Source organism: Helianthus annuus, chromosome 16, assembly GCF_002127325.2.
Source record: "Helianthus annuus cultivar XRQ/B chromosome 16, HanXRQr2.0-SUNRISE, whole genome shotgun sequence".
NCBI lineage: Eukaryota > Viridiplantae > Streptophyta > Magnoliopsida > Asterales > Asteraceae > Helianthus > Helianthus annuus.
This window is the reverse complement of record NC_035448.2, coordinates 99,809,033-99,881,121: the sequence shown is the minus strand read 5'-3', so window position 1 is coordinate 99,881,121 and position 72,089 is coordinate 99,809,033. Positions and strand designations below refer to the sequence as shown.

General features: G+C 36.8%; 4 protein-coding genes and 5 long non-coding RNA genes across 12 annotated transcripts; all 9 read right to left on the bottom strand.

Annotated features, from left to right (window-relative positions):
• Window positions 1–12,416: 12,416 nt before the first annotated feature.
• Window positions 12,417–13,551, bottom strand: LOC118488226. The gene is made up of 2 exons (XM_035985464.1): window positions 13,403–13,551; window positions 12,417–12,840 (listed from the first exon to the last, which is right to left on the bottom strand). Exons 1-2 carry the CDS (start codon window positions 13,549–13,551, stop codon window positions 12,417–12,419), a joined length of 573 nt encoding a protein of 190 aa, XP_035841357.1.
• A 5,138-nt stretch (window positions 13,552–18,689) lies between these two features.
• LOC110919405 lies at window positions 18,690–21,599 on the bottom strand. Its single transcript, XM_022163677.1, has 2 exons — window positions 20,670–21,599; window positions 18,690–20,450 (listed from the first exon to the last, which is right to left on the bottom strand). The coding sequence occupies exons 1-2, from the start codon at window positions 21,597–21,599 to the stop codon at window positions 18,690–18,692; spliced, it is 2,691 nt and encodes an 896-aa protein (XP_022019369.1).
• Window positions 21,600–23,853: 2,254 nt separating this feature from the next.
• Window positions 23,854–24,912, bottom strand: LOC110919404 (putative F-box only protein 15). The gene has a single exon (XM_022163676.1). It carries the CDS (start codon window positions 24,910–24,912, stop codon window positions 23,854–23,856), a length of 1,059 nt encoding a protein of 352 aa, XP_022019368.1.
• A 4,476-nt stretch (window positions 24,913–29,388) lies between these two features.
• Window positions 29,389–31,548, bottom strand: LOC118488360. Of its 3 annotated transcripts, XR_004884363.1 has the most exons (6): window positions 31,378–31,548; window positions 31,163–31,303; window positions 30,709–30,776; window positions 30,390–30,524; window positions 29,618–29,737; window positions 29,389–29,517 (listed from the first exon to the last, which is right to left on the bottom strand). It is a non-coding gene; the product is annotated as an uncharacterized LOC118488360 (long non-coding RNA). The 3 variants fall into 3 exon arrangements; XR_004884364.1 differs by lacking the exons at window positions 31,163–31,303; window positions 31,378–31,548 and having other exon boundaries at window positions 30,369–30,524; window positions 30,709–30,883; XR_004884362.1 differs by lacking the exons at window positions 31,163–31,303; window positions 31,378–31,548 and having other exon boundaries at window positions 30,709–30,873.
• A 55-nt stretch (window positions 31,549–31,603) lies between these two features.
• On the bottom strand, window positions 31,604–32,426 carry LOC110917124. The gene is made up of 4 exons (XR_002580354.2): window positions 32,318–32,426; window positions 32,139–32,242; window positions 31,866–32,060; window positions 31,604–31,777 (listed from the first exon to the last, which is right to left on the bottom strand). It is a non-coding gene; the product is annotated as an uncharacterized LOC110917124 (long non-coding RNA).
• Window positions 32,427–33,208: 782 nt separating this feature from the next.
• Window positions 33,209–34,655, bottom strand: LOC118488359. Its single transcript, XR_004884361.1, has 2 exons — window positions 34,568–34,655; window positions 33,209–33,707 (listed from the first exon to the last, which is right to left on the bottom strand). It is a non-coding gene; the product is annotated as an uncharacterized LOC118488359 (long non-coding RNA).
• Window positions 34,656–46,157: 11,502 nt separating this feature from the next.
• Window positions 46,158–47,520, bottom strand: LOC118488358. Of its 2 annotated transcripts, XR_004884360.1 has the most exons (4): window positions 47,468–47,520; window positions 47,154–47,282; window positions 46,383–46,502; window positions 46,158–46,282 (listed from the first exon to the last, which is right to left on the bottom strand). It is a non-coding gene; the product is annotated as an uncharacterized LOC118488358 (long non-coding RNA). The 2 variants fall into 2 exon arrangements; XR_004884359.1 differs by lacking the exon at window positions 47,468–47,520 and having other exon boundaries at window positions 47,154–47,440.
• An 843-nt stretch (window positions 47,521–48,363) lies between these two features.
• Window positions 48,364–49,440, bottom strand: LOC110917653 (proton pump-interactor 1-like). Its single transcript, XM_035985463.1, has 6 exons — window positions 49,431–49,440; window positions 49,307–49,314; window positions 49,077–49,196; window positions 48,942–49,001; window positions 48,625–48,819; window positions 48,364–48,536 (listed from the first exon to the last, which is right to left on the bottom strand). Exons 1-6 carry the CDS (start codon window positions 49,438–49,440, stop codon window positions 48,429–48,431), a joined length of 501 nt encoding a protein of 166 aa, XP_035841356.1. The 3' UTR covers window positions 48,364–48,428.
• Window positions 49,441–49,456: 16 nt separating this feature from the next.
• On the bottom strand, window positions 49,457–50,462 carry LOC118488357. The gene is made up of 3 exons (XR_004884358.1): window positions 49,960–50,462; window positions 49,650–49,877; window positions 49,457–49,541 (listed from the first exon to the last, which is right to left on the bottom strand). It is a non-coding gene; the product is annotated as an uncharacterized LOC118488357 (long non-coding RNA).
• Window positions 50,463–72,089: the final 21,627 nt, after the last annotated feature.

The following is a 72,089-nucleotide window of genomic DNA, read 5'->3' as shown; positions in this document are numbered from 1 at the left end:
CGAACGAAAGCAACAGCACCACCTGTGCCGTCGAAGTTGATGGGCTTACAGTCCAAGAATTGTTTGTAGGTGCACCCTGCACATACATCATATCATAGGAACGGCATTAGCATTTGCTAAAGGAATTCATTTATGCCATGGTATGTCTTAATGACTTAGGTTTACCATGAGGAGGATTTTGGGTTGCCGTTGACGTTCGTGTTGCTTCCGCTTGGTCCTTCTTGCGAGGCAGCATACTGAGCAATGGCGGCAGCAATAACTTGCTGTAGTTCTTCAGGAGTAGTGGGCATCGGCTGCGGTTGACGTCTTGGTGCCATCTTCTACAGATGCGTACGTCGATTAGGCCAAAGTAAACATACGTATATAGTAATAGTAATAGCATATAACATCTCATGTTATCAATATATCACACACAACATCCCATGTCCCAACATCCCATGTTGCAAATATCATACATACAACATCCCATGTCACAAAACATAAATAAGCAATCAAGTGAATCCAGATATAGTGAGAAAACTGCGATTGCCATATATAAATGAGACCACATCGTAAGTGTATACATACAATCATCAATCACTAGGGGCTACATCACCCCTGTCAAAAGCTACATCAGTATCAATACAACATCAAGTACATAACAAAAGTCAAGTCAAGTCATAATGTAGTCTCCCCAAAATGCTGTGCAGACAAAAAGCAATCGCCGCCTTCTCACTTCGCCTACCCAAGTGGCACCGATGAGCTTTAAGCTGGTGGTGGAGGAGGAGGGGGAAAATGGGTATACAACAAACGGCGCAACTCTAACCAGTCCGCCTCCATCGCCTGCTGTGTCCGAATAATGGAAGCAAACCGCTGCTCCAAAGTAGTAAGACGGGCAGCGTAGTCAAGGGGTAAAGGTCGTGATGGCTGCAACGGAGAGGGTGCCCGGCCATGGCACTGACATGGCTGCAGATGGGCTCTCTCCAACTCCTGTAGTCGCTGCTCGTGCGACTCATGCTGATATACAAACGTCATCAATACATCCTCAATGGTGTGGCCCACATGGAACCTGTGGTATGGATCAGTGGGCGGCATAGGGGAACCTGGTGCCCAAAGCAGTGGCTCTCGTGTGGGGTCAAAGGGAGCCACACGAAAAGGTGCAGCAGTGAATGGGTCAGATGGAATCTGAGGCGTGAACGGTAAAGGCATCGGTACATGACCGAACGGATGGGCTGAAGAGCCCTCCCCAGGCCCCGCTGGAGGAACAAATGGTGGAATCTGAAAAGAGAACTCAGTATGATGTGTGCCAGTGTGATGTGGGGGAAACGGTGGAACATCCTCGTCCGCCGGTATCCACCCGTGCTGTGCCTCCTCATCTGGAGGATCCATGTGCTCAGCAAAAAGAGCGTGCTCGGGCTCGATGGGTAAAGGATCGATAGGAGCAATAACGGGGTCAACAGGTGCAATAACGGGATCGACAGGATCAATAACAGGGTCAGCAGGTATGTCACCTACGGGTAAAGGAACAATGGGATCAGCAGCAACATGATCGCCCTCGATCACAGGAACATCTACAGGGGGATCAACATCAACAGGCTCAAGAGGAAAATCAGCATGAACAGGGTCATGCTCAAGTAAAGGATCAAAAGCAGCTGCCTGCTCTGGGGCTATGGCAGGCTCAGGGTCGTCGAACGCCATATCAAAGTCAAAATCTGGGTCAATGGGATCGATAGGATCATCAGGGTCCTCTATATGCTCATCCATAGGAATATACTCGATATCATGGTCAGGATCAAATCCTGGAGGGAAAACAGGGTCAGAATCCTCGATCTCATCATGCTCAAACGCGTAGCTCGGAATAGGGGCAGCTGAAGACGCCTGATCAGGGTCTGAGTCGTGAATAAACTGCTGCGCGCTCGCCCCGCGAGAGGGTACAGATGCCACAGACTCTAAAGAGTCCGGGACTGGTGAGTGAATGGGCGAGTCTCCAGCTGGAATGTCAGCTATCATCAAGAGACCGCCAGCAGGTAGAGGAGCTACGTCAGGATCCTCGTCCTCAAATGGCTCGTCCTCGTAAAGCTCGATGTCGCCGTCGGCATCGGCGTCTGGCATAAGCTCATAAGCAGGGTAGGAAGCAAGAGGAATCGGTGCCGGAATCGCAACAATAGGGAGGTACTCAGCAGGGTCGCCATCAATGGGCTCATAGGCTCCCTCGGGTAAAGCGAAGGGCAAGGGGTCATCAGCGTGCTCATCGGCGCCGTCAGGTAACGCGAAAGGCTGGAAGTCGTCATCGTCGGTGCTAGTATAGTCTGAGGTGTGCACCTCATGCTCCGAAGACATAACATCGTCTGACACTAACGGTAGGGCTCCAGTGGTACCTGATCCACCTGTAGCTGGTGAATCCATGGGTCTGTAACATAACACAGAATAAGCACAAAATCAGTGAATCAAATAGTCACATAGGTTACCAGATAATAATCACATAATCCACCTAGTCCCACTAGCCTCCCAGCCTCCCAGACTGTCCTTCCTAGTCTCACTAGCCAACACTCCTAGTCCCACTAGCCAACACTCCTAGTCCCACTAGCCAACACTCCTAGTCCCACTAGCCAACACTCCTAGTCCCACTAGCCTGAACCTCAGCCTCCCAGACTGAGCCTAGAATAATGAATAAAATGTGCTCAACATTTGTTTGTAAAAAGTTTGTGGATCTGGACTTAAGTGGTATGCAGAAAAATGTTTTCGTGAGAGCCCTAGTGATCATAGTCTAGACTCAAGAAAGAATCCTAGTTCGCTATGATCAGAGCTCTGATACCAAGCTGTCACACCCTGGCTTTGCGGAAGCGTGGTTAATTTGTGTGACTTCTTAATACCATAGCTTAATCATAACAAAGCTATATGAATTTAAAAAAAACATGCAAGTCATCCATTAAGTTTTTGAAAACATCATACAATACCATTGTTTTTAACATGCAACCATAACCTTGTTCAGAAACATAACAACTTATAACAAAACATAAACGTGATTTAGGGATTGTGTCTTGTCCAGGTAAGAGACACAACCCTAAACCCTGATGACTTCATGACCAGTGCAGCGGAAAACGTTCCATACCGTGCCAGATCCGTTTAATTTCCTGAAATACATGTGAGTTGAAAAATCAACAATAATGTTGAGCGAGTTCATGCGTAAGTGAGTATGTAAAACCTTTGTGAGTATAAAAATAGTTGTGGTATGTAGCAGTGTAAGAGGACTTGTGATCATCAATGGTTTGCAAGGCCACTGACATATGTGAAGTGCAAATAGGGAGACTCAAACCTAGCAGATTTCGCCACGGCAAAGTATGTGGACAAAGTCACCCCACGGTCCGTTTCTAGTTTGGCCGGGGGCTGGGCTCGCTACACCCAGATAGATCTACCGCTCCTGTCCCTCGGTCCCTCCATGAGGACTAATGGCCCCATGTTGTTCCTATCCACTCACATGATCGTATAACACCTCCTTACGTTAAACATACCGTTGTAAAGTACTCGTAAATCATAGTAACATGTATTTCACCCCCGCAGTTAAGTAAACTGAAAACAGTTAGAGAAAAGGGGGACATGAACTCACCGAAGTGTGTCTCTAAAAAAAAGTATCTCCCAGAAAATCTGCCGTGCGACGACCTACACGTACTAACTTCTATTAGACGGACGGTCGTGCCTTAGTTTAAGGTTTAATGTCTTTGGGAAATAGTTAGGCAACTATTTCATGTTTACACTTCGTAATTATTTGATAATTATATTCCTTCCCAAGGATGGGGGTTTTGATACATGTGCGTTTTCTTGTAAAACCAAAATATATTATTAAGTCTCACTTAAAATATATTTAAATTCTATCTCCAAAATATAAATATTTTTCCCAAAAATATTATATTTTATTCCATATAATTTTACCCAAAATAATACTGATAATAACAATAATAAGTTTATATAGGTTTGGTTTAAAGTCATTACTTATCTACATAAAGACTAGTAATGCTCTCATAAGTAAAGTATTATGAGTTTAGTGCTTTTACGAAAATATGTCAAAAATATTATTCATAACACTTGTCACAAAATATTCTAAGTGTTATTTTTGTAAAACTCCCGTTCTCTGGATTTTTAAATGTTCACATCTTGTGAACTTATTTTATAAAAATATCCATTTATAACTTTTTCATGCCTTGCAAGTATACATATAATTATTTCCTTCAAAAAAAATTATGACTTTTCAAAAAGACCCGTCTTTTAACTTGGTGTGTCTTAGAAAAATCATTTGTAGATGTCGGGTCCATAAGACCATCCACTCACTTAGTTTATTTATTTTCCAAGAACTCGTTTTGTTACCAAGTTTATGTGAAACATGGAGGTGATTCCTTTATGTAGACATTAGTCACCTCCTAACTTGTTAACATAAGTTTTTAAATCTTATTTTAACAAGTTAAGTTTTTGATGTCCAACATCATCTTACTAGTAAGCATCAAAATAATTACTAAGCATATCAAAACAATTTATTTTTATTTTTATTTTTTTTAACAAGATTCCATCTTATTTTAACCTCTTACTAGCTTTATGTTCAAGTTTGCATTTTATGATCTTCTAGTGCTCTTTTATTTACATCACCACATGATTCTTAACCATCAAAAATATAAAGTAAAAGATGATCAAAGGAGCTTACTACTAGCTTTGAAGCTAGGGAAGAAACACGAGAGAAAACGAGTGGATAAAGGCAAACTAGAGAGGTTCTTGACAAACCGCGAGCTCCACACTCCGTGATTCACCTTGGTGCACCTTGTGAGAGGCTTGGATTGTTAGAATATGAAACAAAAAGATTGGTGTTATATGGATAGGGTTCGGCCGTAGCTTGTGTGGGGAGGTAGAAAGGATTTTTATGGTGATTATTGTGAAGATGATGATGGGTATTATAAGCTTCAACTCTAACAACCATTGGTTCATGTGTTCCCCATGGTACATACAAAGTCACCTCAAAATCTCACAAGTTCCAAGGGGGGATTAGAGGAGGATTTGAAGTTATCTAGTTGTGGCCATGCTTGAGCCGAAGTTTAACCATGGGGGTTAAGTGTAAGATTTGGGTGGTGGTGGGGGGGGGGGTAATTGGTGATTGTTAGAGGTGCTAAGTGTAAATGTTGATGTTTAGTGGACGTATAATTGTGACTTCACATTCCCTATGTAAGCATATGGGGATATGCAAGATTCATAACAATCTTGTAAAGGGGTCCCAAGGGGGACGGTTGTACCATGAGGGGGGGGGGGTTAAGTGAAAGTATTTTGGTAAATAAGTAAGTTCTTTAGGGGTGTTGAGTGTAAGTAATATTAGTTCACTAATCTTTCTCACAATTCAAACTTGGGAGATTTGGTGGCACATGGGGGAAATCGAGTGTGAGAAGAGGGGGCTATGTAGGAGCCGATTTTCATGATGGGAGATTAGTTCATTCTCAACTAATAATTAAGTAACTAGTTAGTTAACTAGTTAGAAATTATGATTAGTGTATTAGTGGGTAGTAAATTATCATGGGTGTTAGGGTGTTCGGGGACCCTAACTAGCTCAGAAAAGAAAAATAATGTTGATGTCAATATTTTTATGTCCCGGGTTAAGTCCGGTTGTTCGGTTGGATACTGATCCGTTAAAGTGCTTAATTACGCTTTAAAGTGTCTTTATTATTATTTTTTTTTTTGTGACACAAAGAGTTCCCGACACTTTGTAAAGTGTCTAGTAATATTTTTCTCATGTTTTGGCACTTTACTAGTTAGCTAAATGCTGAATTATTATTTAAAGTGCTGAATTTTGTACTTAGAGTACGTTTTAGGCACATCCGGTCACTGTAACTTATTCCTAGAGACGCAGTTCTACAACCCTTGTACCCCTACACTCTCTATGGGTGTAGTAAAATATTTCTGGCTCATACAGGCCTTAGAGGCAGTATCTGCCTGATGCTGGCTATATCAGCATGTTCACTGTGTATCCGTTTAGTGCTACTGTGCTTTTTGTGCATCAAGTTTGTCACTAGAGTTCAGTAAATAAATAATGTAGTGACAGAAAAAATCAAAGTATGATGCAGACATGTACATGTATCAACAATCAAGTAGCAGTTTATCAGAAATCTCAGTTAAGCACAGTAATTAGGCAACAGTTAATAGCTAATTAAGTCGTACGGATACCTGGTTTTGTGAGGGTTGTCACACATGCTCTCTTTGAAGAATCCTCTATTACTTTTCTACCATGAGCCACTTGTGGTTCTTGTTGTTGTTGACCAACTTGTTGATATATGGCTTTCCGATAGTAATCATCTTTTCCGAATGGATTCTTTGCTTCACTTGCTTCTCGATTTTTGCATTCCTTCTTGAAATGACCTTTCTCCCTGCATCGAAAACAAGTAACTTTAGATTTATCAAAACCTAAAGTAGACACATGTGCATCCAGAAAGTCATTTCTCCCTGTAATCATTTTGAACTTTTCAGCTCTTCTCAAGACACTAGCTAAACACCATTTGATGTCCATTATTTCTCCCTGGAGCATCAATGAAAAAATAAAGTTTTGGAATTGAAGAACTAAGAATAGCACATGATAGAGGATGAAATTACGAGAACGTGGGCGAAAACGACGAAGAAAACGAAGTTGAAACGAGAAAGTTACGAAGAAAACAAGAAAATATATCCTGGTGCCACCGTAGCCTACGGCCCTGGCCTTAGGTTACGGCCCTCAGCTATCCAAAAGTTGTCGTAAGCCAGTTTAAAAGCGTCGTAAGGAGTTTATATGGCACCGTAGCCTACGACCAGGGCCGTAGGTTACGGCTCGGAGCTGGGGAAACTTGTAACTGCCATATTAACTCGCGTTTTTATGATGTCTTTTCACCTCTAATCATTCCCATTCGGTTACAAACACTGGAGAGACGAATTTGGCTTGTTCTTGGCTTTGAAGACAATCTTTTGATCATTGTTCTTATGTTTTTTTTACTTGTTTAAAGATTAAGACATTGTGGATGATGTTTGTTCGAGTCATGAGTGGCTAAACACTTTGTGATCATCCTGGATTGAAGGTTTGCTTGAGACATTTCATGTTTTGATTTTGATTTTGATTTCTAGAATAATAAACTTGCTATGTTTATTTGTTTATTATGGTGTGTTGCTAATTGTTTGTAAATGATTAATTGATGCTTCGATCATAAGTTGAAACCATACGTTCTTCGTGCCGTTGGCAATCGAGATATCATGGGTAGAATTAGGATTGGGTATTGATTGATTGATCATCGGGTGACAACCTCGCGTTCTAGGAATCCGAGTACTTAGTCCCCTTTCATCACGACAAGTAGCTATACATGAGCCATGTCTATGTGGTTCTTTCTAGTTTAATTAAAACATGAATGTCAATTGAAACTGGAAGTCTAGGATGGTCATATGTCTCTAATTTGTTTACAACCAACACATTCATTTTGCAATTAGAATAGTAATTTAGTTTTTAAAACTCAATCAACCAAACCAACTCTTGAATTTTACTTTCATTGCAATTAGTTTAATTTTAGTTAACTTAGATAACCCTTTAAATAACACATATTCCACAAACTCCCCGTGTTCGATACCCACTTACCGCTAGCTTTTAGTTATAATTGGATTTAATTTGATTGTGACCATGACATCACGTCACCTACGAGTGTTGAGACCATCCAAGCTCACCATCTTTAATATGGTGAGACTTGTGTTTTGGTAATGTCTGAACCATGGAAGCCTTGGCTTTCCAACCTTGTTTCCACAACTTCACTTGTTAATTTGTTAAATCAATACTCTAAGTTACTAAGTAAACTTACTAGTAACAAAGTAACTTAACTACACCAAGTCTCCAAACATTCACCATGATTGGAATGCACTAGTCTAGTTTGAGATTACTTGGTTATCTAGTAACTTAGATGTTACAATATCCGGAGTAGCTTTCCAGAACCAAAATGAACCAACCTCACCTCGTCTCCACACTTACCATGTTGGGTATGCACTTGTCCGGTTTGTCCTCATTTGGCTACTTAGTAGATCATGTAATTTCATTTTAGTCTATATTCATGACCAATCATCAACTAAGTTGATGATCTTGTGCTTTGGTGAATCATATAATGAGGTTTAATGGATTTGAATCATCGTACCTCCTTACATGACAATTATCATGGTTCCTTACTTATTATTCGTTTATGTTATTCTTTACATTTTATCCAATAATTGAATCCATAACTCACGCACCTCCGTTTCCCTATTAGGGTAACTTCTGTGTTCCAAAACTCAAGACTCGTCAAACTCAGTTTTGTGGACTCTCTACGCAAACCGTGAGTATACATGACCCTCTTTTCATTTTCACACTTTTGGGTTCATGTCACACCCCAACCGATGGCGGAATCATCAGAGTGAGACGAAATAGATTGTTCATCACACATAACACTATTTTGCGACAATAATTAATTCAAAACCGATTTTCATTAATAAACATAAATTGTCAATACAACGAAAGAAGTACAAGTACAACATGGAAACGACAAAATACAACAACATTAACATAACAAAACATATTCAAATCTAGTATCTTGAGTGTGTTTCTAGTCATCCCTACTAGATTCATCATGGCATCAACATCAATTTGTAACATGTTTAAAATAAAGGTTCAATGCAAAAGCATTGGCGAGTACACAAGTTTGTAATAATATAGCATAATTATGAAAGCATTTTCTCGAATCCACATGGTAATTGTATACAAGGTAAACCAGCATGCGATACTAAATGTCAAACCCAAGTGTCCACAAGAATTAAGTGTCCCTCGCCACAAAAGTAACGAGACTAGTTTATGAATAAAAGACTTAACAAGACCCCGACGGGCGACGTGCTACTCCTATAGCGCTATATATGTTAAGTTCGGGGTAGCTAATTTAGTGATAAATAGCAAAGTATGAATCTAGCATGAACCTAAGTATAACAAGTAGCATGTATAATGGATTGAGAATATAAAGTATGTTTAAGTGTGTGTTTGTAAATTTTGTACATTAACATGTTACAACCCAAAGTGTTTAAAAAGAAATGGGTCAAATGTACTCACGGTTTTGCAAGCTTCCACTTGTTAATCCGTGAAGAGTTGTTGGTTTGGAGGGGGAACACCGAGTCCTTCTACACGAGGAAAAATAGGTGTGTGAGTATTCGGATAATAACGGAGGATTAGGATTCGGAATTTAAATATACAAAATTAAGTATAGAAGAAAATAATCATCTAGTACTTAATACTCATTTTTGACACTATAAAACCCGTATAGGCTAGAATGATTTCATGGGTTTAAATGCCCATTAGTATCATAACGAGAAACTAAGTATTTAGATGATGTAACTTAGTACCTTGACGAATAATCATTTGATTATCATCAAGGGTTCAGTAATAATATATGTGTTTTATATATTCTATATTGTGTATTGTATAACTATAGTCCAACAATTATTTCAAGGATTTCATATAAGTCATGCATGGAGGTAGGAGGATAATCCTTCCTTTAAGACCTCTTACGTAGATTCACCAATGCACAAGTTGTTACAAGAACAACAAGGATGGTCATGAATACAATGAAAATGAAAATGAAATGAACTAACTACTCAAGGGACAAATCATCAAGTAAGGTGGTGGATTGAAGTTAGGAAGCCAAGGCTTCCAAATAATCACACACATCCAACACAAGTCTTGTTTCAAGAATAAGCTTGGTGGATACAACACTTGTGGGTTAAAACCCTTTCGAAACAGAAAGTTTGGAGTGATAAAACATCTCCAATTTTGTATGAAACAACCTTGTTTAAGCTCACTAATCATAGGTTAGATTAGAAGCATAAGAACATAGGTTTGTTAAAGAAAAACACAAGTTTAAAGAATGTTTTATAAAGTTTTCTTTCAAAACAGAAAGTTGGACCTCAAAAATGGTGATGTTCCACCTTGGTTTTCCATGGAAAACCTGTGGAAATACTCCTAGAGGTGTTCCATACTTTGTTGAGGAAGAAGAAGTGAAGAAAGATAGAAGAAAGGTGAGATTTGACTCACTTTTGCACTTAGATGTTTCTGCCTTGAAACTGACTTTCTCAGCTGATTTAGAGTGATTTTAGAGTGAGAATGATGTGTTTGCAAAGTGGAAGAAGTGTGGAATTGAGGTGTGTTATATAGGTGAGGTTTAGGGTTAGTGGTTAAGTGTATTTAATGAGAAAACACACCAAACTAACACATATTTGCCCAATACACGAGCTGGAAACAATAATCTATGGATTGGGGTCTCTGGCGGGGCGCGAGAGAGAAGAGGTGGGCCGGTCGCGGGGCACGAGCCACCCACCCGGGGTATTTGTTTGACTTTTGGCAACTTTAGTCCCTTAAGTTTCAAGCTTAACATGTTTTAAGGTGTTTTAAGTATAAAAGGCATATTATAAGATGGTTTTATGTAACTTTAACATAAGAATAATCATGAATAAGCATTGTAATGATTAATGATTAATGATTTATAAACATGGGTGAAAGCATATAAGTTAAGAAGAGATACGAACATTGTATCATATGTATAATGAATTCAAACGTATGAACATGTATAAATATGTAAAGCATGAATTGTAAGAAATAACAAAATTATTTATGATCCAAGTCTCGGAGTTTACAACGATACAACGAAAATACGATTACAAGGAATACAAGATTCCAAAAATAGAAATACAAGACATGCTTTCTAATTAAGGAAAGTTACAAAAAGCAGGGCGTTACGGTTCAATATATGTTACCATATTAATATTCACAGAAACACACTAATGAAAATACATTATTTATACAAACGAATCTGATATACATGCTTCATATGTTTATACTCTAGGAACATATGCATGCTAGAAGCCATTCTTGCATCATACCTTATCATTAACTTCGTACAAGCCTACCTAAACATGTATAGCACTATAGGAGTAGCACACCACCCAATGAAGGGTCATTGTTACGTATCCAATCGTAAACGGTCTTGTCGCTTTGGTGACAAGATTACGCTAATGGAATCTTTGGGTTGACAAGTATGTCATGCATGCTAGTTCATGTTATGTTATGCCTTAGTATACGTTTTGTCATGTGGATCTCGTTAAATTCTTTTTATACCTATGCTAGTACACTAAACTTGTATGCTCACCAATGCATTTTGTGTTGACATGTTACTTTAATATATATTGTGATCATGATGCTTTGAAAGAATCTAGTAGGATGGCTAGAAACGCACTTAGTTTAAAATTGGTTGGTTATTTAATGACTTGGAAGTTACAATATTCGGAGTACCTTTCCAGAACCAAAATGAACCAACCCCACCTCGTCTCCAACACTTACCATGTTGGGTATGCACACATCCGGTTTGTCCTCATTTGGCTACTTAGTAGATTATCTAATTTCATTTTAGTCTATATTCATGATCAACCGAAATCATTAACTAAGTTGATGATCTTGTGCTTTGGTGAATCATATAATGAAGTTTAATGGATGCGAATCATCCTACCTCCTTGCATGTCCATTTTCATGGTTCCTTACTTATTATTCATTTATGTTATTCTTTACATGTCCAATAATTAAATCCACAACTCACGAACCTCCGTTTCCCTATTAGGGTAACTTCGGTGTTCCAAAACTCAAGACTCCTCAAACTCACTTTTGAATACTCTCTACGCAAACCGTGAGTATACATGACCCTCTTTTCGTTTTCACACTTTTGGGTGCAATATATGTTACCATATTAAAATTCACACAAACACCGTAATGCAAATCATTCGTACAAACGAATCCGATAAACCTGTTTCATACGTTTATACTCTAGAAATACGTGCATGCTAGAAGCCATTCTTACACTATACCTTGTCATTAACTTCGTACAAGCCTACCTTAACATATATAGCGCTATAGGAGTAGCACACCGCCCAGTGAAGGTTCATTGTTTAGTATTCATTCGTAAACGGCCTCGCCGCTTTGGTGATGAGATTACGCTAGTGGAATCTTTAGGTTGACACGTATGTCATGCGTGCTAGTTCATGTTATGTTTATGCCTTAGTATACGTTTTGCCATGTGGATCTCAACAAATTCTTTGTATACCTATGCTAGCACACTAAACTTGTATGCTCACCAATGTATTTTGTGTTGACATGTTACTTTAATATATATTGCAGGTTTGTGATGATGATGATGATGATGCGTTGAAAGAATCTAGTAGGATGGCTAGAAACGCACTTAGTTTAATATTATGTTGTGTTGTTTAAATGTATTCCCCTTATCATGAAATGAAATTCGAATTATTTAAATATTGTCACAATTAGCAAGTTATGAAGTCTCGAACAATCTCATTTTCGTCTCACTCTAATGTTTTCGCCATCGGTTGGGGTGTGACATTAATATTCAAAGATAGTCACCCATGTCAACATTTGCATTGAAATCTATGATGTCATACTCAACCTCATCCATATTATCTAACCCTTTTATAAACTCACTATCATCTGAGTCATCATCCTTAGATGAATCATCAGACTCAGCCTCACCGTCTTTATCATTCTCAGCCTCACCACCCTCAGCATTCTCAACCTCACAACCCTCTTCATTTTGTTTGTCAGCCTGTTCATTTTGTTTGTCAACCAGATTATCTTGATGATCATGTCCTTGTATAGGAAAATCATTTGTGAAATCAGCATTATCGAAATCATAGTTAAAACTGTTAGTGAATGATGCATCCTCAACCTCAGGCTGTTTACCCTTATTATTAACCTGCTTACCAGCCCCCTCATTACCCTCTACAGCTTCATTAGTTACCTTATCAGCCTCTACACTGTCCCACCGGCATTAAAGGCGGAAGTGCACAGTGTGACTTGATCGGCTTTCATTGCATATGATGTAAGTAAACAAACTATATGAAATAAAACATGCATGATGTTCATCCATTACCATAATAAATGTTACACATCATAAGTTGTTTGATCACAAGGACAACATAAGTTAATAAATATTATAAAATAACTTGTTCAAAATACAGTTTTTAAATAGCAAGGCCTTGCATCCTATGTCTTGTTCGAAGACAGGATATATGGACCAAACCCTTCCAAATGTGGATGACATCGACTTCTTGACAAACTTGAAACTTGAAACCTTCTACACCAAGATCCACTTAATTTCTTGAAATACATGTAAGTTTAAAAACATCAACAAAAGTTAGCGAGTTCATGTGTTTTAGTTGCGCATCAAATGAATCTTAAAAACATTTGAAAGTTCGAGTATCAAAATTGGTATGTAAAGCGTCAATGAACTTGTTGATCATTAATGTTTTGCAAGGAAATTAATATGTGTGCCAACATAGGAAGCACTCAACCCATAGACAATTTAGTGCCGATTACCCTCGACTGGGACACAAAAGCACTCCAAGTGGTCCCACATGGACTCGTGAGTGGGGCTCGCCCGTACCCGATAGATCTACCACTTTTGTTCCTTGGTCATCAACAGGATTAATGGGGCCTAAGTTCACGCCTATTCGCACATGATCCATCTATTCCATTCCATAGCTTAACCATACCATAGTAAACATGTATTTCCCCCCGAGGGTTATAAAACCGGAAATGTTTAAAAGAAAAGGGGGACATGAACTCACAAGTTTGCGTCCGTAATATGTGCTAGCAAATCGGGTATCCAAAAGCGTGTAACAACCTACAAGTGCTCTAACTCATTAGACAATTGGGTTTATGTTAAATCGTGTACACGTTGCTCATCTTGAACGTTATTGTATTTGGAACCCTTGTGTATTTTAAATATGTTGGCACTTGTTTCGTCTGTTCATTTTAATATATATATATATATAGGGGATCGCTAAAATGAAAACCACCTCTAGTTGTAAGAACCATATGAACCACTTTCTAGCCTTTAGATCAACAAGATGAATGGATGAGATTAAAAGTAAGAAAAATTAATATTAAATACATTTTGTCTTATTATATCTTTAATTTTTTAATCCAAAAGGTTAGTTTAGTAAAATAACACTTTTTTGTCTTTTTCTCTTTATTATTTTTTAATTACTTTTTTGTTTTATTATATTACTTTTAAGTTTTATTATATTACTTTTTATTTTTTTAAAAGATTTTTTTATTAAAAACAATTTTAAATTCAGATTTTTTGACAAAAACAATTAATTTTGCGCGCCGGTTTTTTACACGCCGTTTTTATGTCCGGCTTTTTTAGGCGTCGTTTTTTCACACCGTTTTTTTACGCTCGGCTTTTTCAGGCGGCGTTTTTTTAAAAGCGCCGTTTTTTACATCCCGTTTCAAGCGGCGTTTTATTTTTTCACGCCGTTTTTACGCTCGGCTTTTTCAAGCGGCGTTTTTTTTTTAAAACGGCGTTTTTTTTAAAAACGGCATTTTTAACATCTCATTTTAACGCGTTAAAATGGCCCGTTTTTAAAAGCGTCGTTTTTACATCCCGTATTTTTAAAAGCGCCGTTTTTACATCCCGTTTTTTCAGGCCATTGTTTACGCTCGGTAAAGCGGCGTTTTTTTTAAAGCGCCGTTTTTGACGTTTTACGTAAAAAAATTTTACGTTTTACGTAAAAAAATTTACGTTTTACGAAAAATTTTTACGTTTTACGTTAAACTTTTTACGTTTTACAATTTACGTTAGACTTTTTACGTTTTACGTAAAACTTTTTACATTTTACGTTTTTTTTTTGTTTTACGTTTTACGTTTTACGTTTTACGTTATTACGTTAAAAAAGTTTTCGTTTTTACGTTTACGTTAAACTTTTGACGTTTTACGTTAAAAAGTTTACGGTTTAACATTTTTTTTTACACAAACACGTTTTAGTAAAAAAAAAATTACGTTTTTACGTTTTACCTAAACTTTTTACGTTTTACGTTAAAAAGTTTACGGTTTACGTCAAAAAGTTTTTGATTTAATTTTTTTTTTACAAAAACTTTTTTTACGCAAAAACGAACGCACCCAGAAATTGCAAACTCGATGAAGCGTCTTAGATATATTGTTATCATCATCGACACCTAAAAATAAAAATAAAAAAAACGCAACAAACAAAAATCAAAAGAACGAGTGGATTCTAGAAAAAGAAAATGAAGTTTTGGCTCAGTTTCCGATAATCAGAGGCTGCAAAGTGGGGTTGCAGGTTCAAAACCCTACCCTCCGCCATCCTTGCCGCGCCATCGTCAGTTTTTTTTTTTTTTTTTTTTGCATCATCACAGCCGATTTAAACCCAGATTCAAACCCACATTCAACAAAATTAAAAACCCAGATTCAACATTCAAACCCAGATTCAAACCCATGAACATCATCGTAAAAACAAACCAGTAAGAAAAGTCAAAACCCCATAGATTTAAACCCAGATTCAAACCCAGAAAAGTCAATATCAACAGATCTAAACCAAAAAATATCAAAGAAATACCAACAACAAGAAATACCAACAGATCAATACCAACAAGGTGTGGCTGACCCACCACCACCGTCGCTGTCACAGGGTGTGGGTGACCCACCACCACCGTCGCCGTCACAGGGTGTGGCTGACCCACCACCACCGTCGCCGTCACAGGGTGTGGCTGACCCACCACCACCGCCTTCATCCACCGCCACCAACCACAACGCCACCACCACCAAACACCAGTCTCAAAGGGGGCGGCAGAGAGGAAAGGGAGGCAGAAGATGCCGCCGGAGAGCCGCCGCCACCAACCCCCAAATGTTATAAACAACCATGACCGTCGAACACCGGCTCGGATCTTGAAAACACTGGAACTCGAAACACCGGCGACATCAGACTATGGGGTTATGGTGGTGTTCTGGTTGAGGATCGGGGATGCGGCGGAGGTAAACGCGGTGGTTCGATGGTTGTTGTGGAGGAGGAGGTGTGCGGTTGATTTCTTCTCCAACATTGAGTTTCTTCATCAGATGAAGATGAAGATTTGAGTTTCTTTGAGGAGAGAGACATAGAGGAGAGAGACGAAATGATATTTAAAAAGTGATGAGACTTTAAGCAGACATAAAGAGAGAGGGTGTGAATTAAATGAAGAGAGAGCGGGTGGGATTAGACATTATGGGTAAATGACCAAACTACCCTTTTCGTTGGCAAAATATGATTGGTGGAGAGTGGTTCTCATGGTTCTTATAATTGGAGGTGGTTTTCATTTTAGCGGCTCCCTATATATATATATATATATATATATATATATATATATATATATATATATATATATATATATATATATATATATATATACACTTCTTTTGTATATATTTTGCATTCGTAATGTGTACGAATGGGCCTCGCCCTTCGTGAGTCTTCGTGCCTCGCACTAACAAGAATGGGCCTAGCCCATGTGTGTCTTTGTGCCTGGCACAAATAAGAATGGGCCTAGCCCATTTGAGTCCCCGTGTCTCACACGGTATAAGTGGGCGCACCGGCGTAAGTTCGTTATATATATTCTTCGAATATATATATATATATATATATATATATATATATATATATATATATATATATATATATATATATATATATATATATATATATATATATATAGGACAAAGATCCGTTAGGAACCACCCTTTATTGCGAGAACCGCGAGAACCTGTGTGAACACAAACAGTAATACCTAAAAAAATCTAAAAAACACCCAAATTTTTTTTTATTTTTTTACTATTTTTTATATAAAAATCGCTACTTTTAGTATCCAAAAAAAAAAATTTTTTTTTAAATTTTTTTTTTTTTTTTGCTACTAAAAGTAGCGATTTGAACATAAAAAATAGTAAAAAAATAAAAAAAAATTAGATTTTTTTTGATTTTTTAGATTTTTTAGGTTTTTTGAGAGTTTAGTTTTTAGCATTTTAGCTTGGGGGGGGGTGGGGGGATCAGGTTTTTGGGGGGTGGGGAGGGGGGTTTAGGTCTTTTTTTTTGGGGGGGGGGGGGGTGGGGGGTTTAGGTTTTTGGGGGTGGGGGTGGGGGTTAGGTTTTTTTTAGGGTTTTTTTAGGTTTTTTTTAGCTATTTTAGGTTGTGTTCACATTGGTTCTCGCGGTTCTCGTAATAAGGTGGTTCTCGCATGAACCTTACCCTATATATATATATATATATATATAGTTCAAATGAAAACCACTTTTATTGTGAAAACTCGAAAACTAACTAAAAAAAAGCCTAAAAAACACACAAAATTTTTTTTTTCAATTTTTTTTTATAAAAATCGCTAGTTTTTATATATAAAAAAAACTTTTTTTCAAAAAAAAAAAAAATTTGTGTAGTGCACATGTGTAATAATACACATGTGTAGTACACATACATATGTGCAGTATTACACATGTGCACTACACAAAAAAAAAATTTTTTTTTTTTGAAAATCTTTTTTTTATATTAAAAAACCTGCGAAATTTTGATTGCAAAAAAAAATTAAAAAAAAAAATTTTTGTATGTTTTTTTGGCTTTTTTTAATTAGTTTTCGAGTTTTCACAATAACTAGTGGTTTTCATTTGAACCTTCCCCTATATATATATATATATATATATATATATATATATATATATATATTAAGTTTAGTGAACCTCATTCACGTGTACATGTATGTTCGGTTTGCTTGCGTATATTTGTTTCACAAATATATATGTATATCTCTTCAAGATATAATTCTTAAAAATATTTATTTTAACATCGTATTTCCGTTAATGTACATGTACGGTATTCTTTGTGAGTGTACACTTCAACAAGTGTATTTGGGCACATCACTATGTACTTGCGTATTTTATACGTATATGTATACCGTATTTATACTTATATTTGTGCATTCCATCAATGACATTTATGTCGTATTTATACGTATATGCATATCGTGTATATACGTATACTTGTACATTCCATCATTGGTACTTATGTATGTATTATATACGTATTTGTATACATGTACAATTTTTGTATTTTTTGTAATATCACCAAGTGTATTTTTGTACGTATTCCATATGTATCCGTATAATTGTACAATTCTTATATTCCATATGTTACACTTAGTGGATTTTCACTTTACACTTTCCGGAATTTTGTGGTATTGAAAATATTTATTGTCGAGCCTAAAAATTATATTATTTTTAGTGTTTCTTCATAGTAACCGTATATATATATATATATATATATATATATATATATATATATATATATATATATATATATACTAGTCACTTACCCGCGCGATGCGGCGGGAGTGGCAATTTACAATAGTATAATTGTTTACCGTTAGTTTATCCGTCGTCTCATGAAATATTGTATAGTACTTAAGTTAGTTTTCTTATTCGTGATACAATGGCACTGGTTTTTCTGTTAGTTTATCGATTATTTGGTGATCTTCTATAAGAATAGTACAAAACAAGGAAGTAGATGTAATTAAAAACAAGAAGAGTTCAAAACAGTCAAGTAGCTGGACAAAACAATAAAAACACCGTGCGGGGAGTCTCTTGTATCTCTTCCTGTTTTACCAATACATCCGTTCGCTTATGACTTTCTTGTACCTTCTCCTCTACTGTACCAGATTTCAACACATAAAAAAATGTTAGACGCCTACAGGTGGTTTAAAATAGTAATTAAAAGGTAATTTCTGGAAGCAAATAAGGCACAAAATCTACTAACTTACCTTCTTTTTTATTCGGATGCGATTAATTAATCACGCAACACTTCCTGGTAGACAACATTTGATGTGTAAACTCCGCTTTGTTTGAATTCTCTTCGTACTTTGTCTTGAAATCCCTCTTGATAACGCGACATAAAGTTGTCCATGTGAAAATACAGAATCCGGAAGATAAATACCAACGTTCGGAATTGTTTGACCTTGAGCTTTATTAATCGTCATGGAAAAGCTAAGTCGAATTGGAAATTGTTTTCTTTTCAGCTTGAATGGGAACATGTCATCTTCAGAAAGGGTTAGAGGGATTCTTGGCAAAAAAACTCTTTTGCCGGCATGTTGACCGACTGCAATTTCCGCATCAATAACATTTCGCATGAAACCCTTACATATCAATCGCGTGCCATTACACAGGCCATGTGATGGATCGATATTACGTAACAATCTTATTGGGCATCCAATTTTTAAACGAAGCTTATGAGGCGGCAAACCACTAACATTTAGCGAGTTTAAGAACTCGACCGGATAGAAGTTGCGCTGATCGTCTTCAGCTTCATCAAAACTGTAATAAACTTTTTCCTCCCCTTGAAAAATTTCAATCATTTGATTATTAATCTCGTCAACACTATCATTTTTAGTGGACAATATTGCTCTAGAGATTATATAATCTGAAGAATATACATTATCTTCAATTGATAGAAAGATGGCATGGATCAATTCTTTTATAGCGTTTTCTCTGTTGTTGCACTGAATTGTCATGTCATCGGGTATGCGGATATAGTTTCCTTCGATTGGTTCTTCAGTTCCATCGCCGACTCTTAAAAGAAATTTAGAAAACCATGGATCTTTTAGCGCTCTCATATTTATGGTCAACCGCATCTTCTTAGTCAAAGACCAAAGAGGTGACATTCGTACGCTGGAGTCTACAATCTGTGCTCGAGTGCCACGTTTAATAACCGGCATCACTTGTCTGAAGTCACCTCCCATAACCATTATCTTTCCACCAAATGGGAGACTAACACCTATAATGTCTTGGAATGTACGATCGACTGCCTCTATCGCCTGTCGTTTAGCCATCGACGCTTCATCCCATATGATTATTTTGGCAGACCGAATCAGTTTAGCGGCCCCACTCTGTTTTTTGATATTGCACATTGAATTATTTTCAAGATTAAGAGGAATCTTGAATCTCGAGTGAGCCGTTCTACCTCCTGGCATATTATTAGCCGCTGCACCTGATGAAGCTGTTGCGAGAGCAATAAGACCACGTGACCGAATTTCAGTAAGCAAGGCAATGTACAAAAATGTTTTTCCAGTTCCACCTGGACCATCAATAAAGAACACGCCTGGAAGATCATTATCAACATGCATCATGATCTCATCAAACACGTTTTTTTGGTCCGGATTAAGTGAATCTTTGGCACTCAAGTGTTCAGGTTCGAAAACAATCCCATACTCTTCTTGTAACTCACGATAACCTGCATCTTGTAAGTTAACATCGTCTGTTATCTTAGGAAGGTCGAACTCATTGAAATTTTTACCCATGGATTGTACAAAGACACTAATTTCGGTAAGAACCATATTTTGAACTCGTTCTATACTTTGACAGTGTAACCGATGATCTTCAGACAGTGAATCAAAGTGGTCATTCCATAACTTTCGAATATCTCCAGGTTGGCAAAAAATCATTATGGTCGCAAATAACCTTCTAAGAGCATTGGGAAACTGAAACGTAGAGGCTTCTTCGAGACATTGTGATAGATATTCATCGTCTTCTATTAAGCCTAACTCAAGAGCTGCTTTCTGAAATGTCGCACATTGTTGACCATTAACTGTGCAAAGATGTTCAAAAGAAGTAGGCCCTCTGACATTTGACAAAAGTAGGCGTAAGTAGTACCTTTCTCCTTCAGCTGGATTAGCGGAAACGATACGACCTCTTTGTTTTTTACCGAAACGACGACTCTAACGGTGTGTGCTTCCATTCCACGTAAAGTGTTTTGGAAAATCTTTATACAAATGTACCCTTGCTGTTTCATCGTTTCTATTTATCTCAAAAAATGCTGTTAGCATGGTTCTCTTATCCCTTTCCCTATCAACAATGGGCATCAAGTCATCATCTCTAAATCTAACCATCTGATTATTTGGGAGATGAAGTTGTAAGGCTAGAACAGTAGGAAAGATTTGAGAAAGAGGGAAGGAAAAAATGCGCCACATAGCTTCTGGGGGCGATATGTAGCGTGCATCTTGAAATCTTTTTATCTCATTAATAACAACCCCTGGCTCACTTTGATCGACTTGAATAACCTGTTTGTCATGTCCTTTATAAACATATTTGAAAAGATATTTCACAGATTTTATACTTGAGCAAACTTCAACATTCATGTGGCAGTTAAACATCATCAAAAGCCTTGGGTTATATGGGACCACCCATCTATTATCAAGTGTTTGTCCTCGTAGGTCCACTTCTATCCCGGTGTCTCTCCTTCGATACAACGGATACGAATCTTCTCCTTGTGTCGTCTGTTCGTTAAATTGTCTAGGATAGTGAAAACGACAAATTTTAGGATCACCCTGCATACAAGGACTGCTTGATCGTAAATTGCCGCAAGGACCGTGAATCATGTGCTTGACAACCATCTCATGCAATCTGGGATGTGTTAGTTTGTTAGGAATTTCAGCACACACAACCTTATCATAATGGTCCGCGTTATTGATCTTGTGTTGCGGGTACATGATTAGGAGAAAATGTGCATGCGGCAAACCCCGCTTTTGAAATTCAATGACATAGACGTATGCCTTAACTTCCCTGAGGACATGTTTCTTGAAGAGTTGATCCTTAAGATCTTCTAATTTAGCCCGGAACACTCTTGAAACAAGGTCTGGACGATCTGTAGTAGTTTGACCAACATGTAAGTTATCACATATCTCAGGCCACTTAGGATTGCATGTCATTGTAAGGAATACATCAGGCTTGCCGTCATCTTGAACTAACCTCATCGCGTCTAGAAACCGACGTCGCATGTCGCGAGGCCCCCCCGATGAAAGATGCAGACAACACAATTCTTTTCCCGACTCTGTTTGCATGAACCTCACCAGTATTGACGCAATCCACAATACCTTGGTACAATTCAGCCCGAATCTTAGCCTGGTTTCTCTCACAAAATTCTAAGCGTGACGTCTCAATTTTGATGTAAACATCAACCACAAACTGCTGTAGCAGCCTACCACCGAACAAAAGCACATTATCGGTAGATCGAATCTGGAACTTGTAACAGTAGTACTCTCGCATAGCCACGGTTGTTCGACCACTTCGTGTGTTTGCCTCTGAACGATGAAGATGTATTAAAAACAAACAGTTAATAAAAATAAAACGCATTACACTATTTTTATGATCTTCACTTAAAAAAGGATAACAAATTGTTGGTACCTTCCATTTCTCCTTCGATGTTGTCATTGTTGCGAACCTCATTGATTGATACTCCGTGACGTGGTATGTTACCATGCCAACCCGACTCACCATTAGGAAAAAATAGAGGATACGACAATGGATCGTAACAGCTGAAGTACGGCTGAATAGTTTGACTATATTCAGACCTACCGTACACAATAATACTTCGTTTATACGAAGTGATATTTTCATTACCTTCAACCCAAATACCAGCAACCTATATAATTGTGAACTATAAGTAAGTAAAATAAGCAATACAATTAAATAATTGCAATTAATATAATATTATATATACCTCCGATGTCGTTGGTCGGTTGTACACCCTTTGGTCAAGTTCAACCGAAGTATTCAAAGTGACTCTATAGTTGTCCAGAGGTCCAGTTCCGCAAGTCTTCTAAATGTATCGACATATGGGTTTGTAGAAAGAACACGTGTTAAAATCTGAGTAATACGCCGATCAAGATTTGGCCATCGGAGTCTGTGATCTAACTCAGTATCAGGATCGTAAAAATACAACTGCAAGTACCTAGGGGTCCCATCCCTCGGAACTAATTGGTCGATTCTGTGATATATTCCTTTATGTGCACGAAAAGTATATACGCCGTCTCTCATATTGTTCAATGTATCATCCAATGTCACACCCATTGAGGCAAAAGAAAAATTGGTATTATAAGCACGGATGTTTTGCCTAAACATATCTCCAATTTCATCTTGAGACGTGAAAAGTCGGTACAATTCCTCTGGAATTTCTAAGTTTGCTAACACAGTTTTCCCACTCATACAACAAAAGGTATCAAATTCATACTGAAATCGTTTTGCTCCACAATTAGGACATGCACCTCGTTCCTTTAAAACACGATGCTCTCCAGGTACACCATTGTAAACAAAATTATAAGGATCATCTTGCACGCTCCCATCTTGGAAGGAAGGTTGATCAATTACTTCAGCAAATTGGGGTAATAAAGTACGCGGATGAATTCGAATACCTAAAAAATTGGTGTATTAAGTAATGAAGGTTGTAAAAGATGTCAAGTTCGAAAAAAAGAAATCATTGTTAAATAAATAGAAACCTCGTGATGTTCTATGCCTGACTACGTCAATTACAGATGGGAATGTGGTTGTCGGCGTAACATCATCTATCGGAGTTTGGTTGACTTGACTGCCATTTGAAATACGCATTCCATTATCGTTTCGTGTATTAGAACATCCTTTATTGTACTCCTTGCGTTTTATAGTAGAAACACTTGAGGCGTTCTCATTTGTTGTTTGTGTAAATTGAGTAATATTAGTTTGTAAACTTCTTAACGGCGTCCTTTCTGTTGACCTATTACTCATTAAAGATATTGATGAAGCACTTTGGGAGGCATCACCACTCCCAAATTTAGATACTTTGTTATTTTCTTTGCGTGCAGCATAGTATCTTTTGTGATACTCTTTTCGTTTTTCAGCTTTAGTAGATCCGCTCGAGCTAGAAGCATGATTACGATGGTTTGGTTGTCCATTAGTCATTGTAAATTGACAAAGTGACAAATACCTTGCAAATTAAATAAAAGAGAGTTATCATAGATGATGAAATTCTCAAATCATTACAACATTCAAACACATGACTTAGAGAAAAACAAACTGAATGATAACATTGAAATACATAATGATAACATTAAAATACATGACTTAAGCCGAATATCATGACTTAGAGAAAAAAAACACAAATCCTTAAAATGTTGACATACATAATGATAACATTAAGTGAAAGCCAAACTAAATACTTGGTGAAACAATGGTCTCCACAAACACCGCACCCTTAAAACCTCGAAACCAAGTAACGGGATAAAAACATTCGAAGGGCTTCATATCCATTTCAATTGTAAACAACTTCCCTAATTTAGTCATCACAAACCAATTACCATTTGTCACATAATGTGTTATATCGCACCACAATGACAATGATATCGGGGGGATCGGAGGACATGATAAGACCTTAATCCAGTAATCCCCTTGTAGCGTCCATAGGTCAATTGTCATCTCAAACATGCCAGTGCTAGCAAACATGTGAAGCTCATTTTTTACATTCACTAAAACACCTTGAACCATTCCTGTAGAAGGAACAGGTGGAAAGCTTATCTCCTTGAACTGCTCCGAATTAACATCAAAACAAATCACCACATTCGTACCTCCAATCCAACATTCGCAAACAGTGAAATATAGAGTACCACCACAAAATGTGCCAGCTGACCAATTGAAATGAGGGCTTAGGTACTCTTGTCTTGTTATGAAAGGAATATTTCTCCAAGAGTCTACTTCCCTAGAATAAACATAGACACCAAGTACACCACTCCTACGCTTTATATGCAAGACCTTGTAATCATCGTCAGCGTCAACGTACAAACCAATGGCATCAAGGTTATTTATATAGAATCCATGAGAATCAGGGGTTGACAAATGCTTGAAAGCAGTAGTTGTTGGATTCCAAAGAAGCAGCTCGTATGTATGATTCAAGCAAACACACAACAATCCGTTCAAATGTGAAAGTATTGAGACATCATTATTTTGGTGATGGAATGGAAATGTAACTATGGAGCTTGGCCCATAGTCATTGGATTGAAAGATGATCGGATGAACAGAGCATGTTAGGTCGTCAATTAGTAGAACTCTCTGGTTAGATGAAACTAATGAGCGAGAACAATGTATCCTTACGAAATCTTGTGTTGACAGTAACGCGTACCATTGCTTACATACACTCTTAGAACGACCTACATCCTTCGCTGGCACCCTCGTTAATATCTCAAACACGATTGTATGAACAGGAAGGTCAGCCATGGTTATACCTTCGTTTAACACAGATAATGATTATTTAGTTGTCCAATCTAAGAAGATTATAGTTTGGTGAAAAATAGGTGTAACCATTACTTGTAAAGCAAGTAATATAACATACTTGTAATATCATATTATAAGATTAGACAAAGTAAAATATACTTCTACAATTACTTCAATATGAGGGGAAAAAAAGGGCAAAATACTAAACATCAAGAGAGACTTTAATATTCAACAACTAAACATATAACAACACCAAATGTTTCTAACTTAAACACAAACTTGGATAACGATCCATAATTTAAATATCCCGTGCCTCGACCATATCTGGTTCATACGTAATCGTACTCAACTCCGTAGACTTCAAAATATTAACTGAAATAACAAATAAAATATAACTTTTATTAAATTACATGAGCCATTAAATCTAACTAATTTTTAGAATGTTCATGTGTAAAGCATAACATACTATCTGGTAGATGAACCAACTTGACACGCGATACATATATGATAGACTTTTGTTGCACGGCTCGAATGGTATGTATAACATCGGAAGGCTTCAGAGCGGACAAAAACATTTGTATTGTGTGACAACTGTATATTACGGTTTTGGATTAAAGTTCTGCTAATAATAATATTTTCTTACATATAATGTAAATATTATGTTTGTAATATGTTAATAATAAATAATAACTTACGTCTTATCTCGAAGAGAAAGTTCAAAACAACATCGATCACGTTTGCCTTCTATTATTCTCCCAACCACATCTATAACAAAATCAGCCAAATCGTATACACTATATTATACATACATATATAAACTTTTATATATTTAATAAAAAAATATAGATAGAGAATTTATATGTACCAACAATAATTTTTTGAGGTCTCCTGTCATGCTTCAATTCTATAATGGAAGGGACCAATGGATATAAAGAAGCACCCCTTGGAATCGTAAGCATAAGTGAAGAAAGCTTTGTATATTCGTTGATGACAATTTTTTTCTCGGACCAAACTAACACGTAATTCTGGTACTTTGGGTACTCATGATATTTGAGATTCTCAATTTGGAAATGATTTAAGGAAAAAAAACCACCCATCAATGCCGCGTCATTATATATGTGTATCAAATGTTGTGGTACGAACGCAACAATTTTTTGTCTCTAAAAAGAAAAGAAATTTAGTGGTGGAAAAACGCTTACTCGTATAACACAAAGTAAATTAAAATAATGTTCTTACGTGTTGATCAAGAAAAATAACCACTAATCTCTTTTCATCGACGTCATGCCAAATAAACTCCACCTTAACAAAGATTATATTATACCATGCTCTATCATTTGTCAATGATGAAAATTCTTCAACGGAAAAATGATAGACATATCCTATTAAGTGTTTAATGTTAGTTAACTAAAAAAATAAAAACTCCAGAAACTTAAATTTAAACTAAAACATGATTAAAATTAAACAACAACAAATTTAAATTTAAAGTAATACATAATTAAAACTTACATAATTAAGATTCAAACTAATTCGAGAAAAAAAAACTACAGTCATCATCAAAATTGTTCTAAGGTTCCCAAACCATTTCTTCATCCAATGGTGGTTCGTAAACCGCCCCAGGGTCAGTTTCGTACCCTTCAGCCCAGCTCGGTAGTTCTTGTGTTTGACTGTGGTTTTCCACATAAGGGGGGTTTGAAGGTGGAGGATGCATAGGCAGTATAGGAGTGTTTACCACCGGACGATGATGCCCCTCCTCAATTTGTAGTCCACCAAATTGTAGTTGAGCGAATGTATAGTCATACGCCCAATTCAACTCTTCATCCGTCCAACCAAATGGATCATCGTGTTCAAGGTTTGTCACCGGATGAGGGTTTGCCACCGGAGGTGGGTTTGACACCGGAGGTGGGTTTGACACCGGAGGTGGGTTTGACACCAAAGGTGGGTTTGTTGATCCTTGTGGTTCAATGGGAATTGGATAACCACCACCCATACCTCACAATTGATATTTGTTTGGAGTGATTTATAAACTGAAAAATACAATTTTGATTGTATATAAAGATCAATTTTAAAGCAAATAAAAATAGTTTGATTAAATATAAAAAAAAGGATTGTGTAAACTTAAACATACAATTTTTATTGGATATAAAGATCAATTTTCTTACCATGTTAAAAATTAACATCAAAGTAAACTGAAACACAAGGATTGTGTAAATTTAAAAACAAAATCTTTTATTGTAACATTTATAACATCAAAGTTAAGTCAGATGTTTATTGGATTTATATTTTTTTGACCAAAAGAAATGGAAGCAAGTGCTGAACACGCCCTTTTGTGCCTGAGGATAGGCCCGTATGAGGGGAAGCCCATATATTAAATTACATGATTATTGGATAAAACGTGTGCCCTTTTTAACATCTTCTAGTAACAATCATTTTGTTTTTATTGATAATATTAAATTTAAAATTTAAAATTTATAGAATAGATTTTAATGCTAAAGACAAAGATAACCGATAATAATATATTAATTGTTATAATCATATATTAATTATTAAAATCTAAAAACATATATTAGCGTTTTAAATATTTAAAAAGATAAAGATTTTGTAAGTCTATAAAGTAAAAGTACATCAATTTAAATGGTTACAATGAAAAATATTAACACTAATTTGAGTGAATATTTGCATACTAAATTTAATGTTAACATCGGAATTAACACTAAAAATATTAACACTAATTTGAGTGAATATTTGCAAACCGACGTGCCCGCCCACCAAAATTTCAAGAAAACCGATAAAACTAATTATATTATCCTTCCGCTAAACCAGACGCCGATTCAAGAAAAGGAAACCACGATTCATCTTAATAACCACTATACTCAACATCACCATATATCCGCATTTAACTATCAACCTTCATGCAATAATATTTAATTGTTCACATACAATAATATTTAGTTAACTTTTCTTGAAAAGTTTGTTTTAGCTTTTACCCTATATTTATTGTTCACATACAATAATATTTAATTAACTTTTCAGTTTTGATAAAAGAACATTTTACATTCGAAATGAACTTTAGAAAATGAACACTAACTATTAACGATTTGACGTTTTTATATTTTATTGAATCATTCTTATAAAAATGATATTTTAAGTTATCTTTTTGGTTTTACTGTTAATGAAAAAATCGGGTATGGAATATTTTAAGCAAAAAATGTTTTATAATTTTTAAAATTAGTAGTGAAAATTAAAGAATAAAAAAATAGTCGTTTAAATAAATTACGGGTAAAGTGCCATAAGATAAGTATTTATTGGAGGGTTTTTTTAGATTGGATGTGATGGTATGGTGTTAACAACCAGGGCCGGCTCAACACTTTGAAAGGCCTAAAGCGAACTATAAATGTGGGGCCCTTTCTAGTTATAACTTACATTATTTTTTGTTGCTTTAAAGCAAGTATATGATGGTATTCTTAAATATTATACTGATATTTTGTAAAAAAAAATAGTAGATTATGTTATTATTATTACATGAAGTATTTTAATTTCAAAGCATATATGTTTGCTGAAAAATAAAAAACTTGTAGTAAATCATGAAATTAAAGCTAATATAATCATTTCTAGAAATAGAAAATTAGCTACTAACGCAACATATATTAGTAAATAAAAACAGACACATATGAAAAGAGAAAACAATGAGAGGAAGAATATGAAGTTGGAATCCTAAAAATAAAAAATCTAACTTTAATGACTAAAAACTCCTTTGTCCATTCATACTTTTATAACTCTGTAAACCAATAACAAAAGATAATATATAATTTTTTTATCCAAATTGAAGGCCTTTTATGGAGTTGTGGCCTAAAGCAAAGGCTTTAGTTGAATTACCCTTCAGCCGGCTCTGTTAACAACAATACTAATTGAAAAAGATGATAATATTCTCACACCTTAACTCCCCTCTATCTCTTTATATATACATAGATATATAGAGAGAAAGAAATAGTAAAAAAGATGTTGGAATAGAATGACTCTTAAAAAAGATGGTGCTCTTTATGACGTTTTATTTTAGTATGTATCAGGTTTGGGTGAGCAATAAGAATATGTATCATGAGAAGGCTTTAAACATGAACATTCATTGGTAGACGATTGAAGAGAGGGAAATCAGGCGAAAACACAACATATTAATGATCATTTAGTTAATAATATAGGTTATTTGGTTAATAGTAACGAAATGATATTTCACGCAATAGCCTTTTATCAATCAAATTTAAAAGTTTCTATAAGAATAATAGTTTTTGTGACCAAATGGTACATATTATAATAACTTATTCCTGAATTAAAGAATTTTTACATCTCATATTGTAATACTAATGAATTTCATAATCAACAGCCCAAAAAAACAAAGAGGCAGTTAAACAATACAGATCAAAAAACCACAGTTATTTCAACATTTACAACCTTCTAAAGTTAAAAGCCACTGTTAAAAGTTACAAAAAAACCAAGAAATTTGGAAGAACTTACAATAATGCAAGAGGCAGATGTAAAAAGCCGACAAAAAATGTGAAACCTTGATGTGAGAGCCGAGAAACAACGCAAGATCCAGATGCAAAGAGTCAATATATTCTGAAATCGAAGTAAAATAGAAGTTGTTAGGTTGATGTTTTGAAGGTTTAATTGATGCAAGACTTAAAAGTAGGATTTAGTTCAACTGAGATAAACTTACAATTTGAAAGTTTAATTCGTCTGAGTTGAGTGATTGTAGAGTGTTGAGCTTGATGAAGTATTTGTAGAGACTGAAGCAAGCATGCTCTCTTTCACACAACAGTAAAATCTTGCTTTACAGCTGTAGATGTAAAAGCAGTAGTCAGTTGAGTGTAGTTGAGGGTTTGTGTACTTATAGAGACTAAACCAAGCATGAGACAACAGTAAAATCTTGGATACTGACATGACTTGGTTTTTGAAAAGGTTGAGATGACTTGTAAAGCAGTACACGGTAAGTAGTAAAAAAAAACAAAAAAGGACAAAAGTCAAACAAAAGATACTGACATGACTTGGTTTTTGAAAAGGTTTGAGATATATTAAAAGATATCATTCTAACTAAAGACTTAAGAATATCAAAAAAGTCTTTGGATTATAAGTTGAAGTTGGATTCTAACTAAACCATTTGGTATTTGAAAGGGGTATTTCCAGCTATAAGTTGAAGTTGGATTCTAACTAAACCATTTAAAGTTACTGCAGTTATGGTTTATTTTTTTTATCAGCCTGGACTCTTTAACTGCTTCAATTTTTGTTCTTAATAATTTAATTGGTAATCTGTCACATAACTCATCTAGTTTCTGTTATTTTTTCCTAAAGATCTTTTTCTGTATCCATTTAGTTATTCATAGGACAAAAGTGACTTGTAAACTTATATGGTTCCGTTATATCTATATCTATGAGCATTATGTTAGTTCACCATATAGAACTAATGATACCTGCGTGATAACTCTCAATACCCTCCAAATTTCATGTTGTGCCGCACCCCACGATTCTTTAGTGTTGAGTTTATTTGCATTTTCAACAGCATCATCTATCCCTATCCCTGGGAAGCATTTTGACTCGTAATCGTTGTGCTTTGATGGTGCGTAAATCTGGCATAGACAGTAGACACAATTATTGTTAGATAATGTGTTTCAACTTTATGTCTTTTTTTTCATTATACGTTATACTTCTGCTGACTATAAAAGCCAAACATCAACTTTATGTCTTTTTTTTTCATTTTTATTCATCGGTAAGCTGCTTAAGAGGGCAGGAAAGTAATTCTGGAACACTTACCTCGGGATATTGGCAGTTTTTACCCAGGAATCGTAAACCGTTTGTGATGAGTTGTCTAGATCTTGAACCTTCAAAATGACAAGATGGAATGAATATGGATTTTTTTTAATTTTTTACGTCTAGCGGTGGAAAATGGTGGGTTGGGTAACAGGCCATACTTGGTATGAGTCAAAACCGTCAGGTCAGCTTACGTTGACCCGAATTCACATGTTAAAGACGATATAAACTATGCAGAACTATAGGATGCTATATGCATTAAAAGTACACCTTGGGCGACTATGAACCGTTCAATCCATTCAACCCGTTTCCTTTTAAAATAAATTTCTTTTATGTCTGTTAAAGATAAAACATAGCCGAAATCGACTTTGGACCCGTTCAACGTGCTTTCTTTTTTACTAACTTTTTGGTTTGGCCATTTATATGTAAGTAGGCTGAAACTGCCACATGTATTTACCTGTTTTGTAACTCATGTGATTAACTGATCAAGTTGTGGAGTGGCTGATGCCTCAGCAACCGCAATGTCGACATTTATGTACGCAACAACTTTCGATGCTAACTTTTCTCTGTTTTCTTCAACCCATTCCGTCGATCCAATCTTAAAAAAAAACATAATAATTATTATAAATATTAAAAAAACTAACTAAGATTTGTGTTAAGAGAGATAGAGACCAATCCATATTCTTCTGCATCCCAATTTTGCAAAAGATAATCGTTCTTCGCGGTTTCCAACCTTCTTTACGTAGCTTCTCAAATCTTTCAGCAACCTGCATTTTATGTAATGATCACAAAAAAAAATTATATAAAGGTGTTCCCGGTGCGGCACATGCTAAAAACTTCCCTGAACGCTTTATTACTATTCCACTCCGACATGAATTCGTCGACCTGAGTTCAATAAGCGAATATAAGCGTTTAATGTGCTTCCCAATATTAATAAAATTTAGAAATCAGACAACTGGAGTGTTTAACAAACCTCTGAGGTTGAAAGCTCTATAAGGGCATTAACGTCCTTACTTGCAGCCAGCCTTCTTGCATCGTTCAAGAGGGAGCGGTTTTGGTAAAAGCAAGTATTCTGGAAAGACAGAAAACGAAAAAATTGATGACATCCATTTTAAATTCTAAAACACAAAATCTAGCCTTAAATGAAAATACTAACATACCTCTTCTTCACGTTTATTCCTCAGCTCACTAATTTTGTGATAGGCCTTATCCTTTTTCTCGATCACTACACACAATTCCTCCTCTAAAGAAGCAATCACATTGTTTATGGCCTCCTTTTCAGTCTCGAGTATCTTAAGTTTGGCCTTGATAGCTTGATGATCCTTGCGGACCCCGTCAAGATCAACGCCAATAGACTACAAACAACATGGAATCATAATAAGCATTAATAAATAAACTTTTACACTGGTATATAGAAGAAGAGGCGTTCTTACTTTGACCTGGTCTTGAATGGTACGATTGAGGAATCATTGTTGACTTCAAAGTTGAAATCACCAGGTGGAGGTGCATATTCTTGTGGAAAAGCACTTGCAAAAATCTGTAACGATTTATAAAACCGTTAGATAGTAATTCTTTTATTTTAATGATAATAATAACGGAAGTTAAAACACACCTGTGAAGATGAACCAAGACGCTTGGAGGCCCGCCAAATAACTTCGAGATTTTTATCCCCTTTTTGCTTAGCTTTATCTTGGTAATCAATCCGGCCGAAGAAAAGAGAATCAAATCCAACCTAAATGATCATAACGACTAAAGTTTAAAACTTTAAAACAAGTAATAAAAGTGATATTAACAGTTTTTATAAGCGTCAATAAACCAGAATATATGACCTCTGCCCCTAACAGACAAGCCTAACGTTGTTTGATCAATCATATTACACAAAAACTAAATGCATACTAAGAAAACATATTAAATAAAATCAGAAGCATATCCCCCGCTTGCGGCGGTACCCTACCAACGTCAATACCTTCCACCATGCGGAGGTGACCTGATGTAGTTAATCTTGTGAGGGGTGACACCCTACGGCGTGGCGGTGATCCGCCACGAGGATGGTGATTGGCCACGAGGACTGTAGCTCCTGCTTCCGGCAAAAAAGTAAGTTATTTTCATGTACTAAAGTGAATAAACATTATATGGCAATTAAGTAACAAAACAAAAAAATAATCTCGTGTTTCAGAAATCTCACCTCTGAACGTAGCTAGGACTCCGTCGGTACCTGTTGACTGGGCTACGGCCGCGGCGGCGGCGTCTATCACCACCGCCACCACGGCACTCACGAGCAAACTGGCCAACGTCACCACAATGGTAGCATTTCAAATCAGAACCACCAGAGCGACCACGACCTCCACACGCCCTCCGCCACCTCCGGATCCTCTACAGTTGTGAGACATTTCTACTCTTCAACCGTTCTTACCTGGTTTAGTCATTAATATATGAGAACTCAGAAAATAATAAACCCAATGCGCAAATATGTAACTCTAGACGTTAAACTTTACCTAGTTTACAAATCGGGGGAAGTTTTTTCCCTTTCATTCTCAACTCATCAGCTTCTTCTTTCGTCAACCCTTCCGGTGATTCTTGTATAAGCTTTAGGTAAACCGAGTTGCAGGCTTCCATAGAATCACATGGTATTTCGACCTGTTGTGCGGATCATAATGTTTACCCCGAAAAAGATACAACACACCACCAGTCCTAAGAAGAATCTTACCACCAGTCTTCTCCTTTCATTTCAACTAACATTAACCATAAATGCTTCACTTAAACAGTTAACTTAATCTACTTACAGAACCTAAGTGATGAATCAAAATTGTCTGAACAAACTTGTAGAACGCGACAGAGGTTTCGCATGTCGACAGTCGGAACGCCAAGACACCGCACCTCACAAACTGGATCCCTTCGCCAATGCCAATGAATCAGCGCCAACATGTTTTGTTCAGTCGTTCCTCCATTCATAATCTAGTTTTGTTGATTCAACAGTTGCAATCATTGAATCTTTGTTCCTCCTATAAAGAATGAACAAAACATATGATTATACTAATCAATTAATCATCATTCAGCAAATATATCTTCAAACTAATCAGATTTTATCGAGCAAAATGTAAGCAAAAAATCAAGAAAAAAAAAACTAAAACAGTAAGCAATGAAGCACAAATTAAAAATAGAGTAAAATGCCATTTTCGAGCCTGAGGTTTGACCAGTTTTGCGACTTTCGTCCAAAGGGTTGTTTTTTCGCATCTAGATCCAAAAGGTTGGAAATCTTGCCATTTTAATAAACAGGCAAATACCATTCATTTAAAAATTGCAAGATTTCAAACCTTTTGGATCCTAATGTAGAAAAACAAACCTTTGGACGAAAGTCGCAAAAAAACTGGCCAAACCTCAATGACGAAAATGCATTTTGGAATTAAATATAGAAGCCACCACATTGGGTGGGTTTAAAAAAAACCCTAATCTCAAGGGTTTGATAAAAATTCTCCTTAAAACAAACATCAGGTATCACTTTCATCTCCATTCCCAAACTTTTAAACTATACACACTTAAGTGTTGCAGTACCAAAAATTTATGACAGATAGAATTATTACATGTAACGATTTGCAACATACCAGTTACTTTACTGAAAACCGACTCATGGTAACATCATACTCTAAATGCGACACAAAATGCAAACCACACGGACCATCTGTGTACTTTTGGAAAGCTAGGAACCAAATCCAAAATTTTGGTAAACCATAAGGACCATCCGTGTAATTTACTCTTTGTGTTTGGTATATACAAAAAATTAAAGCAAACAGTTTCTTAATAAACAGGCAAATACCATTCATTTGATCAGGTATTTCAAGATTGTATCCATTAGATCTTGTACCTTCGTAGGTGTGGTTGCTGGTAGACTAACTTGTAGCCGTCGAAGATTCAAAGAGGGCATCGTCTCTCTATCCTCACCAGCAAAAAGGACCTGAAAACCTCCTTCTAACATCATCGAACCACAACAAAGCTGTAAAAACAACTTCTACAAATAAAAAAAATTAAATTGATTCAGATCCAGATCTAGATAAACCTGCTACCACAAAGCAGACTGTAGAAGCAGTCAGATGAAACGTGAAACTGTAGAAGCAGTCAGATCTGAACGCAAACCCATAAGATTTGAATGTAAAAGACTCAGATCTGCAAAGTAATGTCATCTTCATCTTCCTCACCCCATCTTCATCTACACCAAACCAACCGAAAATGTCAAAAAATGACCTTGAGTTGACGAAAGCAAGAAATGGAAGAGAAACAGGGAAGAAAAGGAGAACCAACAAAAGATTTACGTACCTGGTTAACTCGTTCTGAGATTTGTGTATACGGTTTGAGTCCTCTTCCCTCTTTGCGAGAGAGAGAGAGAGAGAGAGAGAGAGAGAGAGAGAGTGAGAAGGTGAACGAAGGAAGATGAGTGTTTGAATTTTGGTCTTGCGGGGTTTGGTTTTCACCAGGTTTGTGCTTTTGGGGGGTTGAAGATGAAGAAGATTAGGGTTTGAAGAATGCAAGAGCGGCCGAATGAAATGAATAGGGTTTGGAGAGAGATACGAACATTATATTGGATCCGGAATATAAAATACGGGTCAAGAATATCCGGTTCAAGCTCCGCGTGTGTTGAATGGGTTTTTCAACCCTTTGTGCTTAATAGGTTTGTACAATGGGCTTCAAAGACTTGTAAAGTGGCAAATGACCATTCTATCCTTCCTATATGCTTTATAAAGTAGTATAGATATATATATATATATATCCTTGTGTCGACAGTGACCAAATGTCGTCCGTGATATGTGCACGCTCCTCGTCATGACTCTAGGATGATCGTTGCCGGTGATGACGTTTTAGGTTCGTTATAGTGCTTATAATATGTTTCGCGTCGGTTTAATATATATATTATTATCTTGTCATTATATATGTTTTTGTACGGTTCGTCCGATGTCCAATTGTCTGTTGCTCGCGTCTCGTTTAAGGTTATCATGTAAAGGTGTTTCATATGTGCATATTTTTGTGTATTATTTTCTGATAAAGGTATACATGAAGTTTCCTGTCCATTTTCGTACGTTTAAGCATTTTTAAAGCCTTCATGTATGGGGTATTTTTTTGTATTTGGTTACTATGATCCTAATGTATTTATACACATACACATATGATGGTGATAAAATATATACATATATTTTTATCCCTAAAGTGTGTGTGTATATATATATAATACCCTTTTTAACTTACAAAAATATATATAAGTGTTTATTAAATCCTTGGAAGATTAGGGCTAAAACCTTTTCATTAAAACTTCCTTAATCACGATTAAGGTCACTAATCGCGTTTAGCCTCGTTAATCACCCCGTTTATCACACTAAACTATGGCGTTTTCCATGTTTTAAAAACGTATTTAATCCATGTTTAAGCCCCTTAATCACAAACAATCTCAATTCAAGTTTCAAAACCCACTTTTTCAAGTAATATTTCACAAATAATTATCCTCATAATCCTTGAACTTTATATATTTTTAATAACAATATGATAACACTTTTAAATATTTTAACAAGATTACTTACACCATCATATTTAACACACTTTAAGGTCTTGATCTTTTGTCTAAACACATTGATTAACACACTTTTTAAAACCATCATAGTGTAAATCATGGTGTTTAACCTTTATAAAAGTCATAACATGTTAAAAATCACTTTTATATTGAGGTAAAGTCCAAGGATTATGTGGATGATGATCTTGATAAGATCTAACCATCTTGATGTTTAGATCATCATGTTTAGATCTAAACAACATGATCAACACAAAATACATCACATTAGTAGACTTTTTATGTTGAGATTAGTGGTTTATGTCACGGCCCCTGACCCTATCCTGGGAGCGGGAGCCGCGAACCAGTCAGATGGTATTGGTGTTTATTTATTTGGCAGCGGAAATTACATCAGGACCCTAGTTAGGAAATATTTTATCAGAGTAAAACACCATATTTTATATAATTAAACATATTGGGATAAACCCAAGTTTTCATTACAAACTGATTCATAGGAATAAATCCCATTTTATTTTAATAAACGCCTTCTTTTATTTAGGTAACTTTTATAGCCACTTTTCCAAGCCTTCAGTGCTGTCCAGGTGGCTTCTAATTGGCTTTCACATTGTGTTACCTGAAACACGTTTAAAAACATTTTGTCAGTGGGAAATACTGGTGAGTGAATCTCAGTTTAATCAAGAAAAGTTTTATTAATTTAAATAGTATTGAGAGCGATTACAATGTTTGCATCTACCCAATTACTCATTCTGTACTGTCAATCCTGACTGGTGGATCATATTACACATTGGCTAACTCTTCGTCCAATGGTAACATTACTCACATTTTGTATACAAAACCCCAACATACCGGAAGTAATCGTAGAATTACAAAGACTCAATCACTGCTAAATTGCATTGTAAAATATTTAAGGTTTTGTAAAAACTGTTTACAAAAAGGAGATTACTCACATTGCTATCTTAGGGTTTTCAGTAAGGATTTCCTGGGAATAATCTATAAATTACAAAATGCACGTGTGTTAGTATAATAACCCATTTTAACATTAGTAATACCCTCCCCGAGACGGCATTCCAACGACTACGTCGGGCAGAACCACGACAGCCGTTACGGAACCCTAGATCAATCGGGCAGAGTATCTAATATGTCTCCAGGGGTTATGATACTTACATCGTAGCAGAACCTCACTATTTAGGGGGTATTAGACCCGAGTATAATGCCTACACTTTAGAAATTGAGATTGAGAAAAGAAAACTGAATGAATTCGACTAAAGGCCCGGTGCCTCCTTTTATAGGGGCTGATCTTGGGTTTCTCGCGGCCCGCGTAACACAAGACCGGAACCTACGCGGCCCGCGTCAACGCTGGTTGTAGGATCGGTTTCGACCTGAATGAGTCGTTCGGAAGAGCTCTCGTACGTTTCAGAGGCGGAAACTAAGAAACGAACTTGAAAACAGCTAGAAAATCACTTTAATCCTCTTTTATATTCAATTAACAGTGTTTACAGCGAGAGGAAATACCGGCAGCACTTCGGTATCAACTGACCCTATCGTTACAAATGAACTCGTTTGAACACTATTTATAGCACACAACCTATCGTTTGAAACCATTCAAACGGTCAACTATTCAAACGGTTACATCTCAAACGATCAACATTCAAATGGACGTCTTCAAACGACAGCTTCTCAAACGGTCAACATTCAAATGGGCTTCTTTCACAAAACTGTTGGGCTTTCAAATGGAACCACCTGATTGGGCCTTCAAACGGTCACTTCTAATAGGACCAAAATGACTTTTGTCTTATGTGAGGCTAACATTCAGTTTTCTATTTCATGACATCTCATGTGATGTCACCTAGGTGATGTCACTTGTGATGTCACCTATGTGATGTCACATGTGATGTCATGCTTGATCAGATCCGCACCCGCACCGAGACCGAGACTCGATATTAAGACGAAGACGACAGATGACTGCACTAACAGACTCCCCCTCAGATGTTGACGAGTCTTAAGTGTCGAGTCTTCAAATCTTCAATCTTTATCAGTCCTCTGAGCTTCTCCCTCTCTCTCTCTGTATTCAGACTCCCCCTATCGATTTGCTAGTATTTCTTTGTTCTTCAACAACATCTTCAGGATCATTGTCTGGCCTTCACATGATCAATCTTGATGCCTGGCTTTAGCTATGTCCACTGAATCCGAAACCTGGCTACACCTACACATTCTTAACCCAGAAGTAAATTTTCTAATTTTAACAATTTGCATGCACCAACACTAACTCTCTCTCAGATCATTCACATATGATGAACCATTTTTGATTTAAAAACATATTTTGACAATTAGAAGCACTCCCCCTCACAACAATGTCATCATGTTTAGCACTCGGAATTTTGATAATCAGCTTTCCAACATCAGTTTGTCGAAAATCTTTTTGAATTTTTCAAAATTTATGCTAAAACACACACAAAATCTTTTTGGATTTTTCAATGTAAAGAAATGAAATGCAGACAATGAAATATTTACAAACAGATTTTTGTGAGTTCGTGTAAGAGGATCATATCAGTTTATGAGACATGTCACTAACACCGTTAGGCTAGATTACATTTTCAGTTCTAAACAATTTACCTAGATTGTCAGTATATCGGTCCACTGAAATTTTCACACAAAGTTCAACTGATCCGAGATACGATATTAATGTTTTAAGAACTTAAACTTATCCGTGTGTCCCACTACTTGAATATACTCCCGTATCCAGATCCCAATATTCAGTCTTACAGGTGAGTATACCAAAGCTGATATCTGTATAGGGGTTAGATGCGAGGGCCGTGAGAGCTCAGGTCGATACTTCCGTATACGCAGAGAGATGACGGCTTCGACTTTTGGTGTGTCCCCTTTAGAGTATCTTTTAATTTCAACAGCAGCGACTATCAATTTTATTGTTTCATCAGCATGCTGAGGGTGAAGCTATGTTTCAAGCTTTTTGCAGAAAGCATTATCCGGGGACTAGGTCAGTACTTCCATACAGCAGAAGTCCCGGGATAATACCCCAGATATCACTGAGCATAAAGACCTAGTATCTCAGAATAAGGGACCTTTCAAACAAGATTTCAAGGATTACCTATATATCCAAGTTTGTGTTAACCCACAGAACAAGCAAGTTTGAACTTTTAGATTTATATCTCGTCACAGTTTACTAAATGTGTAAAAACCTACTGACATATCCACAGTAAGACTGTTATCACCTATTAACGTTTCAAATCTTTAGCATGTTGTGACAGTCCACTGATGTACTATCATTTCCTTTTTTCACAACGAAACTCATTTTTTAAATTTTATCATGTTTTTGTCTTTTTCAAATTTTTCTAATGTTTTTGGATTTTCTGAAATTTTCTACTCCCCCTAAAATGCAAACACATTTCAAAGGAAATTTGAAAACTACTAGACTATTGACCCACTTGAAAACATAGAAATCAACACAAACTGTACAGAAACTTGACAACTGATATCGAATCACATCAAATCTCCATTCACTAGGCATAAACAATCTGAACTCCCCCTTTCAACAAACCATTTTCTCATTTAGATTTCAAAACACTTAAGTTTGTTTTAATCAAAATGATTTTTCCGGAAAATGAGTTTGTGTTCACCATTTTTAAGTTTACCACTTATGAAGCATGGGGATATGGTTCATCATCTTGTTTATCAATCTCATATGAATAGTAAATCAAGTACAACTTAATGTCCCTGATTTACCATTTGCAGTTCAGAAACCTCTGCATCACTTGTAAACATAATCTCTTCAAATTATAACTAATCAACTACCACTTGTAAGTAAATCCAATCACAAACCATTTGTAGGTTTTCCTGTAGGAATGAGACATCTACAAGAAACCTCTTTACCACTTGTAAGATTAGACAGAAAGATGCCGATTCCTGCTTCTCAATTACCAACCTGGAAGCTCCGGCGTAGTCCTTTAACCTGTAAAATTCAAACACTATTCAAAATCTTTTACACAAACTTTTCAAACACAAGAATGATACCGATTCCTGATCCACGATATAAACTTGGGATCTCCGGCGTAGTCCTAAGACTATCATGGGAAGTAGACTTCCATCCAAGTCTTTTCAGACTTGATGGATTTCAACTCTTGCGCAGTGGGGTTGTATGTTGCCTTTTTAGTTGCGTAAAAGTCTTTAACCCCCTTCGCTTTCCCATTCAACATTTTTCCAAAAATTTTCTTTACACTTCCATTAAATGTTTTCTCGACATCAAATTCTTTTTTCTCAGTGTAAAACTGTTTTGAAATATCAACTTTTCCAATTTTCTTTTTAACTTCTTCAAATTTCAATATGGAAATTCATCATCATTCACTGAAATTTTCTCCTCAACCTGTGGCTCTTCTGTCTTTGTGGAACCAGATTCATCACCGACATTCACATCAACCTTTTTAGCAACCCACATTTGGTTGTCTTTTTCTTTCTTTTTGTAAAAATTCTTCTTCGAACACTCACCAACCTCATATTTTGAATTTTCAAAAATTTTAAGTCTATTGGTTGGTGGTTCAACATCAACGACTTTGTCTTTTAATTTCTGAGAAACTCCCTGTTTTGTTTTTGCATTTGTCGAACAGTTCCATGCAATGTGACCAACTTCATTGCACTTGTAACAAATTCGAGTCTCTCTTTGATAAAACACTTTAGATCCATTCTTCTTTCTTTCAGCAAGAAACTCTTGATTTGACTGTCTCCAGAATGGTTTCTTCTATTCATCTTCTGAGCTTCCACCTGACACAAATTCTGTTTTTGTTTTAGAATTTTTATCATTTTTATAGTTTTCTGGTGGAACAAAGCCTAATCCTTTCTTTTTGTAGCTACGATTTTGGTTAGGTTTCTTTTGAAAACCAGGACCAGAATTGTAGCTCTTTTTCTTGTTTAGACGTTGTTGAACTCTTGAAGTGTACTTTTTAGGTTTTTCAGTAAGATTTAAATCTTTTATTTCAGAAATATTGATTTCTGTCATTTTGAAAACCTTTTTGATCATGTCAAAACGAACACTTCTTATTGGAAATTCTTTGTCACAGTATAATTTGTCCGAATCATTTAAAGTGTATGCAACTTCAAATGTTTCATCATCCAAATTTGCTTTTGATAACAAAAATTCTATACTGTAAGACCGTTTAACCGACGAATTTTGACTGTTGACTGACGAATTTGACCCTCCAAACTCAGATTTTGACTCGGACTCCTCATCAGTATCCAACACCTGATCGACCACCTTTTTAATTAACTCAGACTCATGATCGGTATCGGACGAGGTAAACGTGACATCAATGTTATCGGGTAAAACGTCAGTTGTGTCGGTTTTTAGCTTTATATTGACTGCTTTCTCAAGTTGCTCCTCGTTTGGTTTCCTAGGAGAATACCCATCCCAAATTGGAGGCGGACACTTGTTATAGCTAACAGTCGGTTTCTTACCACAATCTTTCTTCTTCTTTTGCTTCTCGTCTTGAAAAGCTTCCATACCTGCAACAGTTGGGTAAATACGATCAATGAGATAATCAGAACTAGAATAGCTTAGCAATAATCGTCTAATCCTCTCATTCTCAATCTTTTCTGTCTCCAACTCTTGCTTCCACTTAGCACTCTCTTCGATGTAGAAGTTTATCGCCTTTTGCTTTGACATCATGACTGCATTCATCATCGTCAGTGCTTGTTCTCTTTCTGAGTTTGTCTTTTGAAGACCAGTTACTGTTTTGTTCAAGACATCGTACGATTCTTTCACATAGTTGAGATTGAACAGTAACTGCTCTTTCTTCTTCTCATACTCAGCTATAATGTCGTCTTTTGCTGCACAATCTTTGCAAGCTTCCAAGCACTTTTCACAAGGCTTGACAACTTCGACAATCTTCTCAACTTCAATTGTCTTAACAACATCAATCACCTTTTCTACTTCGATCACCTTTTCTTCTTCTTTCTCAACCTCGGTAATCTTTTCAGCAACACTTTTAACATTCTGAACATCATCTTCAGATTCCTTCTGTTGTTCTCTAGCAGCTCTTTTCTCCTTTAGTTTCTCCATCCGTTCTGCAAAATAGAAATGAAAACTTTCAGGAGAAAGATGAGATTTAGCAACATTTATATGTTTCTCCTCCTCATCATCACTGCTACTGTGATCTGGTGATTGATCAAACTGAACCGATTTTTCAGAATCATCATCTGATACACCAGAATCAGACGGTGTTTTATCAAAAACCACTTCTTTTTCTGGAATAGTTTCATTCTGTACACTTTCATCTGAACTCTGCAAACCTTCATCTGAACCTTCTGAAATTTCTCCAGATCTTTCTGAAAGTCCATCAGAATTTTCTGAAATTTCATCAGATGTAAAAGATCTTTCATTCTCACTAGATACATTCACACCAATAGATTTCATCCATGTAGTAAACAAATCTGGCTCTCGGACAATCTTGGCAATGAATGCTTTGAACTCTCCCTTCTCATCAACAAACATATCCCAACTAAAACCTTCCGGTAGTTTCTCATCATCTTGATCGATTATGCGTGCTGCTTTGCCTTCAGATGATATGTAATCACTCCAGCTGAAATCTACCAAACATGCTCTTTTGGGATCTTCAATCTTCCTCCCATGAGTCGTCTGTGGTTCTTGAGATTGACCAACTTGTTGATAGATAGCTTTGCGGTAGTAGTCATCTTTTCCGAATGGATTCTATGCTCCGCTAGCTTCTCTTCCCTTGCACTCCCGTTTGAAATGGCCTTTCTCCCTGCATCGAAAACAAGTAACTTTAGATTTATCAAAACCTAAAGTAGATACATGAGCATCTAGAAAGTCATTTCTCCCGGTAATGGTTTTGAACTTCTCAGCACGTCGAAGAACACTTACAAGACACCATTTGATATCCATGAGTTCCATTTCTTCGGCGTCTATCTGATCGTAATCCTCTTTGGTGAGCATAGGATTTCCGATCCGACCAGCAACAAGCCCTTCATAGGATAACAATACAGAACCAAGAAGTGTCATATGGTCTTTTGCAGTGTCTTCTGAAAAGCTTTGACCTTCTGGAAGGTTGAGAGCTATATTGCATTGAATCACGTATCCATTTCCAGTCTTTGTACCCTGAGACTGAAAGCTTGTATTTGTTTCTTTAGGATTGACACTCGGAAATGATGAAAACCCGCTGCTACTCTTGTTTGAACCCTGATCAGCGTTATCTGATGAATCCCCAGCACTGAATGCAGTTTGAATTTTCGGACTTCTCTCAGACTCGGTGGTTGGAATACTACCCCTGTAGTACATTTTCACATCCTGTTGACCACTCGGACTATTCATCCTAGCGATCTTTTGCTGTTCCAGATCCTGACTTTCGATTTTTTCGATAAACTGTGAGATTGTCAGCCCGTCATAAACACCCGTATTCTTCAATATCATCAAATACGTTCCCCACTCCTTCTGAGGTAACGCATCAGCCAGCTTATCCACCCACTCTTCACGATCTTTATCAACACCCAACATCGACAATGATCGCACCAAGTGACAATATCTCTCAATCAGCTTCTTTGTATCCTCTCCCGGTAAGCTGCTGAACAGATCAAACTCTTTCTTAAGCAACGCTTTCTTGCTCTTTATCATGTTCTCGCTTCCCTCAAATTTAACTTTAAGAGCATCCCATATCGACTTTGCAGTTTTGTCGTGCTGTAGCAGAATGAATATATCTTCTTTGATCGCTTGCTGCAACAAACTGATCATCATCTTCTCGGCTTTGTACATCACCCGTTCCTGATCCGTGAATTCGGATAACTGTTTGATAACTTGCAATTTTGTTCGAGGCAACACATACTTCTTCAATATACACTCCCATGATCTAAGATGATTTGCCTGAACCCAGTTCTCGAATCGATCTTTCCACCCATAATATTCTTCGATACTCATCAATCTCGGTGGCTTTTGAGTGGTTCCCGTCTCGTTCTCTAAATTCATGGCCTGAGCAATCGCAACTGGACTTGATGGTGTTGCAAATGCGTTGTAGAACTCGGTATCCATGTTTCGGTATTGAAGAATTTCTCAAACAAGATTTCAAACGATCGTAAAACACCTGATAACAATCAAACAAAAACACAATCAGTTTTAAAGACTTATCAGTTTTCTAAATAAGACTGATACTCGAACGGATGAATATTCTGTACGGATAGAAGGTTGACACACTGTGCGGACAGAAGGTTAACACACTGTGCGGACAGCTAAGACCCGGATCAAATATGGATGACTTGACTCTTTTACGTGCAAACTGACCGACTTTCAAATGACCTGAGCCTTTGAGACTTTTGAACTCCAAACTCAAAAATCACTAAACCAATAGCTGATTGGGCCGCAAAGTTTGTAGTGGTAGACAATTTCTTTTTCCAAAACCTTACAAACTGTTGTGATATCCAACAACTTTGATCGGACAACTTTAATACCCTTAATTCTTATAGGACCGCAAATATAAAACCACTTAGACTGGTGGCCGACAACATTAATTCCAATACATGAACTGATCCTTGTTTCTCGAAAATTTGATTGAAAATTCAACTTATTTACTATACATCACAATCTCATTAGGTCGCCAATTAACAAACAAATTCACGTGATTTTTATTTATATATAAAGTGCCTAAACTTTTGATTACACCTTAATTCTCATTTGACCAACATTGTAGTGGATCTGACAATTTGAAAAATTGGGTTTTTTTAGATTGGATGTGATGGTATGGTGTTAACAACCAGGGCCGGCTCAACACTTTGAAAGGCCTAAAGCGAACTATAAATGTGGGGCCCTTTCTAGTTATAACTTACATTATTTTTTGTTGCTTTAAAGCAAGTATATGATGGTATTCTTAAATATTATACTGATATTTTGTAAAAAAAATAGTAGATTATGTTGTTATTATTACATGAAGTATTTTAATTTCAAAGCATATATGTTTGCTGAAAAATAAAAAACTTGTAGTAAATCATGAAATTAAAGCTAATATAATCATTTCTAGAAATAGAAAATTAGCTACTAACGCAACATATATTAGTAAATAAAAACAGACACATATGAAAAGAGAAAACAATGAGAGGAAGAATATGAAGTTGGAATCCTAAAAATAAAAAATCTAACTTTAATGACTAAAAACTCCTTTGTCCATTCATGCTTTTATAACTCTGTAAACCAATAACAAAAGATAATATATAATTTTTTTTATCCAAATTGAAGGCCTTTTATGGAGTTGTGGCCTAAAGCAAAGGCTTTAGTTGAATTACCCTTCAGCCGGCTCTGTTAACAACAATACTAATTGAAAAAGATGATAATATTCTCACACCTTAACTCCCCTCTATCTCTTTATATATACATAGATATATAGAGAGAAAGAAATAGTAAAAAAGATGTTGGAATAGAATGACTCTTAAAAAAGATGGTGCTCTTTATGACGTTTTATTTTAGTATGTATCAGGTTTGGGTGAGCAATAAGAATATGTATCATGAGAAGGCTTTAAACATGAACATTCATTGGTAGACGATTGAAGAGAGGGAAATCAGGCGAAAACACAACATATTAATGATCATTTAGTTAATAATATAGGTTATTTGGTTAATAGTAACGAAACGATATTTCACGCAATAGCCTTTTATCAATCAAATTTAAAAGTTTCTATAAGAATAATAGTTTTTGTGACCAAATGGTACATATTATAATAACTTATTCCTGAATTAAAGAATTTTTACATCTCATATTGTAATACTAATGAATTTCATAATCAACAGCCCAAAAAAACAAAGAGGCAGTTAAACAATACAGATCAAAAAACCACAGTTATTTCAACATTTACAACCTTCTAAAGTTAAAAGCCACAGTTAAAAGTTACAAAAAAATCAAGAAATTTGGAAGAACTTACAATAATGCAAGAGGCAGATGTAAAAAGCCGACAAAAAATGTGAAACCTTGATGTGAGAGCCGAGAAACAACGCAAGATCCAGATGCAAAGAGTCAATATATTCTGAAATCGAAGTAAAATAGAAGTTGTTAGGTTGATGTTTTGAAGGTTTAATTGATGCAAGACTTAAAAGTAGGATTTAGTTCAACTGAGATAAACTTACAATTTGAAAGTTTAATTCGTCTGAGTTGAGTGATTGTAGAGTGTTGAGCTTGATGAAGTATTTGTAGAGACTGAAGCAAGCATGCTCTCTTTCACACAACAGTAAAATCTTGCTTTACAGCTGTAGATGTAAAAGCAGTAGTCAGTTGAGTGTAGTTGAGGGTTTGTGTACTTATAGAGACTAAACCAAGCATGAGACAACAGTAAAATCTTGGATACTGACATGACTTGGTTTTTGAAAAGGTTGAGATGACTTGTAAAGCAGTACACGGTAAGTAGTAAAAAAACAAAAAAGGACAAAAGTCAAACAAAAGATACTGACATGACTTGGTTTTTGAAAAGGTTTGAGATATATTAAAAGATGTCATTCTAACTAAAGACTTAAGAATATCAAAAAAGTCTTTGGATTATAAGTTGAAGTTGGATTCTAACTAAACCATTTGGTATTTGAAAGGGGTATTTCCAGCTATAAGTTGAAGTTGGATTCTAACTAAACCATTTAAAGTTACTGCAGTTATGGTTTATTTTTTTTTATCAGCCTGGACTCTTTAACTGCTTCAATTTTTGTTCTTAATAATTTAATTGGTAATCTGTCACATAACTCATCTAGTTTCTGTTATTTTTTCCTAAAGATCTTTTTTTGTATCCATTTAGTTATTCATAGGACAAAAGTGACTTGTAAACTTATATGGTTCCGTTATATCTATATCTATGAGCATTATGTTAGTTCACCATATAGAACTAATGATACCTGCGTGATAACTCTCAATACCCTCCAAATTTCATGTTGTGCCGCACCCCACGATTCTTTAGTGTTGAGTTTATTTGCATTTTCAACAGCATCATCTATCCCTGGGAAGCATTTTGACTCGTAATCGTTGTGCTTTGATGGTGCGTAAATCTGGCATAGACAGTAGACACAATTATTGTTAGATAATGTGTTTCAACTTTATGTCTTTTTTTTTCATTATACGTTATACTTCTGCTGACTATAAAAGCCAAACATCAACTTTATGTCTTTTTTTTTCATTTTTATTCATCGGTAAGCTGCTTAAGAGGGCAGGAAAGTAATTCTGGAACACTTACCTCGGGATATTGGCAGTTTTTACCCAGGAATCGTAAACCGTTTGTGATGAGTTTTCTAGATCTTGAACCTTCAAAATGACAAGATGGAATGAATATGGATTTTTTTTAATTTTTTACGTCTAGCGGTGGAAAATGGTGGGTTGGGTAACAGGCCATACTTGGTATGAGACAAAACCGTCAGGTCAGCTTACGTTGACCCGAATTCACATGTTAAAGACGATATAAACTATGCAGAACTATAGGATGCTATATGCATTAAAAGTACACCTTGGGCGACTATGAACCGTTCAATCCATTCAACCCGTTTCCTTTTAAAATAAATTTCTTTTATGTCTGTTAAAGATAAAACATAGCCGAAATCGACTTTGGACCCGTTCAACGTGCTTTCTTTTTTACTAACTTTTTGGTTTGGCCATTTATATGTAAGTAGGCTGAAACTGCCACATGTATTTACCTGTTTTGTAACTCATGTGATTAACTGATCAAGTTGTGGAGTGGCTGATGCCTCAGCAACCGCAATGTCGACATTTATGTACGCAACAACTTTCGATGCTAACTTTTCTCTGTTTTCTTCAACCCATTCCGTCGATCCAATCTTAAAAAAAAAACATAACAATTATTATAAATATTAAAAAAACTAACTAAGATTTGTGTTAAGAGAGATAGAGACCAATCCATATTCTTCTGCATCCCAATTTTGCAAAAGATAATCGTTCTTCGCGGTTTCCAACCTTCTTTACGTAGCTTCTCAAATCTTTCAGCAACCTGCATTTTATGTAATGATCACAAAAAAAATTATATAAAGGTGTTCCCGGTGCGGCACATGCTAAAAACTTCCCTGAACGCTTTATTACTATTCCACTCCGACATGAATTCGTCGACCTGAGTTCAATAAGCGAATATAAGCGTTTAATGTGCTTCCCAATATTAATAAAATTTAGAAATCAGACAACTGGAGTGTTTAACAAACCTCTGAGGTTGAAAGCTCTATAAGGGCATTAACATCCTTACTTGCAGCCAGCCTTCTTGCATCGTTCAAGAGGGAGCGGTTTTGGTAAAAGCAAGTATTCTGGAAAGACAGAAAACGAAAAAATTGATGACATCCATTTTAAATTCTAAAACACAAAATCTAGCCTTAAATGAAAATACTAACATACCTCTTCTTCACGTTTATTCCTCAGCTCACTAATTTTGTGATAGGCCTTATCCTTTTTCTCGATCACTACACACAATTCCTCCTCTAAAGAAGCAATCACATTGTTTATGGCCTCCTTTTCAGTCTCGAGTATCTTAAGTTTGGCCTTGATAGCTTGATGATCCTTGCGGACCCCGTCAAGATCAACGCCAATAGACTACAAACAACATGGAATCATAATAAGCATTAATAAATAAACTTTTACACTGGTATATAGAAGAAGAGGCGTTCTTACTTTGACCTGGTCTTGAATGGTATGATTGAGGAATCATTGTTGACTTCAAAGTTGAAATCACCAGGTGGAGGTGCATATTCTTGTGGAAAAGCACTTGCAAAAATCTGTAACGATTTATAAAACCGTTAGATAGTAATTCTTTTATTTTAATGATAATAATAACGGAAGTTAAAACACACTTGTGAAGATGAACCAAGACGCTTGGAGGCCCGCCAAATAACTTCGAGATTTTTATCCCCTTTTTGCTTAGCTTTATCTTGGTAATCAATCTGGCCGAAGAAAAGAGAATCAAATCCAACCTAAATGATCATAACGACTAAAGTTTAAAACTTTAAAACAAGTAATAAAAGTGATATTAACAGTTTTTATAAGCGTCAATAAACCAGAATATATGACCTCTGCCCCTAACAGACAAGCCTAACGTTGTTTGATCAATCATATTACACAAAAACTAAATGCATACTAAGAAAACATATTAAATAAAATCAGAAGCATATCCCCCGCTTGCGGCGGTACCCTAGCCACGTCAATACCTTCCACCATGCGGAGGTGACCTGATGTAGTTAATCTTGTGAGGGGTGACACCCTACGGCGTGGCGGTGATCCGCCACGAGGATGGTGATTGGCCACGAGGACTGTAGCTCCTGCTTCCGGCAAAAAAGTAAGTTATTTTCATGTACTAAAGTGAATAAACATTATATGGAAATTAAGTAACAAAACAAAAAAATAATCTCGTGTTTCAGAAATCTCACCTCTGAACGTAGCTAGGACTCCGTCGGTACCTGTTGACTGGGCTACGGCCGCGGCGGCGGCGTCTATCACCACCGCCACCACGGCACTCACGAGCAAACTGGCCAATGTCACCACAATGGTAGCATTTCAAATCAGAACCACCAGAGCGACCGCGACCTCCACGCGCCCTCCGCCACCTCCGGATCCTCTACAGTTGTGAGACATTTCTACTCTTCAACCGTTCTTACCTGGTTTAGTCATTAATATATGAGAACTCAGAAAATAATAAACCCAATGCGCAAATATGTAACTCTAGACGTTAAACTTTACCTAGTTTACAAATCGGGGGAAGTTTTTTCCCTTTCATTCTCAACTCATCAGCTTCTTCTTTCGTCAACCCTTCCGGTGATTCTTGTATAAGCTTTAGGTAAACCGAGTTGCAGGCTTCCACAGAATCACATGGTATTTCGACCTGTTGTGCGGATCATAATGTTTACCCCGAAAAAGATACAACACACCACCAGTCCTAAGAATAATCTTACCACCAGTCTTCTCCTTTCATTTCAACTAACATTAACCATAAATGCTTCACTTAAACAGTTAACTTAATCTACTTACAGAACCTAAGTGATGAATCAAAATTGTCTGAACAAACTTGTAGAACGCGACAGAGGTTTCGCATGTCGACAGTCGGAACGCCAAGACACCGCACCTCACAAACTGGATCCCTTCGCCAATGCCAATGAATCAGCTCCAACATGTTTTGTTCAGTCGTTCCTCCATTCATAATCTAGTTTTGTTGATTCAACAGTTGCAATCATTGAATCGTTGTTCCTCCTATAAAGAATGAACAAAACATATGATTATACTAATCAATTAATCATCATTCAGCAAATATATCTTCAAACTAATCAGATTTTATCGAGCAAAATGTAAGCAAAAAATCAAGAAAAAAAAACTAAAACAGTAAGCAATGAAGCACAAATTAAAAATAGAGTAAAATGCCATTTTCGAGCCTGAGGTTTGACCAGTTTTGCGACTTTCGTCCAAAGGGTTGTTTTTTCGCATCTAGATCCAAAAGGTTGGAAATCTTGCCATTTTAATAAACAGGCAAATACCATTCATTTAAAAATTGCAAGATTTCAAACCTTTTGGATCCTAATGTAGAAAAACAAACCTTTGTACGAAAGTCGCAAAAAAACTGGCCAAACCTCAATGACGAAAATGCATTTTGGAATTAAATATAGAAGCCACCACATTGGGTGGGTTTAAAAAAAACCCTAATCTCAAGGGTTTGATAAAAATTCTCCTTAAAACAAACATCAGGTATCATTTTCATCTCCATTCCCAAACTTTTAAACTATACACACTTAAGTGTTGCAGTACCAAAAATTTATGACAGATAGAATTATTACATGTAACGATTTGCAACATACCAGTTACTTTACTTTACTGAAAACCGACTCATGGTAACATCATACTCTAAATGCGACACAAAATGCAAACCACACGGACCATCTGTGTACTTTTGGAAAGCTAGGAACCAAATCCAAAATTTTGGTAAACCATAAGGACCATCCGTGTAATTTACTCTTTGTGTTTGGTATATACAAAAAATTAAAGCAAACAGTTTCTTAATAAACAGGCAAATACCATTCATTTGATCAGGTATTTCAAGATTGTATCCATTAGATCTTGCACCTTCGTAGGTGTGGTTGCTGGTAGACTAACTTGTAGCCGTCGAAGATTCAAAGAGGGCATCGTCTCTCTATCCTCACCAGCAAAAAGGACCTGAAAACCTCCTTCTAACATCATCGAACCACAACAAAGCTGTAAAAAAAACTTCTACAAATAAAAAAATTAAATCGATTCAGATCCAGATCTAGATAAACCTGCTACCACAAAGCAGACTGTAGAAGCAGTCAGATGAAACGTGAAACTGTAGAAGCAGTCAGATCTGAACGCAAACCCATAAGATTTGAATGTAAAAGACTCAGATCTGCAAAGTAATGTCATCTTCATCTTCCTCACCCCATCTTCATCTACACCAAACCAACCGAAAATGTCAAAAAATGACCTTGAGTTGACGAAAGCAAGAAATGGAAGAGAAACAGGGAAGAAAAGGAGAACCAACAAAAGATTTACGTACCTGGTTAACTCGTTCTGAGATTTGTGTATACGGTTTGAGTCCTCTTCCCTCTTTGCGAGAGAGAGAGAGAGTGAGAAGGTGAACGAAGGAAGATGAGTGTTTGAATTTTGGTCTTGCGGGGTTTGGTTTTCACCAGGTTTGTGCTTTTGGGGGGTTGAAGATGAAGAAGATTAGGGTTTGAAGAATGCAAGAGCGGCCGAATGAAATGAATAGGGTTTGGAGAGAGATACGAACATTATATTGGATCCGGAATATAAAATACGGGTCAAGAATATCCGGTTCAAGCTCCGCGTGTGTTGAATGGTTTTTCAACACTTTGTGCTTAATAGGTTTGTACAATGGGCTTCAAAGACTTGTAAAGTGGCAAATGACCATTCTATCCTTCCTATATGCTTTATAAAGTAGTATAGATATATATATATATCCTTGTGTCGACAGTGACCAAATGTCGTCCGTGATATGTGCACGCTCCTCGTCATGACTCTAGGATGATCGTTGCCGGTGATGACGTTTTAGGTTCGTTATAGTGCTTATAATATGTTTCGCGTCGGTTTAATATATATATTATTATCTTGTCATTATATATGTTTTTGTACGGTTCGTCCGATGTCCAATTGTCTGTTGCTCGCGTCCCGTTTAAGGTTATCATGTAAAGGTGTTTCATATGTGCATATTTTTGTGTATTATTTTCTGATAAAGGTATACATGAAGTTTCTTGTCCATTTTCGTACGTTTAAGCATTTTTAAAGCCTTCATGTATGGGGTATTTTTTTGTATTTGGTTACTATGATCCTAATGTATTTATACACATACACATATGATGGTGATAAAATATATACATATATTTTTATCCCTAAAGTGTGTGTGTATATATATATAATACCCTTTTTAACTTACAAAAATATATATAAGTGTTTATTAAATCCTTGGAAGATTAGGGCTAAAACCTTTTCATTAAAACTTCCTTAATCACGATTAAGGTCACTAATCGCGTTTAGCCTCGTTAATCACCCCGTTTATCACACTAAGCTATGGCGTTTTCCATGTTTTAAAAACGTATTTAATCCATGTTTAAGCCCCTTAATCACAAACAATCTCAATTCAAGTTTCAAAACCCACTTTTTCAAGTAATATTTCACAAATAATTATCCTCATAATCCTTGAACTTTATATATTTTTAATAACAATATGATAACACTTTTAAATATTTTAACAAGATTACTTACACCATCATATTTAACACACTTTAAGGTCTTGATCTTTTGTCTAAACACATTGATTAACACACTTTTTAAAACCATCATAGTGTAAATCATGGTGTTTAACCTTTATAAAAGTCATAACATGTTAAAAATCACTTTTATATTGTGGTAAAGTCCATGGATTATGTGGATGATGATCTTGATAAGATCTAACCATCTTGATGTTTAGATCATCATGTTTAGATCTAAACAACATGATCAACACAAAATACATCACATTAATAGACTTTTTATGTTGAGATTAGTGGTTTATGTCACGGCCCCTGACCCTATCCTGGGAGCGGGAGCCTCGAACCAGTCAGATGGTATTGGTGTTTATTTATTTGGCAGCGGAAATTACATCAGGACCCTAGTTAGGAAATATTTTATCAGAGTAAAACACCATATTTTATATAATTAAACATATTGGGATAAACCCAAGTTTTCATTACAAACTGATTCATAGGAATAAATCCCATTTTATTTTAATAAACGCCTTCTTTTATTTAGGTAACTTTTATAGCCACTTTTCCAAGCCTTCAGTGCTGTCCAGGTGGCTTCTAATTGGCTTTCACATTGTGTTACCTGAAACGCGTTTAAAAACATTTTGTCAGTGGGAAATACTGGTGAGTGAATCTCAGTTTAATCAAGAAAAGTTTTATTAATTTAAATAGTATTGAGAGCGATTACAATGTTTGCATCTACCCAATTACTCATTCTGTACTGTCAATCCTGACTGGTGGATCATATTACACATTGGCTAACTCTTCGTCCAATGGTAATGTTACTCACATTTTGTATACAAAACCCCCAACATACCGGAAGTAATCGTAGAATTACAAAGACTCAATCACTGCTAAATTGCATTGTAAAATATTTAAGGTTTTGTAAAAACTGTTTACAAAAAGGAGATTACTCACATTGCTATCTTAGGGTTTTCAGTAAGGATTTCCTGGGAATAATCTATAAATTACAAAAATGCACGTGTGTTAGTATAATAACCCATTTTAACATTAGTAATACCCTCCCCGAGACGGCATTCCAACGACTACGTCGGGCAGAACCACGACAGCCGTTACGGAACCCTAGATCAATCGGGCAGAGTATCTAATATGTCTCCAGGGGTTATGATACTTACATCGTAGCAGAACCTCACTATTTAGGGGGTATTAGACCCGAGTATAATGCCTACACTTTAGAAATTGAGATTGAGAAAAGAAAACTGAATGAATTCGACTAAAGGCCCGGTGCCTCCTTTTATAGGGGCTGATCTTGGGTTTCTCGCGGCCCGCGTAACACAAGACCGGGACCTACGCGGCCCGCGTCAAGGCTGGTTGTAGGATCGGTTTCGACCTGAATGAGTCGTTCGGAAGAGCTCTCGTACGTTTCAGAGGCGGAAACTAAGAAACGAACTTGAAAACAGCTAGAAAATCACTTTAATCCTCTTTTATATTCAATTAACAGTGTTTACAGCGAGAGGAAATACCGGCAGCACTTCGGTATCAACTGACCCTATCGTTACAAATGAACTCGTTTGAACACTATTTATAGCACACAACCTATCGTTTGAAACCATTCAAACGGTCAACTATTCAAACGGTTACATCTCAAACGATCAACATTCAAATGGACGTCTTCAAACGACAGCTTCTCAAACGGTCAACATTCAAATGGGCTTCTTTCACAAAACTGTTGGGCTTTCAAATGGAACCACCTGATTGGGCCTTCAAACGGTCACTTCTAATAGGACCAAAATGACTTTTGTCTTATGTGAGGCTAACATTCAGTTTTCTATTTCGTGACATCTCATGTGATGTCACCTAGGTGATGTCACTTGTGATGTCACCTATGTGATGTCACATGTGATGTCATGCTTGATCGGATCCGCACCGAGACCGACACTCGATATTAAGACGAAGACGACAGATGACTGCACTAACAGACTCCCCCTCAGATGTTGACGAGTCTTAAGTGTCGAGTCTTCAAATCTTCAATCTTTATCAGTCCTCTGAGCTTCTCTCTCTCTCTCTCTCTGTATTCAGACTCCCCCTATCGATTTGCTGGTATTTCTTTGTTCTTCAACAACATCTTCAGGATTATTGTCTGGCCTTCACATGATCAATCTTGATGCCTGGCTTTAGCTATGTCCACTGAATCCGAAACCTGGCTACACCTACACATTCTTAACCCAGAAGTAAATTTTCTAATTTTAACAATTTGCATGCACCAACACTAACTCTCTCTCAGATCATTCACATATGATGAACCATTTTTGATTTAAAAACATATTTTGACAATTAGAAGCACTCCCCCTCACAACAATGTCATCATGTTTAGCACTCGGAATTTTGATAATCAGCTTTCCAACATCAGTTTGTCGAAAATCTTTTTGAATTTTTCAAAATTTATGCTAAAACACACACAAAATCTTTTTGGATTTTTCAATGTAAAGAAATGAAATGCAGACAATGAAATATTTACAAACAGATTTTTGTGAGTTCGTGTAAGAGGATCATATCAGTTTATGAGACATGTCACTAACACCGTTAGGCTAGATTACATTTTCAGTTCTAAACAATTTACCTAGATTGTCAGTATATCGGTCCACTGAAATTTTCACACAAAGTTCAACTGATCCGAGATACGATATTAATGTTTTAAGAACTTAAACTTATCCGTGTGTCCCACTACTTGAATATACTCCCGTATCCAGATCCCAATATTCAGTCTTACAGGTGAGTATACCAAAGCTGATATCTGTATAGGGGTTAGATGCGAGGGCCGTGAGAGCTCAGGTCGATACTTCCGTATACGCAGAGAGATGACGGCTTCGACTTTTGGTGTGTCCCCTTTAGAGTATCTTTTAATTTCAACAGCAGCGACTATCAATTTTATTGTTTCATCAGCATGCTGAGGGTGAAGCTATGTTTCAAGCTTTTTGCAGAAAGCATTATCCGGGGACTAGGTCAGTACTTCCATACAGCAGAAGTCCCGGGATAATACCCCAGATATCACTGAGCATAAAGACCTAGTATCTCAGAATAAGGGACCTTTCAAACAAGATTTCAGGGGTTACCTATATATCCAAGTTTGTGTTAACCCACAGAACAAGCAAGTTTGAACTTTTAGATTTATATCTCGTCACAGTTTACTAAATGTGTAAAAACCTACTGACATATCCACAGTAAGACTGTTTATCACCTATTAACGTTTCAAATCTTTAGCATGTTGTGACAGTCCACTGATGTACTATCATTTCCTTTTTTCACAACGAAACTCATTTTTTAAATTTTATCATGTTTTTGTCTTTTTCAAATTTTTCTAATGTTTTTGGATTTTCTGAAATTTTCTACTCCCCCTAAAATGCAAACACATTTCAAAGGAAATTTGAAAACTACTAGACTATTGACCCACTTGAAAACATAGAAATCAACACAAACTGTACAGAAACTTGACAACTGATATCGAATCACATCAAATCTCCATTCACTAGGCATAAACAATCTGAACTCCCCCTTTCAACAAACCATTTTCTCATTTAGATTTCAAAACACTTAAGTTTGTTTTAATCAAAATGATTTTTCCGGAAAATGAGTTTGTGTTCACCATTTTTAAGTTTACCACTTATGAAGCATGGGGATATGGTTCATCATCTTGTTTATCAATCTCATATGAATAGTAAATCAAGTACAACTTAATGTCCCTGATTTACCATTTGCAGTTCAGAAACCTCTGCATCACTTGTAAACATAATCTCTTCAAAGTATAACTAATCAACTACCACTTGTAAGTAAATCCAATCACAAACCATTTGTAGGTTTTCCTGTAGGAATGAGACATCTACAAGAAACCTCTTTACCACTTGTAAGATTAGACAGAAAGATGCCGATTCCTGCTTCTCAGTTACCAACCTGGAAGCTCCGGCGTAGTCCTTCAACCTGTAAAATTCAAACACTATTCAAAATCTTTTAAACAAACTTTTCAAACACAAGAATGATGCCGATTCCTGATCCACGATATAAACTTGGGATCTCCGGCGTAGTCCTAAGACTATCATGGGAAGCAGACTTCCATCCAAGTCTTTTCAGACTTGATGGATTTCAACTCTTGCGCAGTGGGGTTGTATGTTGCCTTTTTAGTTGCGTAAAAGTCTTTAACCCCCTTCGCTTTCCCATTCAACATTTTTCCAAAAATTTTCTTTACACTTCCATTAAATGTTTTCTCGACATCAAATTCTTTTTTCTCAGTGTAAAACTGTTTTGAAATATCAACTTTTCCAATTTTCTTTTTAACTTCTTCAAATTTCAGTGATGGAAATTCATCATCATTCACTGAAATTTTCTCCTCAACCTGTGGCTCTTCTGGCTTTGTGGAACCAGATTCATCGCCGACATTCACATCAACCTTTTTAGCAACCCACATTTGGTTGTCTTTTTCTTTCTTTTTGTAAAAATTCTTCTTCGAACACTCACCAACTTCATATTTTGAATTTTCAAAAATTTTAAGTCTATTGGTTGGTGGTTCAACATCAACGACTTTGTCTTTTAATTTCTGAGAAACTCCCTGTTTTGTTTTTGCATTTGTCGAACAGTTCCATGCAATGTGACCAGCTTCATTGCACTTGTAACAAATTCGAGTCTCTCTTTGATAAAACACTTCAGATCCATTCTTCTTTCTTTCAGCAAGAAACTCTTGATTTGACTGTCTCCAGAATGGTTTCTTCTGTTCATCTTCTGAGCTTCCACCTGACACAAATTCTGTTTTTGTTTTAGAATTTTTATCATTTTTATAGTTTTCTGGTGGAACAAAGCCTAATCCTTTCTTTTTGTAGCTACGATTTTGGTTAGGTTTCTTTTGAAAACCAGGACCAGAATTGTAACTCTTTTTCTTGTTTAGACGTTGTTGAACTCTTGAAGTGTACTTTTTAGGTTTTTCAGTAAGATTTAAATCTTTTATTTCAGAAATATTGATTTCTGTCATTTTGAAAACCTTTTTGATCATGTCAAAACGAACACTTCTTATTGGAAATTCTTTGTCATAGTATAATTTGTCCGAATCATTTAAAGTGTATGCAACTTCAAATGTTTCATCATCCAAATTTGCTTTTGATAACAAAAATTCTATACTGTAAGACCGTTTAACCGACGAATTTTGACTGTTGACTGACGAATTTGACCCTCCAAACTCAGATTTTGACTCGGACTCCTCATCAGTATCCAACACCTGATCGACCACCTTTTTAATTAACTCAGACTCATGATCGGTATCGGACGAGGTAAACGTGACATCAATGTTATCGGGTAAAACGTCAGTTGTGTCGGTTTTTAGCTTTATATTGACTGCTTTCTCAAGTTGCTCCTCGTTTGGTTTCCTAGGAGAATACCCATCCCAAATTGGAGGCGGACACTTGTTATAGCTAACAGTCGGTTTCTTACCACAATCTTTCTTCTTCTTTTGCTTCTCGTCTTGAAAAGCTTCCATACCTGCAACAGTTGGGTAAATACGATCAATGAGATAATCAGAACTAGAATAGCTTAGCAATAATCGTCTAATCCTCTCATTCTCAATCTTTTCTGTCTCCAACTCTTGCTTCCACTTAGCACTCTCTTCGATGTAGAAGTTTATCGCCTTTTGCTTTGACATCATGACTGCATTCATCATCGTCAGTGCTTGTTCTCTTTCTGAGTTTGTCTTTTGAAGACCAGTTACTGTTTTGTTCAAGACATCATACGATTCTTTCACATAGTTGAGATTGAACAGTAACTGCTCTTTCTTCTTCTCATACTCAGCTATAATGTCGTCTTTTGCTGCACAATCTTTGCAAGCTTCCAAGCACTTTTCACAAGGCTTGACGACTTCGACAATCTTCTCAACTTCAATTGTCTTAACAACATCAATCACCTTTTCTACTTCGATCACCTTTTCTTCTTCTTTCTCAACCTCGGTAATCTTTTCAGCAACACTTTCAACATTCTGAACATCATCTTCAGATTCCTTCTGTTGTTCTCTAGCAGCTCTTTTCTCCTTTAGTTTCTCCATCCGTTCTGCAAAATAGAAATGAAAACTTTCAGGAGAAAGATGAGATTTAGCAACATTTATATGTTTCTCCTCCTCATCATCACTGCTACTGTGATCTGGTGATTGATCAAACTGAACCGATTTTTCAGAATCATCATCTGATACACCAGAATCAGACGGTGTTTTATCAAAAACCACTTCTTTTTCTGGAATAGTTTCATTCTGTACACTTTCATCTGAACTCTGCAAACCTTCATCTGAACCTTCTGAAATTTCTCCAGATCTTTCTGAAAGTCCATCAGAATTTTCTGAAATTTCATCAGATGTAAAAGATCTTTCATTCTCACTAGATACATTCACACCAATAGATTTCATCCATGTAGTAAACAAATCTGGCTCTCGGACAATCTTGGCAATGAATGCTTTGAACTCTCCCTTCTCATCAACAAACAGATCCCAACTAAAACCTTCCGGTAGTTTCTCATCATCTTGATCGATTATGCGTGTTGCTTTGCCTTCAGATGATATGTAATCACTCCAGCTGAAATCTACCAAACATGCTCTTTTGGGATCTTCAATCTTCCTCCCATGAGTCGTCTGTGGTTCTTGAGATTGACCAACTTGTTGATAGATAGCTTTGCGGTAGTAGTCATCTTTTCCGAATGGATTCTGTGCTCCGCTAGCTTCTCTTCCCTTGCACTCCCGTTTGAAATGGCCTTTCTCCCTGCATCGAAAACAAGTAACTTTAGATTTATCAAAACCTAAAGTAGATACATGAGCATCTAGAAAGTCATTTCTCCCGGTAATGGTTTTGAACTTCTCAGCACGTCGAAGAACACTTACAAGACACCATTTGATATCCATGAGTTCCATTTCTTCGGCGTCTATCTGATCGTAATCCTCTTTGGTGAGCATAGGATCTCCGATCCGACCAGCAACAAGCCCTTCATAGGATAACAATACAGAACTAAGAAGTGCCATGTGGTCTTTTGCAGTGTCTTCTGAAAAGCTTTGGCCTTCTGGAAGGTTGAGAGCTATATTGCATTGAATCACGTATCCATTTCCAGTCTTTGTACCCTGAGACTGAAAGCTTGTATTTGTTTCTTTAGGATTGACACTCGGAAATGATGAAAACCCGCTGCTACTCTTGTTTGAACCCTGATCAGCGTTATCTGATGAATCCCCAGCACTGAATGCAGTTTGAATTTTCGGACTTCTTTCAGACTCGGTGGTTGGAATACTACCCCTGTAGTACATTTTCACATCCTGTTGACCACTCGGACTATTCATCCTAGCGATCTTTTGCTGTTCCAGATTCTGACTTTCGATTTTTTCGATAAACTGTGAGATTGTCAGCCCGTCATAAACACCCATATTCTTCAATATCATCAAATACGTTCCCCACTCCTTCTGAGGTAACGCATCAGCCAGCTTATCCACCCACTCTTCACGATCTTTATCAACACCCAACATCGACAATGACCGCACCAAGTGACAGTATCTCTCAATCAGCTTCTTTGTATCCTCTCCCGGTAAGCTGCTGAACAGATCAAACTCTTTCTTAAGCAACGCTTTCTTGCTCTTTATCATGTTCTCGCTTCCCTCAAATTTAACTTTAAGAGCATCCCATATCGACTTTGCAGTTTTGTCGTGCTGTAGCAGAATGAATATATCTTCTTTGATCGCTTGCTGCAACAAACTGATCATCATCTTCTTGGCTTTGTACATCACCCGTTCCTGATCCGTGAATTCGGATAACTGTTTGATAACTTGCAATTTTGTTCGAGGCAACACATACTTCTTCAATATACACTCCCATGATCTAAGATGATTTGCCTGAACCCAGTTCTCGAATCGATCTTTCCACCCATAATATTCTTCGATACTCATCAATCTCGGTGGCTTTTGAGTGGTTCCCGTCTCGTTCTCTAAATTCATGGCCTGAGCAATCGCAGCTGGACTTGACGGTGTTGCAAATGCGTTGTAGAACTCGGTATCCATGTTTCGGTATTGAAGAATTTCTCAAACAAGATTTCAAACGATCGTAGAACACCTGATAACAATCAAACAAAAACACAATCAGTTTTAAAGACTTATCAGTTTTCTAAATAAGACTGATACTCGAACGGATGAATATTCTGTACGGACAGAAGGTTGACACACTGTGCGGACAGAAGGTTAACACACTGTGCGGACAGCTAAGACCCGGATCAAATATGGATGACTTGACTCTTTTACGTGCAAACTGACCGACTTTCAAATGACCTGAGCCTTTGAGACTTTTGAACTCCAAACTCAAAAATCACTAAACCAATAGCTGATTGGGCCGCAAAGTTTGTAGTGGTAGACAATTTCTTTTTCCAAAACCTTACAAACTGTTGTGATATCCAACAACTTTGATCGGACAACTTTAATACCCTTAATTCTTATAGGACCGCAAATATAAAACCACTTAGACTGGTGGCCGACAACATTAATTCCAATACATGAACTGATCCTTGTTTCTCGAAAATTTGATTGAAAATTCAACTTATTTACTATACATCACAATCTCATTAGGTCGCCAATTAACAAACAAATTCACGTGATTTTTATTTATATATAAAGTGCCTAAACTTTTGATTACACCTTAATTCTCATTTGACCAACATTGTAGTGGATCTGACAATTTGAAAAATTGGGCCACAACTTCACATGCAAACCGGTACATTGATTAGATCTATTAATCCACTAACCGACAAACTTTGACACCACTTAAATGTTTGCTTATTGAACCGATGTTTGTGATTGGACCTTCAAAAAATGTTAAACTGACAACTTATCCATCGATGATCAACACCATTTAATAAAATATATTCAGTGAACACATGCAAGATTATTTAAAGGCTTGTGATAGGGCCAACAACAACTGATTCTAATTGGAACTCAATTCTCGCCGACAACCATGGGCTTTAAAGGTGATTGGGCTGATTATTATTCAGTCAAAACTATTAAAATGTATAACAACTCAATTAAATGGCTATTGTAATTTTCAATTAAATGGCAGACAATGACTTTCTAACAACTCAATGTTATTGGACCTCAATTTTACCTCACATTTAATGCACGTTCAAATGATTTTTATTTTCAAGTGGCAGATTCAAACGGAACTATATGTTTTAAACGATAATTTTCAAACTGTATACTTTTTTTAAACGACAGTTCAAACGGAGGATGTCTTTCAAACGATCGGAGCCTGATTCAAACGATAGGACAGCAGTTTCAAACGATACTTCAAACGATAGAACTGTTTCAAATGATAGGAACTGTTTTCAAATGGAAGCTCTTATGACGTCAGCAATTCACGAACAATTTCAAACGAACAGGCAATTTTTATCCGTTTTAGTACGAATCTCAGTCTGAAACTTTCAAGGCTTTGTTAGTTGTCAATTTCGAACACCGTCTGAAGTTTTGGGCCAATTTTAACCGTAAAAAGTATCGGTTTTGAACAGAAGGTGTAGAAAAACAGATTTCCAAGCTGAATATGGCAAGAACTCCTCGTCCTGAGCTCTGATACCACTTGTAGGATCGGTTTCGACCTAAATGAGTCATTCGGAAGAGCTCTCGTACGTTTCAGAGGCGGAAACTAAGAAACGAACTTGAAAACAGCTAGAAAATCACTTTAATCCTCTTTTATATTCAATTAATAGTGTTTACAGCGAGAGGAAATACCGGCAGCACTTCGGTATCAACTGACCCTATCGTTACAAATGAACTCGTTTGAACACTATTTATAGCACACAACCTATCGTTTGAAACCATTCAAACGGTCAACTATTCAAACGGTTACATCTCAAACGATCAACATTCAAATGGACGTCTTCAAACGACAGCTTCTCAAACGGTCAACATTCAAATGGGCTTCTTTCACAAAACTGTTGGGCTTTCAAATGGAACCACCTGATTGGGCCTTCAAACGGTCACTTCTAATAGGACCAAAATGACTTTTGTCTTATGTGAGGCTAACATTCAGTTTTCTATTTCATGACATCTCATCTGATGTCATCTAGGTGATGTCACTTGTGATGTCACCTATGTGATGTCACATGTGATGTCATGCTTGATCGGATCCGCACCGAGACCGAGACTCGATATTAAGACGAAGACGACAGATGACTGCACCACTAGCACTGGTCAACAGCGTAGCCCATCCGAATCACCAACTAGGCTCGACATGTGTTGGGCCACGTGGCGGTCCAGGGTTCAGCCACCATTCACCCTCTCACGGCCCGCGTAAGGTTGAGGTGTGGCTTACGCGGCCCGCCTCAACTTAAAATTTTAATTTTTAATTATATTTAAGGTATTCGGGGCCCGTTTTCGCGTATGGGGTGTTTTTAGGGACGTATTGGAATATTTTAAATATTTTTAGGGTGTCGGAAAAATTATGAGGGTGTCGATTTACGTTAGGGTTGTTATATCCTCCCCACCTTGTTTTAGAGCTCGTCCTCGAGGTCTATTGGAACAAGTGTGGATATTTCCTTTGCATTTCTGATTCGAGCTCCCATGTGTACTCAGGTCCTCTCTTGGAGTCCCACTTCACTTTGACCAGAACTAATCTCTTATGCTTCAGATTCTTAACTTTCCTATCTTCAATTTGTAGAGGCCTTTCTACAAATTTAAGTTGTTCATTTACCTCTATATCCTTAAGAGGCACTACAAATGATTCATCAGCTAAGCATTTCTTGAGATTTGATACATGAAATACATCAAGTATTCCTGCCATTTCCTTTGGCAGTTGTAGCTGATAGGCTACAGGTCCTATTTTTCTAATAATCTCAAAAGGTCCAACATACCTGGGACTTAGCTTCCCTCGTTTGATGAATCTTACCACTCCTTTCCAAGGAGAGACTTTTAACAATACCTTATCACCTACCTAGAATTCTAACGGCTTACGTCTGTTATCAGAGTGACTCTTATGTCGATCACGTGCTGCTTTCAGTCGTTCCTTGACTTGAATGATCTTGTCGGTTGTTTCCTGCACTATCTCAGGTCCAGATAGTTGCTTTTCCCAATTTCTGCCCAACAGACTGGGGTTCTGCACTTTCGTCCATAAAGTGCTTCGAATGGTGCAGCATTGATACTTGTGTGATAACTGTTATTATAAGAAAATTCTATTAAAGGTAAGTGATCGTCCCAATTACCTCCAAAATCAATTACACAAGCTCTAAGCATGTCTTCCATTGTCTGAATTGTCCTTTCGCTTTGTCCGACTGTTTGAGGATGATAAGCTGTGCTTAGATTTAGTTTGGTTCCCATTGCTTTTTGGAAACTTGCCCAAAAATGAGAGGTAAAACGGCTATCCCTATCAGAAACAATTGATAAAGGAATTCCATGTAATGAAACAATTTCATTTACATATAATTTGGCTAATTGTTCCATACTAAAAGTTTCTTTCATTGGTAGGAAATGAGCTGACTTGGTTAGCCTATCTACAATCACCCAGATTGTATCATTACCTTTTCTTGTTTTGGGTAATTTAGTAACAAAATCCATTGTTATCAATTCCCATTTCCAAACTGGCATTTCTAGCTGTTGTAGCAATCCTAAGGGTTTCTGGTGTTCAGCTTTAACTTGTGAACAAGTTAAATATTTTGAAACATAAGCTGCTATGTCCTTCTTCATTCCTATCCACCAGAAATTTTTCCTTAAATCCTGGTACATCTTATCATTTCCTGGATGCATCGTATACTTAGACTTATGAGCTTCTTCTAATATACGGTTACGTAGGTTTCCTAATTTAGGTATCCATATTCTTTCCTTATGGAATCTCCAAATTCCATCTGTTTCTTGTTCTAATTCCTTAATCATTCCTTTTAATTTTTCAGTATCATCCTTGATTACTGATTCTTGTGCTTTTCTAATCTGATCGTTTAAATCTACTTGTAGATTTAATTTAAGAGAACGTACCCTTTTTGGCTTTTCATGATACTTTCAACTTAAAGCATCAGCCACTACATTGGCTTTCCCTGCATGATACTAGATTTTACAGTCATAATCACTAAGAATCTCCATCCAGCGTCTTTGTCTCATATTCAACTCTTTTTGCCCAAATACTTACCTTAAACTCTTATGATCTGTGAATATGGTAAACTTACTACCATAAAGGTAATGTCTCCAAATCTTAAGGGCAAAAATTATGGCTCCTAATTCTAGATCATGGGTTGAATAATTTTCTTCATGATTCTTAAGCTGTCTAGATGCGTAAGCTATAACCTTTTGACGTTGCATCAATACACATCCATAACCTAACTTAGAAGCGTCATAATAGACTACAAAGTCTTCAGTTCCTTCTGGTAACGCTAATATGGGTGCATGGGTCAATCTTTGCTTAAGGATTTTAAAGGCTTCTTCTTGTTTTGGTCCCCATTCAAACTTAATGGATTTACAGGTTAACTTAGTTAAAGGAATTGCTATTCTAGAAAATTCTCGAATAAATCTTCTATAATAACCGGCTAATCTTAAGAAACTTCTATCCTCGGTCGTTGACTCAGGAGTTTTCCATTTGGTAATCGCCTCGATCTTTGTTGGATCCACATGAATTCCTTCATGATTAACTAAGTGTCCAAGAAACTGTACTTGTTCTAACCAAAATTCGCATTTTAAAAACTTAGCGTAAAGCTTTTCCTTTCTTAATAGACTTAAAAGTGCATGCAAATGCTTTGCATGATCCTCTTTATTCTTAGAGTAAATGAGAATATCATCAATAAAAACAATTATGAATTTATCCAAATATGGCTTACATATTCGGTTCATCATGTCCATAAATGCTGTTGGGGCATTGGTTAAACCAAATGGCATGACAGTAAATTCATAATGGCCATACCTTGTTCTGAATGCAGTTTTAGGAATGTCCTCTTCCTGTACCTTTAATTGATGATATCCCGATCTTAAATTGATTTTAGAGAAAAATCGAGCTCCTTGAAGTTGATCGAACAGATCATCGATCCTCGGTAATGGGTATCGATTCTTAATCGTGACCTTGTTCAATTCATGGTAGTCAATACACATACGCATTGATCCGTCCTTCTTTTTGACAAACACTATTGGTGCTCCCCATGGCGATGATCTTGGCTGTATAAATCCTTTCTCCAACAATTCGTCTAATTGTTTCTTCATTTCCTGCATTTCGGCGGGTGCCAAACGGTAAGGTGCTTTGGCAATCGGTGCTGTTCCTGGTAGTAGATGGATTCTAAATTCAACTTCCCTATCTGGCGGTAGTCCTGGCAATTCTTCTGGAAAAACATCTGAAAACTGAGACACTACTGGAATGTCTTTTAGTTCTTTTCCTTTAGTGTTAGTGATTATAGAAATCAAATACACTATAGATCCTTTTCTTATATAACTTGCAGTTTTCATCACAGAGATGAATTTAGTGGATCTAGATGGTTTATCTCCTTTAATTGTGATCTTTTCACCCCTTGGTGAATTTACTTGAATTGACTTTTGATCACACAAAATATTGGCTTTATTGGTTGTTAACCAATCCATTCCTAACACGACATCAAATCCTACTAGATTCATTGGGTAAAGGTTTGCAATAAATTTTTGGTTTAAAATTTCTATTCTTGCTCCCTGCAAGATTTCAGAAATCCTAACGGTTTCTCCATTTGCTGTCTCTACTAGACATTCTTGTGGTAGTTTAGTTAATGATTGATTTAAAAGTTTGCAAAACGAAGTATTAATAAAACTTTGGTTTGCACCAGAGTCAAATAATACTTTAGCAAAAATATCATTAACTAAAAACGTACCAGCTATGACGTCCGGGATCATCTTGGCTTCATCTGCAGTCAGAACAAATGCTCTAGCATTTTTAGTGTTCTTGTTGTTTGCAGCTGGAGTCAATTTCGGACAGTTCGGCTTGATATGACCTCGTTCTCCACAGTTGAAGCATATCATGTTGCTAGCCTTCCTCCTGCAGTTTTCTTCCTTGTGTCCTGATATTTTGCAGAAATTGCAATATACGGAGCATCTTCCAGAATGCTTCCTTTTGCAATACTTGCAATAGGTTGCAGATGTAGAACCTACATTTTTCCCACGGTTGAAATTACCAAAACGGAATTCTTGAGTAAGCCTTTGGGTTAGGTTTCTCCTCTGGTCTTCTTCTCTAGTACGCACTAGTTCATCAGTCAAGGTATTTGCTAGTTCTACAGCTTCTTCTATGGTTTGAGGTCTAGCTGCTTTGACTACATGCCTAATCTCTCCAATTAATCCCCAGATGTATCGGGAGATTAATACCGGTTCAGGTGATGCAAGGGTTGGTACTATCCTAGCATATTCAAAGAATGTAGTAGTATAACCTGTTGGGATTGAACCCTACCAAAGGAACAGATAATAAAAGCCAAAACTGGATCACAGCAGTAGATTCAAAATAAGCAGATGTCTGGTTGCAAGTCTCTCCCCTTGAAAGTGGTTTCAACATCTGCTGACCTCCTATCTGCTGATCATGCAATCTGCTGACCTACAACTGCTGACCAAGACAAAGTCTGATAGAAGAACTAAAGCTCTGCTGCTCAATCTACTGTCTTGGTTCAAGCTCTGCTGATCATGACAAGTACCGCTGGGTTCACAGCAGTGGAAGGAAGCAGCAACAGTTTGAGTCTGTTTTATGTATTGAAATGTAATATCAGTAGTTAGCATAGCAGTGTTTGTATAGATCAGAGGTTACAGTTTGTTAGGAGGTCAGATGTCACTTTCATGGTGACGTCAGCTTTGATGCTCAGTGGTTTGCAAGTGCCTATAAATAGAACAGTACTCTGTACAGTTCTGTTTAGCTCATTCACCATCTTCTTTCTGCACGAACAAACACTGAGCTCAGGCTGAGGGGGAGTTTGCATATCATACACACATTGTAATCAGAGTTTAAAAATAAATTTAATCATTTGATTCAGTGTTAGAAAATGTATGATTGATAGCATTTCTTCTGTTTGATTGTGAAAAGTTTGGTTCCATTAAATTCCGCTGCACTACTCTTTCATTTGTTCATCTAAATTCAAACACAAATCACAATCAATCCAAACTCAGATCCTAACAATTGGTATCAGAGCTAGGACAGTCAAACTTGATCTAACAATCATTTTGACGTAAATAGTTCAGCTCGAAATTGTTGATACTGATCGTTTGTTCGTTGTGTTGAAAAACAGAGTAAGGTTTAATCATCGATAAAGTTGATTAATCAGTACCTGTAAAACAACCGAAAAGATGTCGTAATCACAAGATGATAAAAATAACATTGGCTCTTTGTTTAAACCACCTATGCTGAAAAGAAATGAGTACAACATCTGGGAGCGAAGGATGCGTCACATCCTCACTCAACAAAACACTGGATGTTGGAGGTCTGTCGTTTTCGGTCCTCATGCTCCTATGGTGCCAGCGCAGAGGACGCCAAAAAATCCATTCCTAAACCAACTGAAAATTACACTGAATTGGATTTTCAGAAGATTGAACTGGATGCCAAAGCGTTTAGCATCATAGCCTTTGCACTCCCCAACGAAATCTATGCTGGACTGTTACATTGTGACAGTGCAAAAGAATTGTGGGATGCATTGAAGGAACAGTTCGGAGGAACAGAGGAGGTTATCGAAAACAATAGGGAAATTCTGAATCAGTAGTATGAAACGTTCTGTCACATCAAGGGGGAATCACTAACCCAACAATTTGAACGTTTCAGTTGTCTCATCAGTGAACTAAGGCTTGTTACGGTTACATTCCCAAATGCAACCCAAAATAGCAGGTTCCTTAGATCATTGCCAGAAAAATGGGACACAATTGTTTTTGTCACCAGGAATTCAGCTGAATTCAAAGATCTGACCCTGACCCAACTCCATGGTAGACTCCTGACCTATGAAAGGGAGTTGAACCAAAAAAGGAGGTTGCAAGAGTCTGGTAAAGTTGCTGATGACTATTCATTCGGCAGCACAGCTCTGTTTGGTCAGGAAGAATCTGGCAGTAGTAGTAAGGATTAGAGTTATGATCATTTTATTGACATAACAGCTGGGGGTAACTTCGTCAACTCTGATTATCACTCTACAAATTATGCTTTCACTGCAAATACTGAAAACCAGATGTCAGATAATTTGTGTTTTGAGCTGAATGATTTGCAACATTTTGATCCCACTGACTTAGAGGAGATGGACATCTTGCATCAGTTGGCCTTGCTTAGTGTAAGAACAAGCAAGTTCTACAAAAGAACAGGGAGAAAATTTCTAGGGCTTCATGGAAATTTAAGGGTGGGGTTGGATAAATCGAAAATCAAGTGTTACAAGTGTAGTAGGCTAGGTCACTTTGCTAGAGAATGTAGGAGTCAAACTACTGGTCCCATAATAACTCACCCTAGCACAAATCCAAGACCACAACAACAAAACATTGTGCACTATACCCAATATGCCCCTGCAGCACATGTTAACACTGCTCATTATGCAGCAACCCCTGTGCCGGTGCATTATGTTCAAACCACTGTTCCACAAATTCAGTATGTTCAAGCCCCTGTCCCTCAGGCACAAGTGCAACCTGCTGCACCTCAAACAGCTGCTCCAACTGTGACACAACCAGATCAGCAAAGCTTTTTCACACAAGGCTTTGTTGATTGGAGCAGCATGCCTGAAGAGCTTGGTGATGAAAATTTTGCTCTATATGCTTCTAATGATGCTTTTAATGATGAATTTTGTTTGATGGCATTAGAGTCAATACCAGAAGGGGATGAAGCTGAAGGTGAATAGCTAAGTGCTGAAACAGTGGATGAAGTAGTTGAAGCAGTGGTTACTGCAATTGCTGGTGAACTACTGCTGGAAGAAAATTCAGAAACCCTGATTGAACCACTGACCGACCCTTGGTCCAAAGAAGACAATGAGGAAGAAGAGCCGAAGAAAGCTGGTGATAAAGAAGAGAGAGCTGATGAAGAAGATAATCATCAATGTGATTGTGCCATGATGGCTGCTGCTAAGGTATCACCTCAAGTTCTTGAAAAACTGTGTTCAGACAACTGTATTATTGCATTTGCTAACATTAAAGAGGTGAATGAAAACCTTAGAGATAAAATCTTGTCTGATGAGGTCAAATTTGAAAAGTCATTGAAAGAACTTAGAAACAAATTGGCTGAAAAAGATAAAGAGATCAGCAGTTTGAAAGAAGAACAAAGCATAACCAAGACTCAACTCCAAACTATGGTAGAAAAATACCAAGTTTGCAAAAAGGAGTTAGAGTCTACCCAGATCACCTATGAAAGGTGGGTGGAGTCTTGCAAAGGGTATGAGGTTATGCTTGAGAAACAGCTTAAAAGCAATGTCAAGTTTGGTATAGGTCATAGAAAATATGATGACATTGCAAGCACTGCTGCAATGCAAGCTGTTTCTTCTGAAATCATACCAACCAACAAAAATGGCCAAGAGGTTAAAATAACCGACAAACTTGGTAACAAAATTACTCTGGAAAGATCTGTGGGATCCTCAGCTTTTGAGGAAATTGAGAAATACCAATTTAAACCCACATGGTCTGATGAGTGTGATATCCTTGAAAATTTCAAACCAATGGATTTCACAACAATTGATGGTGTAAAAGCTCCAAAAGCAAGAGTCATTCCTATCAAAGATATCCCAACAGAGGATCAAAACTCTGTTGCAAAGGAATCTGAGAAAAGAAAGAAACGAGAAAAGATCAAAAACTTGTTTTGTGAATTCTGTGTAAAGAAGAATCATCTAACAAAAGATTGTTTTCATCTAAAAGCATATGATATAAACAAAACAAGCAACATTTCACCTGCTGCAAGCTGCACCATCTGTGGTAAAAATAACCACAAAACTAAGGAATGTGTGTATCTCAAAAACTTTGATGAAAAGAAGAAAGAGTACACTGCAAAAACATCCTTAAGTTCATCAGCATCATCTGTTAAGTTCACCAAGAAACAACCACTGTTCATCCCTGTCCAAACTGCTGTCACAAAACAGTTGAACCAAACATCTGTTCAAAGGGATGTACAGGTGACAGATGCACCTCCAGCCAATCAATTCAGAAAAGGCAAGGAAAAAGCATCATACCAAAGGATTCCACACGTTTATGAGACTTACAAAAAACCCTCTAAACCAAAAGTGAACAGGCATCCTTTTGGTTATCAACAGATGATAGGTCAAGACCCCCAACAGTGGTTAGAGAAATACATTCCCAAAAATGTACAAACCCCTGAGCTAACCACTGTCCATGCATCTGCCTCCATCCCAGACACTGTTGAGACCCCATCCAAAGCCCTGTTGGCTTTGGAAACCTTTTTGAACTAATCCTTTACTTCATGTGCAGGGAGCTTCTGCATGCTTAGATAGTCTTTGGTATGTAGATAGTGGAGGCTCCAGGCAGATGACAGGATGTAAAGCCCTTCTTCAAGATTTCAAAATTCATGGAGGGGGTGATATATCCTTTGGTAATAATAGTAAGGGAAAAGTTCTGGGGTCTGGTACTGTAAAGTCTGGAAATGTAAAATTTGAAAATGTCAATCTTATTGATAATCTGAAATTCAACCTCCTGAGTGTGTCTCAAATGAGTGATAAAGGGTTTGGATCATTCTTCACAAAGGATTGTGGTAGGATTGTCGGACCAGAAATGGTTAGTAAGATTGAAGCAATAATCAAGAAAGGCTCAACAAAACTTGTTGCTCAAAGAAGTGGCAATGTTTATGTTGTTGACTTGTCAAGAGAGTGTCCCAGAGCTGATGCCTGTCTGTTCTCAGCTGCCTCTAACAAAGAGACAGAGTTATGGCACAAAGGACTGGAACACACAAATCTCAAAACAATCAATGAAATTTCAAAAAATGGCTTAGTAAGAGGCTTACCACAAAAAATGTTTTCATGTCCTGAACACTGTGTTTCCTGTTTAAAAGGAAAACAGCACAAGAGCTCTTTTAAGTCCATTGAAGAATCCAAAACAACCCAGTGTTTGCAAATGCTGCACGTGGATTTGTTTGGCCCAGTGCAAGGCATGATCTCAAAAAGAAAAGATATTGTTTGGTTATTGTTGATGACTTCTCTAGG

Bases quoted from the DNA above. Each gene is read 5' to 3' on its own strand.
- LOC110917653 (XM_035985463.1), bottom strand. The intron at 49,002-49,076 runs GTGTGTTTTAAC...AAATCGTTACAG, and splicing joins GTCTTGGTTCATCTTCACAA to ATTTTTGCAAGTGCTTTTCC. The intron at 48,537-48,624 runs GTATGTTAGTAT...CTGTCTTTCCAG, and splicing joins GGAATAAACGTGAAGAAGAG to AATACTTGCTTTTACCAAAA.
- LOC118488226 (XM_035985464.1), bottom strand. From the start codon at position 13,551: ATGGATCATGTGCGAATAGGCGTGAACTTAGGCCCCATTAATCCTGTT. The intron at 12,841-13,402 runs GTAATCGGCACT...CCGGTGGGACAG, and splicing joins CTTTTGTGTCCCAGTCGAGG to TGTAGAGGCTGATAAGGTAA.
- LOC110919405 (XM_022163677.1), bottom strand. From the start codon at position 21,599: ATGACATGCAATCCTAAGTGGCCTGAGATATGTGATAACTTACATGTT. The intron at 20,451-20,669 runs GTACATTTGTAT...GCGACATTTCAG, and splicing joins GAAACGATGAAACAGCAAGG to AAAGCAGCTCTTGAGTTAGG.
- LOC110919404 (XM_022163676.1), bottom strand. From the start codon at position 24,912: ATGGCTGACCTTCCTGTTCATACAATCGTGTTTGAGATATTAACGAGG.